Raw genomic sequence first — 72,089 nt, forward strand, 5'->3', positions numbered from 1 at the left:
GTTGCTTGTCGAAGGATGGGTTCATCAAAGAATTTATCGACTCCGAAAACTATGGATTCGACACTAATGTAGGTAATTTTTCACATTTTATTTTTCCCCCCTCTCATCCCCATGCCGGTGAGGATCTTGGAGTTGAACGGCATTCGTAGTGTCACTATTCATCTTAGCGACCCCGAAAACTATGGATTTCACACTAATATCGGTCGTTTTCGATTATTTTTACATGTCACCCCTTCCCACCCTTCCCCTGGGGGTGCCAGGGTGTCTTACCCCCACAGTATTTATTTTCAGATTGTAAGTGATATGTGTACAAAGTTTGATTGAAATGGTTCCAGACGTTCGAGGGTTATGCCGGAAGAAACATAAATACATACATCCATTTCTATATAGTATATAGATTGAACTATCAAGTGTATATGAAATGTCTCTTGTAAAAATTGGACCTAACCTGCTCTTGCACCAAGGAGTTCAATTCTTCCGTGAATGCTCTACGTGTTCATGTTGCATACAGTTCATTTTGTATGTATAACAATAATTACAAAAAGACACAGAAATAAAGGAAGATACCGTATTCTCGCGTCTATTAGCCGCACGCGTGTATAAACCGCACCCCCTTTTTTCGCCTTAGATTTCAGGAAAATAAAATTTCTCGAGTATAAGCCGCACCTCGTGTATAAGCCGCACGATTGACTTTTTTTTGCGAAGGTAGCCTATTTCAAGTACGTATTTTAAAAGTATTTTAACCTTTATTTTAGCGCAATGATCTACATATAATTATACCGTATCATTCAGTTTGAGTCCTCAAAGCCCTTATTCACTGCCGTTGTACTCGTTGAAATATTTTCTGCACAAGAGGTATTGTCATCTTCATCACTAGCATCATCATCTCATAACATTTCATCGTGGGTACCATCTAGGGCATTGGATATGCCGCACTTCAGAAAACCCTTCACAATTGTCTCCGACTTTACACTTTCCCATGTTGCCAGAATCCATTCACACACTAGCTTGACAGTCGGACGTTTGATCTTTCCTGTTGCTGTAAGCTCGTGGTTTCCTGCACTAATTCAGTCATTATACAGACCACGAAAGCTGTCCCACACCAGCAAACTCTTTTGCTTCAGCAATGCACCAGACCTTCTATTCCACACTTTGTCTATACAGTCCAATACCAGTTCTTCTTCCATCCATCCTTTCTGCTGGGCACTTATGATAATACCTCCTTTGGCACTTTCTTACGGTTCAGCACAACATACAGTGGCAGTTTCCTTCCATCCGCGAGAACACCCAACATTACAGTGCATCGTTGTTTCTCTCCACCCTTGGTCTTGATCGATACGATGTGCGAGCCTCTCGGTGCAACTGTGCTGGAAATAGGCATGTCCCAGTAAATAGGCGTTTCATCCGCGTTGCCGATCTAAGACAAGATAATCATTAGAATTTCGCATTCGAATCACGTATTTGTGAAATTTAACAATTTTCTGATCAAAGTTTGCAGAGAAACGTTGCGGAATTGTTGTCCTACGGCGAAGCGATAAACTTTTAATACGCATAAAACGTGAACACCATCCCGCACTAGCTCGGAAAACTTGACGACTGATGTCTAACTTTGAAGCTACTTCACGAGCTTGAAAACGTATCATATATACACTTCTTCTCTCATTTACAATGGCCAAACCTTCTTCTTCTATCTGTGAAAATTTGGCTCCTTTTCCACGAAATGTCTTTCTCTTGCCACTTGTTGCAGGAAGTTGTTCCTTCTGATTTCTCCATCGACGAATGTTAGACTCGTCCACATCGTAATATCGCGCTGCAGATCTGTTGCCGTTTCCTTCATCATATCGTATCGCTTGACGTTTAAAATGAGCATCGTAGCTGATTCTTCTGCCAGACATCCTCCCTTTGATAGTACCAACCTTGACCTCAGGCCCACAACCTTCTTTAACAACTTCACTTTACTGAATAGTTTCCAGATCAATACGAGAGTAAGAATGATTCGTGTTCAAAGATATGATACTATCATATTGTTGCAAAAAAAAAGTTTAAAGATATCATATTGTTGCAAAGCCTGCTATAGATGCATTGTTGTTGGATTTGCTGTTAATGAATCCGTTATGCACTAAAGATAACAAATCAACGTACGTATTTTAGTATGCTAGCAGTAGCTGCACTTTCTTTCATTCGCGTGTATAAGCCGCAAATGTTTTCTCATTCGTGTGTATAAGCCGCACATGCTTTTCTTATCATTCGCGTGTATAAGCCGCACCCCATTTTTTGGTTCACTTTTCGGGGAAAAAAGTGCGGCTTATAGACGCGAGAATACGTACTATATTATGATCAGTTAATTCGTTACATCTGATCAAGCACAGGACACTTGGGATTGTAATGATGCACAACTTCTTTCCTTCACCTCGTTTTATTTGTTTATTTACTTAAAGTTTCAGATACAGTACTGAAAGACAATTTTATGCTGGAACTGCAGAAACAGGAAAACCACAACAACAAAACAAGACAATATGCAAAATTGCGAAGAAAGAAATAAAAATTACACATACGTTTTTAACGATTGTCGGAAACTGTATTTTAGAAAGAGAATGCCAATATTTGGAGGCAGGTTATTAGGTATATAAGACCACAAGGCCTTTTCTACTTGTCAAGACCTGTTGTGTAGAAAGGGAAGGTATCTCAAGGATGGCAGCCGTATACGTATGTGGCACTGGCCGTACGCAGGAAAAAAATCTTTGCTACTTACCATTACCACTCCATTCTCCAAAAAGGGTACCTGAGGGAAACCCTGGGGGGTAAAGGCGGTCAAGGGTGTGATGCTGATCACTTCACCCCCACTCACGACCGGATCAAGAAAGTGTGGGTCGTTACCCCCACGCTCTGTATACGCCTTCATGTCGTGGTGCTAAGCACAGGGGAGCACTTTACCTATTTTCTTTACTCGATTCTCCAAACCTTGGAGTGCACGTCTCAGGACCTCTGGCTACGAACAAAGCGACTATGAACTGACTTCGAATAGGGACGACAAAAATCTTAAGCTTATGATAGATCTCAAGTTTTCCCTTGAGCTGACGACATCGCACAGCCTCCATCTTAACTGTTATTTTCTGATCCTGTCATTCTCTGACACCACCCCAAGTGTCTACCTGTTTGATTATTGTTAAAATTGAACGTCATAATTCGATTCCCACAACATGCCTATATCATTTTACATTATAATAGTATACTTTTATTGATGATAAACAAAACGTCTAACTTAATTCATAATGTAGTTGAAACTCGGAATATAACCGTAGGCTATTCAGTGTCTACAAAGCTTATCTCATTACAGGCCAGCGCCCTCATTTTTTAAACTTTTTTTTTTTGGGACAAGTTAGCTTCTTCATTTTTGCTGTTATGTTAATAGTACTATTCTTGGAGAAATATATTTATGTTATCTTCAGCAGCATGAACGCATGAAAGGGGGTTATGGGGGTCACACCTCCCTTGGGCAATCAATAATATTACACAGAAAATTAACATTTTCCACAATTTTATAATGGAAAATTTCTCATCCTTGTATCACACCAGGTTTTTTTCATTTGATTGAACCATCCCAGAGAAAATTGCTTGGAGCTCCAATGTTTAGCAGTATTACTTTACGTATTATTAATAATTTAAACTGAATGTAGCAAGAAAAAAACTTGCAGTTCATCATTGAATAACTGTTAAACGTGAAATTTAAAACCTATTAAACTTGAAATCAAAGCTAGTTTACAAATATCAGTACAAAATATGAATGAATTGTGTTTTCAATATGATGTAACACTATTTTATAATGAAGTGTCCTCAAACGCTGCCCTGAAAAATTATAAAAATATATCGGATGAAGTTTCTATCTCTCTAGCAGATCATAATTTCTTTGCCTACCTTGTTTACGTCGAACTTTACAATTTCACTCTTACGCACTACTACAAAGAATCGACTTCAATTGTGAAACATTGAAGTGAAAATATCATTACTTTTGTGTGATAACATTGTTGCCAAATCTTGTCTTGCTTCAGTACTGACGTTTCTGTATTTCATTGTGTGCCAGCATGTCGTCATCCTCTAACACTTCATGAATTTGCAGATGTATTAGAGGATCCTTGGTTTCAAGAGACTGTTCCTGATGACTAATATAACAATATTGTATTGATGTTGTTCTGTGGCCGCCAGGAGTTGATTGAAAGACAAGGGAAAAGATCCAGATTAATATTTCATTGAAGCTGAAAGAGGACAGAGGAGTTTTAGCCGGGACAGTCCCGTTAATATTATTAAAAAGCCACTATTTTTGTCTCGTTTTGTAAAAGACGAGGAGTTATCTCGAAAACCAAGACTAAATTTGAGAGAAATTTCCTGCTAAAAAGATGCATTGTTATGTGTGTGTTCTGTTATTAGTAGAAAAGTGAATAAGCATGCAACTTCTTTACGGAATATAAAGTTCCTGCGTATTGACACAAACTAAAAAGACAATTCTAGAGTTGTGTGTCTGACAGGCCCGTACCCATGGGGGCCGTGCCCCCCCGAACCATTAAATATTTATTGCGAATCTATAAAAACTTACAAAAATAACGTGGCAATTGACCCTTTCAAATTCAAATTTTATACAAATAAAAGTATATTTGGTAAAAAAAATTTGCTCGTTTCGCTCGCAATTCTCACTTTTCTTGCAGTCTCAGAGCTGTAGCTAGGTGGCGGCGGGAGCCAGCCCTGCCAACGATCTAAATGAAAGAAGTTGTAAAAGAGAGAGAATGCCATGGCTACCCATGAAATTGTTTGCATCCTATTCGATATTGTTTTCAATTAGCAAAGTATTGGATTTAATTTTCTTTAGATGGCTTCGCTCGCAATATTATTATTTTCTGTAAAGCATTGTAAATTACCAGAGAGAGTTTGGTTTGAGTTGCTGCTTTAAGTCCACTTTATGCACAGTAAGGCTTATCGGGACTGGACCTACAGTTTAAAGTGGGATCCGAACCACTTGTGCCTCCACCGGGTATCGAACCCGGGACCCCTTGATTACAAGGCGACGACGCTACCACTGCGCCATCGGGAGGCCCTCATGGTGAAGAGGATGGCGATAAAAGAAGTACAATTTTCCGCCACCAGGTTGAAATGTGGCGCTGTACTTTTTTGATGGGTTGTACAAATAATCATGTTAAGTGATTTAGCTGAATTATTAATTAGAAAGACATTTGTTAGTGGCTGGAAGTTGCGAGAAAGTAATCTCTCGTTTATTGCAAGATTGCAAGGTAAAGGCAAATCTATAACCAATTTACGTTTTTATTACAACCAATCATGGAAGTACAGCGCCACATTTCAACCTGGTAGTGGAAAATTGAACATTTTTTATCGCCATCTTCTTCCACATGATCTGCATAGTGGATTCACCAAATTTCAGAGTTCTACGATGCCTCAAACAGGCTACAGAGGGCTCTGAGTTGGGTAACTTTAATTCTGGCCACCCAGTATGTAATATTAAATAAACATAAATTGTTGAATTTAATTTGATTTGTTTATTTGTTATTTATCGTCGCTATTCTGCCACTTTTAATAGCGACAACTAGGATGAGTGATGATATGATGAAATTAATGAATTAATGAAGAGACCTCAGAAAATGTAATGTCGGTATTCGAACCCGGGACCCTGTCGTTGTGTCGTGCTGTTCTAACTACTCTGCCAAGTAGATTGGCATAAATTGATGAACAATGTGTTGATCGACGTAATGTACTTATTTCACAGTAAGTTAATATCAGCAAGCTCCTATACTATCCAAAATTCTTTCTTTGAATCTGTAGTAATTTCTTAGTAATTGGTACAATTGTTATTAATTAGTTTAATCACCTGAACCCTAGTCGTACATAATTAAAGTTTATGAGAATGAACTTAGTGTAACGTAATATTTCTGTAATTTTATCATATGCTACTTATGCTGATGGCAAACAAAGGCTAGACTGCAAAATAGACCTTTGTGTTTTACCATTTCGGCGTAACAAAATATATATGTTTATTCGTAGTACTTAATACGAGGGTACTACTTTACTATACCGGAGACACCTATCAATGATATATTTCGCAATTTTTTACATTGCTAACGTACTATTCTGCATTGCGTAACATTTCTTTAGGTGAAATAATGAATTTCTAACGAAAATAATGTCTATATCTTACATTAACGAGTACTTATTTCCCACAAACCATTGACGTTAGCCCAAAAATTCACGATAGCCCCACGAACCACCACGGGGACGAGGTATGCCTACTAGGTTAGGTTAGGCCTGTTAGGTTAGGTTCCTTTAGCACTCCTTTCGTTCAATGTAGCATATACGGACAATACGAGAGCGTATTGTGCTCTCGTGCAGAAAGCAAATGGCGGCAGCAGCAATAGCGCGTCGGAAATAGATTTTCGTAGAAAAACCACATGCATTCGCATTAAAATGGATCAAAACTACATTCCCGAACATCAACAACACTACATAAAATGATTTGCGTAAGTACTTTCTCCTGTAAATTTGAAGAAATCCGTCTCCGGTATAGTAAAGTGTTACCAATTCGAGCCTCGATTTGGCACTGTGCATTTTTCAATTAGATGTTCCTTTTCTGTGAAATAATACAAACTTTCTTACATAACTTACCATAGCTTCTTTCCTGTATCCACATTCATGTTGTAAACGCACAGTATTGCCAGGTCGAACTTTGGTTTTTAACGTTGATATAATTTCCACTAGGATTCAAGTTTCTATATTTCGTGTTTTCATCGGTATTTATGGTTATCATTTTTCTTTTGGATATTGAAGTTTCTATTTTTTAATATCTGTAAATTACTTTCGCTATTTTAAATTGTTTTCCTTCAATTTGTTTGAGAAATATATATTTTTTTAGTTATTTTATTGTTCAAGGTTGTCTGATCGTTGTGCGATAAGGGAGACTCTGACTTCACTTGTATTCTTTATCGCACAACGCGAGGACAACCTTGCATTGTGACGTTTCTCGAGGAATGACTATGTTGTTAGGTTTGGTTCTCTTAGCATAAATGCACTGGAAATGTATTATTTATGCTAAGATAACCAAACCCAACAAACCTTATTCTATAACAAATTAGGCATTTAACTTACATCTTCACGCAAATTAGGCTCATTATGTTTCATTTTTAATGGAGGTTCCTCAAACTAAAAACTATGTTTTTCCCACTTACAATTGTTTCCTCACCATAAATCCTACATTTCTGTAATCCTTGATTCACTCCCTTTCCAACGATGTATCATACACATTTGTATTAAGTAGGATCAAGTCGACATCCTAACCATGACAACATTTATTTAGCACAAGTATTCCAAACATAATGTTATTGTATGCCTCGTTGTGGGACTCATATTATAATCGTGTGTTATATTGATGTGAGAAAATGTGTGTGATGTCAGGAGATACAACAAATCCTTAACTCACCACACCACGGTAGAAATATTTAGTCAGGTTCTGTACACATAAACCGTGTTGTTAATCTTGTGTGTTTAGAGTTGATCTCCGTGATGGAGCGGTTAGCGCTATGACGGCAGGGTCTCGGGTTCGAATCCCAGCTCCAGCAATGATGTTCACTACGAGTGTCTTTACATCAATTACGACGCAAGGGGTCCCGGGTTCGAATCCCGGGCTGGGCATGGGTGTTATTTGTTAGTGTCCCTTATCAATTTCATCACTCAACCTCATCTTCGCGATTAGCCAGAAGTGAAAGAAACACTATGCTAAATGACAAGAATCAATAAGTTAGAGATGAGATTGTTAAACATAGTGACACACCAAAGTTTATATACTAAACGTGTACACACAAGGACGAGCCTATATATTAGCAAAATCTTTTTAAAATTAACACCAATGTTTTGTTGAGTTTTTGATTTACGACCACATCACTTTGTGCACAGATAGGCTAATAGGGAATAGATCTATAGTTTAAAGTGGTATCCGGCATTCCTTGATTAAAGGACGACGACGATACAATTATGCTATCGGATACGCATAGGCTACTAATGATTGCAAAGAACAAAAAAAAACGGAAAACAAGGTTCTCTATGTGTGTTACCCTATCTCAGGTACGAGGCTTTAACTTTTGTTCTAAATTACTAATGTCAGAGTTAGTTATACGCGTATTATTTAAATTTTTTCCACATTTTCGAAATTTTCTTTTCTTTATTTTATGATTCTTTCCAATTCCATTAACTGAGTTAATAATATTTATATATTTGCAATAAAAGTTAACACTCGCTCGTTACATACAATATGACTATATTATTTAGTCAGTTCATTAGAACTCCATGCTATTTACCTACCTTGTGTTGCAATATCTTCTCTGAGAAAGTTGGAGACAAACACTCTGGATACTCAAAACAGCAGATGCAGCATCCCAAAGGAACAAAGTCCAATTACTCTTCCTGTACACTGTGCTTTGGCAAAATCCCAAACCATAGATAGCACGAGAACTGTGTTTGATTGTTGAATTGTTGCTAATTTCTGGAAACAATTAGCAACATTATTTATTCCTATTGTTTCGGCAAAAATGGCAATTTATTTCTCACTTCTGTGTGTAGAGTGATTGAGTCACGTTTTCTCTGAATTATCAAACGCTATTAATTGGTGAATGTAGCTGGCAGAGAAATTAATGTGCCGGACAAGAATACGTACTGGGTGGACCAGAAATAAAGCGCCAGTGAGGTGATTGACAAAATATATCAGCATTTTGTTTGTTGGTAATTGATTAAAAAAATTTTTTGGGTGCGTCAACACTTGGGTTATTTTGAACCAGTCACATTATAAGGGGCCCAGCCTTGTACATTATCTAATCTCAACACTTGTCTCTGAGGACAAAAATCTACTTACACAGATTAAAAGCTGAGGCTGTGAAGGGTCACTCAGCACATGACAAAATACAGGACAACACACACACACACAGTCCAGTCCAGACGCCAGAGCCTCTTTGACCTGCAAAATTTCAGTTAACAGGGTGGAAATGAGGTTCTCTTTTGGGTGACTTCTCAAAAAGTCACCCCTTACACCCCTGTCTATAGAATTGAACTTGTGGCTAGTTTACACATGTGAAATACTGCACCAGCATATTAACTCATAAAATTCTCTAATTTTTGTAGGAGTTGTACTTTTAAATTCCGATGACAATGTATCCCTCCGAAACCCAATTGAGAAGCTTGTGTTTCCGCTGAAGACAATTACAACAGTGACAATAAGACTGGAATTGCCGTCTTTATAAAGAAAAATTGCTTTACACGGTCAAACGAGATACTGTGGCTAGCTTGATAAAGAGCTTTGAAAGGCTTCCCAGATGGCGTAGTAATGTAATCAGGTGATCTCGGGTTCGATTCTCTTTGGAGGCACATGGTAACAGAGAAAAAATAAAAATGTCCTGGAAATAAATGTCGCATTGGATTTCACAGATATTCAATGGAAATCTTGCCTACAGTGCATAATGCAAATGTTTAGGATATGAATTTGAAAACTGATCGGAAAATGATCGAATGAGTAATTAATAAAACGTATGTTGTAAATAACATTTTGTATTATAAATTATAATGAAAAAGTGTTTTTCAAGGAAGTTACCTTGGAAATGTTTGTGAATCATGCATATGAAAAATACGAAAATAATGAGTACTGGTTTTGCGCCCTCTTAGGCTTAGGCCCAGCCCATATTTCAAGATTGTATGTTATGCCTTAGCACAGATAGTAGTTCCAGAAAATTGTGGTCAATGATTAACTTAAGTAGCGTTAAATTGGTATTGATTAGAAACCTTTTTCTGTGTCATTTAAACACAACTGAAGATAAACCTTGACCAAAATGCGGCATGGACCTAGACCCTCCTCTGTGTCGCTTTAACTCCATTTTTACAGTGTATATAGTGCGATATCCAGAGTACCATAAATCTGAAGTTTGAGATGACGTCATAAAAATTAGACAATGATGAAAGTGGTCACCTGCTAAGAAAGAACCTTTAGATTTTAAAACATTGTTCACCCCATAATTCCAAGGAATTTAACCCAATTAATAAGCACTTTTAGAATTCTGGGAAAATAAAAGCTATTGTTAACCATAGGTCCATTCTCGATTAGCCTTACTGTGCATAAAGTGGACTTAAAACACCAACTTAATCAATCATATTTCAAGCAAGACAACCGTATGAATCAAGCGAATAGCAGGCGTATAAACATTGAATGGCGCTGGTTTCAGAAATTATATAGTATTTTCCGAAATTTGCTAATATCCTAGCATAGGCGTATCTTAGTACCTAACTTTGTACGGGACCGAATCAAACTTGGAACTTAATTTTTGGATTTGGTGGGGGGCATAATCAAAAACTTTTCAAGTCCATAAAATATCATCCAGTACTATTTTAATAAATTAAATTTGCAAAATATTAAAAACTATACTCCTCAGGTTTCAAGAGGTTAATAGAAGTACTATTAACTTGTAAATTTTCATAAACCTGAAAATGTTGAGGGGGCAAGTGACCCCTTGCCCCCTCCATGCATCCTAGTAAACTGTTAAAAAAGCAGGGAAGAATCACCTTGTCTCTTCCCAGTGGTAAACGAATTAATTATTGTATATCTTTGAGTAAACAGTAAAGTATTCTCTTCACAGATGGCACAAAAATAATCTATGTATGTATAGTGCTTTTATATGCCTCACAATTATAAAAGGGAAAATTTATTAAAACAAGAATAAAGAACAATATCGATGAGATATTAAGAAGTGTGCAATCATAATAAGGCGTTTACACTGTTGTCAGAATATAATTATAAAAGAAGTTCCTAGAGTAGAGGGGGGGAAATTATATTATACCTGAAAAAATATAAAACGTTCCAGTCATTACTTACGTTTACGTACTGAATCAGTAATTTTCTAAAATAAGATGTTTAGTAAACTCATTTAAAGCGTATCTATTATACGAGGGGGATTCAAATGAAAACCTTATTTTTTTTATTATGAGGCAAATAAGGAAATACAGAAAAATAATAGATACATCATTTTTCGACGAAGTCCCCTTGATCTGCACCAGCTCTTCGGAAGTGCATACCTCGTGAGAAGAATTATTTTGGCTGTGACTGTACGTAGCCACTTGTGCACCGCGGTTTTCACCTCTTCATCGCTCCGGAAATGCTTGCCTCCCATCGTCTCTTTGAACACATGAAAGTGACTGGGGGCGAGGTCTGGTGAATAAGGTGGGTGTGTGAGACATTCACATTTCATATCCTGGATTGTCGCAACCATTAAACGGGCAGTATACGGTCGGACAGCATTATCATGCAGTGACAATACACCTGAAGTCAGACGTTCTAGTCGTTTACTCCTGATTGCAGGGCGAAGGTGATTTTGGAGCAGATCTGCATAAGAAGTACTGGTCACTGTTACTTCCTTTTCCATGAAATATTCAAAACTTACCCCATGTCATTTGCATCCCAGAAGAGAGTGAGCATGATATCTCCTGATGATGGTTGGCTGCGGAGTTTTCCGGTTTTTCCGACGAGCTGGCCCCATTCCTTGCTCGATATTTTTGTATCAGGTTGGTGATAGTGCACCCGGATAAACGTGAGTTTCTGTTTAAACAACCGAATACAACACAATGTGACATCGCATACAAGGTACATATCTCCCGCCCGCCTGCTTGAATACCGTATGTTTAAAAGAACTGGCCTCCATCATTGCTAATTGATCCCACAATGCAACAGTTTGTGACGTAGGTGAAACACACCTATATCTTCGATGGGTGACCAAAATCTCAGGAGAAAAGTTGAGGTTGATGAGAATCGAACAAGCACGCTTCCCGAAGTCCGAGCCCAAAATACTGATGCTCTGACCGAACGAACACGGTGCTGAATATAGGAGTAAGAACAAAGTACAAACATTCACTGTCATCCGTTCTCATCAATTAGGCTTAAAGTCTTTACAAACTGTGTCAAATAGTTAGCGAGAAACAAATCCATGTTTGCCATTCTCTGCACTAATCTTGACAGTCACCATCACAAGCAAATCACTCTCATGGAATACATTCATATCACCAAGGACAGCATTGAAATTGATGATACAAAATATATATTAAATGCAGTTCGGCTTGCAAAACAAATTAGTTAAAAAATAATTAAAAGAAAGTTATTTTTTTAAAAAATATATGTATTTCATTTAAACATAATATTACATGCAGTTAATATTGAGAGATTAATATCTTCGGTTCATTTATCACATAAGACAATGAATAGTAAAATGCGAGTTTTAATAACAATCACTCTCATTAAGGAAATATCAAATGATTATGCTGCCATAAATTATGTAGGCGAACTGCTGGTCTCATGGGCAGACGCTTTACAATGCTTACGTAAACCGTTCTTCTAAGCAGGCATCTTCTTGTGGGATATGTGTTCAATCATTAAATCTCTCTTCCACCTGCATTCTCTAGTCGGATACGTGTTGAATCACTAACTCTCTCCTCCACCGCCATCCTCTTGTGGGATACGTGTTGAATCAGTAATTCTCTCCTCCACCGCCATCCTTTCGTGGGATACGTGTTGAATCAGTAATTCTCTCCTTGGTAGGATACGTGTTGAATCAGTAATTCTCTCCCCCACCGCCATCCTTTCGTGGGATACTTGTTGAATCAGTAATTCTCTCCTTGGTAGGATACGTGTTGAATCAGTAATTCTCTCCTCCACCGCCATCCTTTCGTGGGATACGTGTTGAATCAGTAATTCTCTCCTCCACCGCCATCCTTTCGTGGGATACGTGTTGAATCAGTAATTCTCTCCTTGGTAGGATACGTGTTGAATCAGTAATTCTCTCCTCCACCGCCATCCTTTCGTGGGATACGTGTTGAATCAGTAATTCTCTCCTCCACCGCCATCCTTTCGTGGGATACGTGTTGAATCAGTAATTCTCTCCTTGGTAGGATACGTGTTGAATCAGTAATTCTCTCCTCCACCGCCATCCTTTCGTGGGATACGTGTTGAATCAGTAATTCTCTCCTCCACCGCCATCCTTTCGTGGGATACGTGTTGAATCAGTAATTCTCTCCTTGGTAGGATACGTGTTGAATCAGTAATTCTCTCCTCCACCGCCATCCTTTCGTGGGATACGTGTTGAATCAGTAATTCTCTCCTCCACCGCCATCCTTTCGTGGGATACGTGTTGAATCAGTAATTCTCTCCTTGGTAGGATACGTGTTGAATCAGTAATTCTCTCCTCCACCGCCATTCGTACGTGGGATACGTGTTGAATCAGTAATTCTCTCCTTGGTAGGATACGTGTTGAATCAGTAATTCTCTCCTTGGTAGGATACGTGTTGAATCAGTAATTCTCTCCTCCACCGCCATCCTTTCGTGGGATACGTGTTTAATCAGTAATTCTCTCCTCCACCGCCATTCGTACGTGGGATACGTGTTGAATCAGTAATTCTCTCCTCCACAGCCATCCTCTTGCGGGATACGTGTTGAATCAGTAATTCTCTCCTCCACCGCCATCCTATCGTGGGATACGTGATGAATCAGTAATTCTCTCTTCCACCGCCATCCTTTCGTGGGATACGTGTTGAATCAGTAATTCTCTCCTCCACCGCCATTCGTTCGTGGGATACGTGTTGAATCAGTAATTCTCTCCTCCACCGCCATCCTCTCGTGGGATACGTGTTGAATCAGTAATTCTCTCCTCCACCGCCATCCTTTCGTGGGATACGTGATGAATCAGTAATTCTCTCCCCCACCGCCATCCTCTTGCGGGATACGTGTTGAATCAGTAATTCTCTCCTCCACCGCCATCCTTTCGTGGGATACGTGTTGAATCAGTAATTCTCTCCTCCACCGCCATCCATTCGTGGGATACGTGTTGAATCAGTAATTCTCTCCTCCACCGCCATCCTTTCGTGGGATACGTGTTGAATCAGTAATTCTCTCCTCCACCGCCATCCATTCGTGGGATACGTGTTGAATCAGTAATTCTCTCCTCCACCGCCATCCTTTCGTGGGATACGTGTTGAATCAGTAAGTCTCTCTTCCACCGGCATCTTGTAATGGCGCACGTGTTGAATGGATGAACCTTTATTGTGACGTCATCTATTAGCGACATGAGTGATGGCTTGGTAGCCGTCTCCTCCCCGTGAGTATGTTAGTATGAAATTTATATATTTCTGACCAAGGTATTGTTTTGAAAATTACAAGTTGAATTGGGTTTAATAAAATGTGTTCAGATTGTATTTGTTCGATGTTTATTAGACATTTTATAGTAATTTGTACATTTTGTAATGCCAAAAGTGTTGCAAATTTTGCAGTAGAGGAAAGTGTCTAATTAGACAATATCAATTTTTCTTTTTTTGAAAATTCATCTACCAACTAATGTAGATTTTAATAATGATATGCTAATTAAAATAGTAATTATTAACAATTGTTTAAAGCTGGTTATTTGTATAATAATTATTCATTTTGGCAAATCCTAATAGGGGTGAAAGCCCCCCAAGTGAAAGTATTGAAATAAAAGCGATTTTCTTTTATGGAGCAATACAACACGGACAAAAAAATTAAATCCTTAAAAGTGTCAAATCAAGGCTGATTCGATATAACTTTGAACCTATACCGATACCTATACCGATGCTTGTAGAATATTAATAACAAGGGCTAGTTACCGAGTCATGCTAACTCATCATATCACATTGCTTTAATGACATTAAATAACTCCCAAATTATTTTCATGTAGCATTATAGCACTTTAAGTGCTTGACATTTGGTATTTTTCATTTGAAGTTTTATGTAGACCCAGAGGATGGGAAAAGGGAAAGGTTTTTGAAATGTTGCAAGAATTTTTAACGTGTTACAGTTACACACCAAAAACAATAAGTGGATTGCGTCTCTTCTTCAGCTTCATGTACAGTGTCTCTCAAAAGTTTTAGGACAACGACATTTTAAACTAGGCAACAAAAATACGTAAGGCGCTGGTGGGTTGCGTGTAGAGTTAGGCTCAATTTCAGGGTTGCCATATGCACAATAGATATTTATGAAATACGAAAAAAGGAATAAAACCAAGTATTATTGTATAAAACTCTAAAAAATATATCAGTATTGCATTTGTAGCAAATTAGAAATACTTTCTGAAAGAAAGAAAATCGATTTTCTAGTATTTCATCGTTGATGAGTTTACACAAAGGAAAAGAGGAGAGAGGAAACAAAAAGGGACAACAAATGAGAGGAGAAAAGATAGAGAGAAAGGGGAAGAGGAAAAGTAAAGGAGGAAAGAAAATATAGGACAGATGAGGATAGGAGAAGTAATGAGGGGAAAGGGAAAAGATGTGAGGAGAGATGAGGAAAATGGAGCAAAGAGGAGAAGAGGGGAGGAAAAGAGATGAGAGGAGAAGAGGAGAGGAGGAGATGAGAAGAGGGGAGTTGAGAGTAGATTAAGAGAGAGAATATGAGAAGAACGAAAAGAAGACGAGAAGAGTGCAGTGGAGTCGGAAATCTAAGACAGGAGAGGAGATAAGAGGAGTGTAGAAGAATGGGATGGAGACAAGAGGCGAGAACATGAGGGAAGGCGATATGACATATAAGCAGAGGAGAAGAAGGGGAGAGAAGAAAGAGAAGGAGAGGAGAAGGAGAAAATAGAAAGGAGACGAGAGGAGAGATGAGGTATTTGTAGAAAATATCGTCTCAGCGTCAAGAATTGATGCATTGATCAAAATATCGACATGAAATATTTTAAAATGAATTGGAGAATTGATTAGATCGGTACGAAATGCCTTTTGATTGAGTTCAGAGCGAGATAAAATCTGCCAAGTAAGATCTTTGATTCTACCTGCGATTATACCACTAAAAACATGAATGTAATTTTCATTTTTATAAGAATTATCCATTTTTTCTCCACTTCTCAGTTCGTTGAAATGGAGGTTTCGTTATTTAATATTTCTTCTCCCCCATCGTTAATTCCAAACAGAATCATTCCGTTTCACACTGCGTGGACAATCAACACAATGGGATATATCTAAAACGTACCAAATGTTTCTGCCACGGAGAGGTTTGAACTTACGATCATCAGGTTCACAATCTACAACGGTAACCACTACCCTACACACTTTCATTCTTGAGAATAGCTAGGAGGAGCTGACGAGTGTGAAATGTAGATGCAACTCTCGTCTTACATGTAGTGTGCAGAGAATACATGTTTCTAACAAAAAAAAACGAAAGTAGTACGAATCGGCGCAAACATTTAATGGAGAATTGCACATGATGAAATCTTTTCTTTCGATACTTGCGGAGGTATCCTTGCATTGAACTGGAGTGGGTGAAGGGGTAAAATTAGTATGTCCTGGATTACCACAAATATAAATAGTTATATCATGAATATTTGTCAATGTCTTTGAAGCAGTACACAATTATCGTTAGAGTATCATAATTCACTATCTTATACGTAAAAATATCCCTTTGAACATGTATCAATTCATTTATTTGTTATTTTTTTTAGTAAATTCCAGATGCAGAAGAATGTAGCCACTCTACACTGCTATTACAAATAATGTTACAATGTTCTTCTTTAATAAAAGGAGAATTAAAAATACAACACGTCGTAAGGAGACTCGAACCTGGAAACGCTAGGTGACCAGTCGAGAACTCTAAGAACTACACCACGCCTTTATTTTCCTCTCCTTCTCTTTCTCCTCTCCCCATCTTCTCCTCTGCTTATATGTCATATCGCCTTCCCTCATGTTCTCGCCTCTTGTCTCCATCCCATTCTTCTACACTCCTCTTATCTCCTCTCCTGTCTTAGATTTCCGACTCCACTGCACTCTTCTCGTCTTCTTTTCGTTCTTCTCATATTCTCTCTCTTAATCTACTCTCAACTCCCCTCTTCTCATCTCCTCCTCTCCTCTTCTCCTCTCATCTCTTTTCCTCCCCTCTTCTCCTCTTTGCTCCATTTTCCTCATCTCTCCTCACATCTTTTCCCTTTCCCCTCATTACTTCTCCTATCCTCATCTGTCCTATATTTTCTTTCCTCCTTTACTTTTCCTCTTCCCCTTTCTCTCTATCTTTTCTCCTCTCATTTGTTGTCCCTTTTCGTTTCCTCTCTCCTCTTTTCCTTTGTGTAGACTCATCAACGATGAAATACTAGAAAATCGATTTTCTTTCTTTCAGAAAGTATTTCTAATTTGCTACAAATGCAATACTGATATATTTTTTAGAGTTTTATACAATAATACTTGGTTTTATTCCTTTTGCGTATTTCATAAATATCTATTGTGCATATGGCAACCCTGAAATTGAGCCTAACTCTACACGCAACCCACCAGCGCCTTACGTAATTTGGGTTGCCTAGTTTAAAATGTCGTTGTCCTAAAACTTTTGAGAGACACTGTACATAGTGGTCATTCTTGTCGTTTAGTTTAACCTGGAGAGGGAGAAATGCGACGTAAAAATATATGTAAATACAATTATTAAGATAACGCCTCTTTATGTTATGGTGTTTATCAATCTCTGTCATTGGCAATAAAAACAAGTCACTGCGATATCTGCCGATACCAATAGTCACGTAAGAGACACAGAAGGGAAGAGTACAAGAGGAAATTGTTGAATCCACAACCCTCACTTTTCTCTTCAATGCAGAAAAACAAAACGAATTCCTCAGTGACCTTCACTAATATTTCCCAAGAACTACGCAATCGTCTGGAACGGAAACATTCCAGCGTGAGAGTATTGCTGGTTTTAAAACTGCCCATCTTTCTTACTCTACAAGTTTTAGAGCAGGAATTGTTATGGTTTCTTTTTTTTCACATAGTTTTTACCAGGTAGTTACGTGCCTACGAGAAGTTTGGTCGGAGCTTTCTTTGCCTTTGATCTAGTCAATGATCTGCTTCTCAGGAGGATGGGGGTTTGTTCAGTAATTCTCCGGAAAACTAAATACGGAACTTCTTCCAATCTACCACAAGGAAGGTTGAAGTAACTTTTGAAATGGATAAATTTTTACTCTTGGCCTTGGTTCTAGGGACTCAGAAACAATGACATCTGGTGGTATCGGTGAAAAAATTTCAACCGATACTTACCGATATCTGTATCGGCTCAGTTCTTGTCAAAATCTAGGAATACCACATTAAATGAAGAAAGAATAGCTTGTAACATAGAATACTAGTAAAAATCCACAACTGTGAGGTAAATTCAAGTAAAGAGACTAGGAGGTATCTTGTTTCTGAAAATTTACAAGACTAATCTACAGGATTTACGCGGGGATTAGAACCTCCAAAATTTTCGGAACCACTTCATTTGTACGTACCATTGGCACTGGAGAATCTTTTGGTGGAGTACCTTTGTTTTCGTTTCCACAAAAGTTGGTCCTAACCAATGAAATCTAGCAAACCTTCACCTTTACAACCTTCATTACTTCTATATTACAGTAGGAAATGAAATAATATCAAAATTATTTCACCCACCTTAATCTACAAACTATTAAAAAACACAAAAGGATGTTTTCTGCCAGTTGTATATAATATGTTCTAAAACAGGCAGAATAGCTACTATACAGCTTATCAATTATTTCCCGCTCAAAGCTATAGGTTACACCGCCATATTAGGATCCTATTCCATAGTTAGGTACTTTCCTCTAGTGATTCTTATACAATAACGTTACTGTAAATTTTATAAATAGAGACAAATAAGGGAATGTAATATTTAGTGAAGTAATATAAATTAATTCGCAATTTGAAGAATAATATTTCTGAAGCCCATAATATCTATTTTTCTTGCAACCAAATTACACAAATCGATCATTAATTGTAATAACATATTTTGTGAAGACTAACATGTATTTTACTTATTTTACTGATACGTAACTTAAGTCTTTGTATATTTATATTTATTACAAAATAAAGTGCTCTCCTGTGCTTTGCGCGACGCCATGCAGTAGTTTAGGGGGTGTGGAGTTAGAGCCCCACACTTTCTTGATCATGGCCGAAGGTGTGGGTGATGTGATCAGCACCACGTCCCTGGCATCCTTGACTCCCCCCTCCAGATACACACTTTATACAACGCTGGGTGGGCGCTGGAGCCGCTTCAACAGGTAGAAAAAATATCGGTTCTCCCCCACCGAGGATCGAACCCGGGGTCTCTCGCATGGTAGTCAGGCACCCTAACGACATTTTTTTTTAAGGAATACCCCTATGCGGTACTATCTCCGTTATTCACATTTTCTCAATTTTCACATATGACAATGTTATGTTTTCTATATTCTCATTGGAACAAACACAAACATCCATGTCCGAAACGAACTAGAACCCGGAACCCCTGACATATAGTGCGTTGTGCTAACCTCTCCGCCACGGAGGTTGACCTGAGCTACTGCAACTTAAACATTTGTATTTATTATCATTGTTGTTCTTAAAGAATGTCCGTTGGAGTGGAGGGATTCTAGAAACTGTATAGAAAGACAGAAAGAGCGTGTCAGAGAGAAATAAATTTTGTTGTATAATTTCAAGTGTTTATGAACCAGAAAATGATACGAATTATAATGTAGCAGCCTATAATTGCGCGTTATCAGTGAAGGTGAAAATGGCATTTTCAACTTACCCCTTCAGTTCTCTCTGAGAGGATTACATAAACAAGCGAGAATAATCGTTAGGGTCTTCCTGATTCGTTACTTTGCCACTTGAGTGTTGCAATTCACTGTTGTATCAATAATAATGGTGAGATATGTCGTATCTGTTACTTCAAGAAAATGGGTTCTCATTTAAATCTTAAACGAATATCACTTACCAAAATATATCATTTTTTCAAAATATCCAGAAATGCTGAATAATCGTATACAAGTGAATTCTAACCGGAAATATTTTTACTTTCATTTTTAAATTATCAAGAACTGAGATATATATGAAATCACGTGGAAACAATTTGATTGTTTTCCATTCATATGCACAATTGCTATCTCTCGCCTTCTTCAGTTTCATTCATACTACCAGTATCGTTGAATTATTTCGTAAAAACACTGAAATATTGCAGTACGTCCCTTTTCAGCTTAATCCAATATTACAGCAAAGGAAGAAACTATCAGATGCTGCTTATGGAAGGGGGAAGTTATTCACTGAGGAACACCACAGAGGAACAAACTACTGAAACAAGAGACACTTCACAGCACACAACTGACAATGGCAAACTGTCAGCAACAGGAACGAATTCTCCTCCAAGAAGCTTATCTTCCCGCTTCTGGGAAATCCACTCCTTTTCCGAGGTGTGCATATCGCATTGGAATTCAGGTCTACCAAACGAAAGATGAAACATACGAAAAAACTTGAAATTCCTGGCACCTGGCTGGAGCCTACCGACTGACCACTACCACTGACCAGAAATTTACTACAACTACTTTCTCTTTTCCTCTTCCTCTATTGTTTGCAAGAACTAATGTATCAAATATGGGCTTTTATATCACAGCAGCAATTGAATTCCAGCTCACTTTGAGTCCTAAATCGCCAATAATTTATGACACTTACATAGCAAGTTAAGTTTCGGAAAGTAACTGTTAAAACGTTACTTCTATCGTAAAAAAGTAACTCAGTTACTGTTACTCAGTTACTCACTTTTAAAAGTAATTAGTTACAGTTACATTTTCTCAAAAAAAAGAAACTGCTATTTGTACCTGAGTTACTTGTAACTGAGTTACTTGTAACTAGTTACTTAATAACACTGATTTTTATTAATAAGATTGTTTCTTTCCTGTAAGTAACAGTGGAAGATTTTTGATTGTCTAATAGAAGAAATGTATCACTTCACCGAAATTATTGCTCCATTCACTTGAGAGTAATGACAAATCACTTCATGTTTGTTGCAAATGAAAATAAAACTCTCAGAATATATTTTATAACCACTTTCAATTTTATTAAAAAATAACGTTATACACAGTGAGCCAATTTGAAATCGAGACTGGTGCTGTAAAAAATAAACAAATCTTCATTGGTCACACATTTATATCGAAAAATAGATGATATACCGGCAAAATTCAATGAACGATGCGAGAGAACACTTCCCCGAACTTGCACAACTATAAAGAAACTGCATTCGGTAAGTAATTTCTCCTGTACATTTGAAGAAATTCGTCTTGCGGGTATAAGAAATTTACCGATTTTTTTTTTAGTTATAAACGTAACCATCCTTGACTTGACCATTTAAATAATTTTTCGAGAAAGTGGAATTGTATCGATTAAATGAAGGCTTGAACAAACATCATTTTTGCCCATCACTTGACTCTGAACACTGACGCCCACTCTTAAGTTGATATATTGTAGAATTCTCTTTGTGCGTTGGCTGGCGATTATATAGTTTCTAGTGGACAACTTCATTTGCAATAAAATATCAGTGCCTATTACTCTTAGCATGCACGTGTACGTACATCACTTTACTTACCTTGTATATACACAATCTACACATAATGTTATACAATTCGCTCAGAGAGTGAAACTATATTTTCGAGCATCATGTTTTATTTCAATATCGTAACAAAGTCTGCCAGTCGTACCTCATAAAATTATACACACAAAAAAAATAAGGTTGTCTATAGACACTTTAACATGGTAAAACGAAAGTGCTTCGACATGTAAAAATTGAACGTTAGCAAATTTGCTTTTACTTCACAGCCTGTCTCTCTGTCCGTACCTGTCTACCATTAGTATGTCGCATACTATCAGAGCTATGATACAATTTGGTGTACCTTCAATCCACTTAAGTACCAGATATTACTTGAACACAACGTAAATAAAATTAATTCGCCTGAGAAACACCAAGCGATGAAAGTGCTATTTAGGTATCTCGGAAAATCAGCTAATTTGAAACTAAAATTTCCTTCAATAAGAGCTCACAAATTCTAAATTAAGCGACATATGCATTGATTGATTTGTATATTGTCTGTAGGGGTCAATACAATCCAAGGATAAGAATCGAACCCCGCCTTTATTGTTCTGATACGAGTACCTCAGAAACCATTCAAGCAAAATATATGAAATTTGGGAAGGCAGCCACTTGATAGCTATCGATATCCGAGAAACTAATAGTAATGGATATATGATTAGGTAGACAGAGAAGCATCTACCTACTAGTAAATCTTCTTCATGTAAGGGTTATATCGATATTGATTTATAGTACCACTCTGGTGGTAGTGTAGTTACAATTGTGAAGTTTTTGTTTTAAATTCACTTTGTGCAGATAGGCTAGTGATTTTGACCTACAGTTTAAAATGGAATCCGAAACCCTATGTGCCTCCATCGTATATCAAACCGGGACCCTTTGATTTCAAAGCGACAATGTTACCGATACCACTATTGTTGCATGAACTGGAGTACAGTTTTTTGTTTATATTCATATATATATATATATATATAACATCTTGATGAGAGGTAAACGACTTATTTCATAATTTGACATTTTGTAATGTTTTTGTGTGTTGGAAATCCAATGTGAATGCAGGTTCTTTACACCTTGACTCCACGAACTCAGTGGCCGTGTGGCCGTCTTTCAATCTCACCAGCCAAGATTCTGGGCTCGAGTCCCGAACAGGGTATATATATATGTTATTGTGAGTATCCTTTCATCAACGTAAAATAACAAACATATCAAAAAGGCATGAAAAATACAGAAATGTCTCACCAAAGTATGAAGCCGAAATTTTTGTTCACCACAGGAAGGAAAGTTATTGTGACTGTCATTTGTTGCATAACACTCACAATATTATTGTACACATTGTGTAATCATGATAAAAATCTTTGATAAAAATTGAGATATTTCATTTCCACTGTCAGTGTTACTAATGTATTGTGGGATAACATGATAGATAACATGAAACTCATGAGATGGTTTCTGTGTGGTTTAATTTGTGAAATTTACTGATTTTTACGTTTATTTCTAAACATAACTATCAAAAACGTGTTTGAAACTGAAACAAATGTACTCTCTAAGTTGCGTTGAGTGATCAAGAAGCCATTTCGCCACCCAGAGTCCCCGCTGGATATGGGTGTCAAAGTCTCATCGTCATTGCATATCAGGGCCTTCCCGATGATTACACCATCAGCCACGAATTGTGCTTGTCCGAACTAATGTAGTCTGGTCAAACGTATGGAGAAATATATCTGCATCTCATCTTTCTAACCGCGTTCGATCTCTGTGGTACCTAGTAGTTTACGACCGGTGCTCGAAAGTGGCGATACCAGATGACTGTCAGTGTTCTATGTTCCAATTGTCATCAAGCTGAAGACACTTTACGACATCGCCTCGTAAGATGTCCCGCAACGGTAGATCAATGGAAGTATTTGTGTAAATGCCTTGGTACTATATGTAGAACATCGCCAGATACATTTACTGTAGATCATTTATTGTTACCAGATTTTGTGTTCTTCCCTCTTACTAAAGTAAGAGCGGTCCAGTTTTTAGTAGCTCAATATATTTATTATATTTTAGGACATAATTCAGTATCAATGCAAATTTCGTTGCCATATCACTACAGTGAGAATTATTACCAGAGGGACCAAGCTAATCGCAAAACACTCTATGCAAATTTCTTGCAGGCCCTTTTCTTGTAAGTAAACCTACCTATGTAATCTAGATCTGATTGTTATCATAGGATCATGTAAGTAGTCACTACTACATAAAATAAAGAATATTAAAAAAGAAAAAGGTAGCGTAGTGTTAGCGTCGTCGCCTTGTAATCAAGGGGCCCGGGTTCGAAACCCGGTGGAGGGACATAGTAATTCGGATCCCACTTTAAATTGTAGGTTCAGTCTCGACTATCCTTACTGTGCTTAAAGTAGACTTAAAACACCAATTCAACACAAAATCATCGAATATCAATTTGTTATGTTATTGGTTCAATAACACAGAGAAGGATTGACTATTGAACAATGTTTATGTGGATAGAATTTCTTCCTTCGCTGCTCCGAAATGTGAATGTTTTGACTTTAATTGTTTTTGCGATATCGAAGCGTAAATACATTCCGATTGTTGGCTTTTTGTTCAACTCATAAATACAGCTGACTACAAATCGAGATTAACGTATGTCACAGGTAGGTAGTATCTCCATCAGTTTACTAAACTCTATAGTTGTATCTCGAGTTGTATCATGTCAACTTGTACTTAAATTAGATGGATGCCAATTGCTAAGTTTCAACTTGACAATACATATTTGGTCTGGTTTTCAATGCTACTTGTTCGATAGCTATTTTTGTATATAAGTTTGAGTTAAAAATAAAGTAAGTGTTTCTCAATTACTGTAAATGATATCAAAATATTTAAGAAAATAGGTTAGAACCAATGTTCTAAGGGTACTTAGAATAGCAAAGCAGTAGTTTAATTACTGACTTTTAACATACGTATATATAAATTTGCATACCTCAAAATGAAATCACAAGTACGTCACTGAGTGTTTATCCTCCCCAAAGCAAAAAGCTTAATTCGAACAGTGCATAAAGGAACAAGTACTATCTTCTTGCTGAGAATTTTTTTTATATTTAAGAAACTAAAAGTTAAAATATACAAAACAGTAATTTTGCCTGTAGTATTATATGGGTGTGAAACTTGGTCCCTTACATTGAAAGAGGAACATAAATTGAGAGTATTTGAAAATAAGATCCTTAGGAAAATATTTGGACCTAAAAGGGATGAGGAGACAGGGAGTGGAGAAGGTTACATAATTTAGAACTACATAATTTGTATTCATGTCCAGATATTATTAGAATAATTAAATCAAGAAGACTTAGGTGGGCAGGCCATGTGGCACGAATGGGAGAGGAAAGAGGAGTTTGCAGAATTCTTGTTGGGAAACCTGATGGTAAGAGACCTGTAGGAAGGCCAAGACGAAGATGGAGGGACAACGTTGAGATGGACCTAAGGGAAATCGGTAGGGATGGAAAAGAGTATATAGAACTTGCTCAAGATAGGGAAAGATGGAAGGCCTGTGTTGCTGCAGCCATGAACCTTGGGGTTTAAGAAGGCTAGAGAGTTAGTTAGTTAGTTAGTTTCATATTTGTGTGTGAATGAGTGTGTATGTGTTATCTGGCCAGATCGTCAATGGATTATATTTCATCCAATATATCTCTGGAGCAAGGCCACGCATAGCGTCAGACAAGGGGAGGAAATCGAGTGGCAGAGCGAAGCAGTACACGCTACAACGAAGGCTGGTGTCAGCAGTCGCTTTCCCCTCCACGCAATCCCGTTCTCTATCACTTGTTCATTGGCGGAGACATCTCGCGTCATTACTTGCGCCGGGAATTTTCTTCGTTAGCTTGCTCCAGAGTCAGTTAATTCCAATAATAAATACATTCTGTAATTCTTGGTTCTTCCATGAGTTCTCAAAAGTGTTTAAATTAGCCAAATGGAATTTGAACTTGCAGGTTCCCCCACTCGCCGGGATGAGTATAAAGATGGCCTCTCTGGCGGAGGGCGGGAGAGTGAAATTGAGATTCGGACACACACACACACACACACACACACACACACACACACACACACACACACACACACACACACACACACACACACACACACACACACACACACACACACACACACACACACACACACACACACACACACACACACACACACACACATATATATATATATATATATATATATATATATATATATATATATATATATATATATATATATATATATATATATATATATCGAGAGAGTTTGGAGAGTTATCCTACGGCCTCCTGCGGCCTCCTGTCAGTTTACAAAGTATCAGGCGGTTCGGTTCATGCTGGCTTCCACGTGAGAGGTTCCGTCATGAGGTTTTAATATAGAAAACCATGAGGTATATAAGAGGGCCCAAATGGAAGAATCCGAGACCTATTTATAGTATAAATAAATGTATAAAACCCATTTCTACTGTTCAGCAACATCCCGCAACGTTAATTCTGTACGTTGTTACTTATATCATGTTTTTCTTTGATTCTGAGGGCTCTGGTGTGGACCGAGATGGGAACCTATGACCAGTGGCGGCGAATGAGTTCCAAAATTTGGGGGTCAAGGGCAGTTTACTTTCCTGGTAGATAAGGTTTAGCATAGTGTAGAGACAGAAGTGGCAAAAGGTGGGGGCAAGTGCACCTCCCCATGGCCCCCTCCTAATCGTCTCCATTGCCCAGGACAAACGATCCGAGTTAATTATATCTCTGGGTTTCCCCTACCAGAAGTGACCCGGGTAGTGTGCCAACAGAACATATTTCACGAAATGTCATTATTGATTTTTTTTTTTGGCAACTTTCTGCACAGATTAGGTAAATCAGTTCTGGGTCAAAAGGTTAAACTGGAATCCGAACAATTGTGTGCCTCAATGGGGTATCGAACCCGGAAATCCTTAAGTAGAGAGTGATGACGTTACCAATACGCCGTGGAGAAGGCCATAACTTAGTTATCAACATCATCATCATCATTACAAGTGTCTGTGATATTATGTACACTCTGTTCAGAGAAAGAGGCAGAATTGTTTGAGTTGAAGTCCAGCTTCTTGTCTGGCAGCAAGTATTCAGAAAGAAGTAGTGTTGCTTACTATCAATCATTTTAACCACAAACAGTAAATTTTGTGTCTCTCAGACTCAAAGAAAAGGGCTAACGAAAAGATTGCAGGGTAAATATTAATTAACTGAACTGTCCACGTCTACAATCAAAGTAATGTAAATGTGAAAAATTCGTGAAAAATATATTTAAAAAAACGCATTTTTGACGTTCGTGACGAAGTGGTTATCACAATGCGTTAGAATTTTTTTCTTTTCGTTATTTAGTATGGCTTTCTTCCATCATCGGCTACTCGCAACGGTGAAAAGAGACTCAAAAAGAACACCGATGCTCAGGCCAAATTCGAACCCGGGGTCCTCGCATTCTAACGCATTGTGATAACCAGTTAGTCACGAACCTCAAAAATTCTTTTTTTTTAAAATATAATATTCACGAATTTTTCACATTTACACTACTTTGATTGTCTGAGGAAGACCCTGACACAGGGTTGAAACGTTACCTGTTAAGTGTTTTTTTTTTATCTTAATAAACTGCCGTGGTCACCAACATAGTGTTTTTAATATTTTAATAGTAGCATAGTGGTAGTAATATTGGGAGTGTTTAAAGTGATTTCAGTCAATAGCCGGAACAGTAACGACAAAGGAATAGGGACGAGTATTGCTACTACTAATATCAACAACAATAACAAATGCATATTAAGATGTTAATGGTATATTATTATTATTATTATTATTATTATTATTATTGATTGGTTGATTTGGTATTTTAAGTCCACTTTATGCACAGTAAGGCTAATCGGGACTTCACCTACAGTTTAACCACTATGTGCCTCCACCGCATTATATTGCATCCAAAGTAAATGAGTACACCCAAGGTTTATCACGTTAGGAAATTAGGTTCGCATTTACATAATAAACGAATGGCACTTAACAAAATATATTATTTTCGTATATAAGTGATTTCTAACCGAAAATATTTTACTCCCATTATAAGGAATTGAGATAAATAAAATCACGTTGAATCAATTACGTTACTTTATCACAGGAACACAACACAACTGACAATGACAAATCTGACAGAAATCGAAAGAAATCTCACACCTATCTTCTCGCTTCTTGGAAATTCACCTCTTTTCCGAGTTATGCATATCGCTTTGGGCGTTAAGGACTATTGAACGAAAGATTGAACATGTGATAAATGCCTGGCGCCTGGAGTCTACTGACCGACCTGAAGGTGTTTTCAGCTTAGCAGCCCATTATTAATTGCAAAAATTGTTTTCATTCCAATATTTTTGCATAAAATAATGTGATAAGTTGGAATAATAACGACAAAATAATGACTGACAGAGGAAACGCCATATGTTTTCTTCAACCCTTTTGTCCTCGTGATAGGCTCGTAACAAAGGAATAGAGGCTACATTGGTTGTCAAATCTCTAATCTGGTTCACGTAAATATAAAGAAAGGTAATAAACATAACTTCGTACATACACAAAGCTATTATTAAGAAAACTACTGCAAAATTTCTAAAAAGTTATAGTCACAACATATGCGACATCATCTAAGTAGCACTTTCCTTAATATCATGTTATTTTTCCTTCATGCGTGCTTGCACCTTTCCTTCGACGACGCCTTCTTGTCTTATGCATCTGAAACTACGAAAGTGGTTCTCCTTACATGCTAACCCCCTCCTTACTTCATTGTTTTTGGGTCATCTTTCCAAAACCTCAGCAACTCTCTATAGCCAACGCCATGTTACCGACCTTAGCAACCACCGTAGCAACCGATTGTATAAGGCCAATATGGCAGCACCCATGCGCGAGCCCAGCAGACGACTTGACCAGTATGGGGAAGCGAATGCCGACGGATAGAAAATAGTTCAATTTTCACCACCAGGTGGCACTGAGGCTCTGAAGTAACAACAACCAGTAATTTGAGTTCATATCGGTACAGCAGAGTTCAATATGCGCCCCGTCAACTTGAATGATACTTTGAAGCGTAAGGCGGTGTGACCAATGGTCTCACGAAGCATTTCCCGGGATGTTATTCACAGTGCACCAGATTTCAGCGCCACATTTCAAAATGGCTACTTTTCGAAATTTTAGCTACTTTTTTAATGTAATAATTAGATGTGTTTTCAGCGCCTGTACTATTATATTTAACAATATTTGCTTCATGATTAAAGTCAGAAATATTTGTTACAAATGGGGTGACTTTTTGAAAATATTACAAAACCATCCCTGCTAGGGATGAAAATTTATCACTGTTATGTGGACATCCCGTTCACCCCCACCCGTAAATTTGCACCCTGACATTCACTATACTCCTAGTAATCCTATAGCGCTACAGCCCAATATTGGGCCTTGGCTTACCTACCGACTGCTGGCCTCCCTCCCACGCAGGCCACCAGGGGAAGGGGGGAAGGTGGGGAGATCTGCAGCCAGACTAGGGGGATGGGTGGTCGGCCCGACCAACCCCCAGCCGTTGTAGGACTTCGCGACCAATTACGCTCACTCACTCGAAGCTCCCCAATTTCCTCACGATGGTGGGTGGCCACCGGCCCTATACACAGGCCGAAAATTCCCGGAGACTGAATCCGGGATCGAACCCATGCCGTCCCGCAATCGCCGCCCAATTCACTATACCATTAGATTCAAAATAAACTGACTACAACTTACTTTATGCAAATTATTTGGACAGCTAATTGCAGCTCTTTGCTTTTACGTACCTCGAATTAAAAGATTGGAGACAAGGACCCTGAATAATGAAAACAGCAGGAGAGACAGCATCCCGATAGAGCAAAGTCCAGTCACCTTCTTCTCCCAGTCCTTTTCCTCGTATTTTCTTCGTTCACACACCCTATAAGCGTATTCCAGTCAAAGGTACCGAAATATGGTTTTATTACTATTCTTGCAAACATATCAGTTTCTGTGCTTGTTCATTCTGCTTTACAAAAACTGAAAACCATAGATAGTCTGAGGACAATGTATGATTGTTGCATTGTTACTAATAACGTCTGTTTATTTCCTTGAAACAATTAGCTACATTGTTCGTTCTCATTGTTTCGACAGAGAATGGTTTAATTGTAAATGTTTGAGCCAATATTTTCTTTTTCTAGATTAGATTGCTGGCAATAGCTAACAGAGAAAGAATGTGCCAGTTAAGAATATGTGTATCGCATCAGTTCATTCAACTCGCAAAGTGTCATATTCATATATATAACTTGAATTATTTCTACACTAAACACTAAAACTTAATCGATTGTCGATGTTCGATTACTATACTGGCTAGGCGCTGTAGCAGTTAAGCCACTTTTGCTTCTGCTACGATTGCTTTTGTAACGGTTGCCTTCTTTTCGCTCTGTTACGATTGTTATGTACGATGTTAATTATTTAATATTTCTTGTAGTTACTAGTAATGTACATAGGCGTAGTTAGGTAGGGGCTAGGGGGTGATAAGCCCCCCACCAGAACCGTACATTAGCCCCCCAGAGAGAAGAGACATTACACAAAATAATTAAGGTAAGAAAAACTTCACATAAAACAAGAACATTCATCATGAATCTTTCATATGTTACTTTTGTGGAGTGTCAGTCACACATAAGGAAAGAAGTTCAAATTATATTTGATCTACTGTAGAATACAACGGGAGGTTGCGATTTACAAGGGAAAGACGGATTTTCATACTCCCTCTGTCTTAAGCCATTCCACCCTAGTTATGTGGTCATGAATGACACACCCCAATCAAGGATCATTTTCCCACCCATTCTGTATGTACATTGTACATACATTGAATTATGGAGATATGTTTTATAATTATTTAACAGCATTTATTTTACACACTAACGATAGATATTGCTTTTATGATATTTCCTTTTCTTCTCTGCAAAATTTATCGTGAATATGCATTTTATGGGAACCGTATGTTTCGGACAAGGTTTCATTGAAAATATGTCAATGTTATCTCTCTTGATATTCCACATTGAACTGCATGGATACAACACTGTCACATTAAAGCAATAGCGGTGTCCAGTATCAACATGAATGGAACATTAAAAAAAATGAGTTCCTACAAGTGTGTTTTCCTACACATTTAGAATACGTAGAAGCTGTCATAGTTTGATTGAGTTTAAGTTTGTTTTTACAACCCTGGTGACAATGAAGTTCGACCAGAAAGGAATACGTTATTAAATGCACAGAGGCATAGGCGGTGGAATGGGTGACCCGCAGAAGTGACGCATGTGTGTAAGAGGAGGCGTGTGAGCAGGCAAGAATCGTGATCCCAGCATGTTGCACCCAAGGTCACGTAAAGAACGAAAACGCTGAACTATACGCGTGACATTGAACTTCGACCAGGCACCAGACCCATCCGGGAAAATTCCAGATAGTGCCGCATTCGACGAAAGCATGACGTCACGGACACGATACGGGAGTCCGCCGTATATAAGCGCGTGCTGTGCACCGAGGAACCGCAGTGCATCATCACCATGGCCAGGGGCAAACCTATTGACAACACCGTGAGGAGAAGAGTGGTGGAGTTGCAACGGGATGGACTCAGTGAACGGGAAATAGGGCGCCAACTGAACTTACCCAAGTCAACCGTCCACTGCATCATCAAACACCACCAAAATACGGGTACTACAGAGCCAGGTAAGGCCCCCGGTCGAAAACGCCTGCTGAGCGTGCGTGACCTACGGATATTTAGGCGCTATATCCAGACCAACAATCATGTTTCTGTGGCCGAATTACGACTGTGGACTCGAGAACGCTTTCACATTGAAGTGTCAACCAGAACCATTCGCCGTTACCTACAGCGATGCGGTTACCGAGTGTACAAGGCGAAACGTAAACCCTTCCTTTCCATGTTGAACAAAGGCAATCGACTACGGTGGGCACGAATGTACCGGGGATGGACATTCCGGCAGTGGAACAGGGTTTTGTGGACGGACGAATCAATTTTCAATGTTGTGTACGGGAAAATACGGAAAACAATCATTTGTCGGAAGGAGGAACAGAATGAAGCAAAATGTTATGCACGTCGGGTACAGAAACCTGCGTCATTGATGGTATGGGGATGCATGACGGCATCTGGGGTTGGCCCACTACACGTCTGTGAGGGCATTGTGAATGCACACGCCTATACACGCATACTGGAGCGGCATCTTCCCACAGTGCGAAGGCACCTGTTCCACAGGCGGCGTCTCATCTTTCAACACGACAATGCCAGGCCTCATACAGCGCGGATTACAAGAAAATGGTTCACTCGCCATCACGTGCGAACTCTGCCATGGCCACCATCGAGTCCCGACCTCTCGCCCATTGAGAATGTGTGGCGTGTTCTTAAGCGACGTGTGCAACAGTGGGAACCCAAGACAGTGGCTGCTCTTATCGCCTGCCTCCAGGAGGAATGGCACCGCATCGATGTGGAATACCTTGAACGACTCGTCCTCAGCATGCCCCGACGCATTGCCACAGTTATTCGCCGACGGGGCGGCGTCACACCATGGTAAACAGGATCCCCTCTAACAGTGGTCGAGCTTCAATGTCACGTGTAGATGGACGAAAATGTTTTATTTTGTGTGGACACCATACATTGCTGCGTTGCAGCGGAAATTTATGTTTTACTTTGTTCCATGTAGCCTGCTGAATAAAATACGTTCAGCATATGCATGTGTTCTCCTTCTTTCATAACGCACTCCTATATTTGTGACTGGTCGAACTTCATTGTCACTAAGGTTGTATGTCCACTTCAGACACAGAGATGGACTGGACCTACAGTATAAAGTGTGATCCTAACTCTTTATATGTGTCTCCCCGGGTATCGAACCCGGGACAGCTTGATTAACTTTAACTGTCATTGTAGAGACTTGAGTTGAATAGCAGTTATGGTGGGGAAAATGTATGCCTGAATGTCACGTGAATGTAAATGTTGTAACTAAGCTGTAAAAAAGGAAACGGCCCATCTCATTGTAGTCACGCTCAATCTCAACTGCATGAAGCAGGATCTACTGTATACAGAGTGTCAGTGAAAGTAAGTTGTTGTCCCAGCCCATTCTTCTATGAAATAATTTTTACGAATTCAAACCAGAACATAGATCTTTTCAATTTTATTTTTAACAATGCCAGAATATAGAATTCTAATAGACAACAAGTTAATATTTCCCTTTCCTTTTATAGCAAATTAATATATAATTATATCCTACAACTTAGTTGATTAATAATTGGGGGACAATACGTGAGTACTGCCCGCGGCCATACGACCGAGAATTATAGATTAGGTTCCTGGATACTGAAACTAATAATAATCTAATTATCAATTGAAAATAACAAACCTAATATTGAACAAATAAATAAATATATAACTAAATAATTAAAAGGAACCCCAATCTACTTACATCCCTCATCGGATAGCCACACTCACCATTCACGTGTACAGTAAGAGTCACTCCACTCTTTCCCCCTTCACGGATGCCTCCCGACTGAGCAGGCTTGATTCTTCCTCATGGCTCTGTGCATGCTAGCCAATCAAAATGAGGCAAGATGTCATACAATGATATCAACTCACTTTGTGGGCAGAGGGTTATAATGTGTCACGATCATGAAGAAATTTAATTTAGTTGCACGTAATTCCTTTATTAAATGGTGATCACACAAAGGTCATCATTTGTGAAATCATTCCTTTTTTTCATTTTGTGAGGCAACATTCAGAAGTCCTTCCAAAAATTTGAAATTTGATTTGACATGCCAATGAGTTCATCAAAACGAAAACGAGAAGACCTATCCAGATTTAAAGAGTTCGCTGTTTTATCACTGTTTTATCAACTGCCCGAGCAACATACCATCGAGAGGAAGAAGAAGAAGAGATACAGAAACGGTTTTAGTCAGAGTATTGGAGAGCGATTGTGTACAACAGACTTTTAGATGACGTCACCAATCACTTTGAGTGAGTTGGAGTTTTTGTTTTAAGTCCACTTTATGCTCAGAAAGGATAATCGGGACTGGACCTACAGTTTAAAGTTGGATCCAAACCACTATGTGCCTCCACCGGACATCCAGTCCGGAACCCCGTAATTACAATGCGAATATGTTATCAGTACGCCAATCAGGAGACCCTACCAATCACTTTGAAACGTGATTTTCGGAAGACCGCTTACGCATTGCTTGTGCTGTAAACCACTTCACGAAATTTAATATCGATAGTTCAACAGCTTCCATTGCAAATTGTGGTGAAATCAGAAATATGCAAAGTTTCGTAGTAGAAAAATTAGTTTTTTTTTACTATTTCATTATCTAGTAGTTTCAAATGCATTCAGCATTATACTTTGTTCGTTACTATGAAGGTAGAACTACCCATTAATATTATATTATATTAAAATTATGGTTGTTCTAAAAAAGACTTGTTAATTTGTAAATCTACAACCATCTATAATAGTGTATTTATTCCTTTGACGAAAGAAGCACTCGATATCAACACAATTCCAAGAGGGATGATTTTCGTCATGGATAAAAGTGTGATACTCTTAGCCCCAGTTAACCCCCCCCCCCCCCCGCCTATGGTAATGTATCTATCATCACAAGATTCAATTTTAAGTGCGATTTAACCTGCGAGGAGTTTACGTGGTTAAAAAGAGGCAAAACAATGTTAAAAAATATATATAGGAAGCTGCAACAAACAGATGGAATAAATCCATACCACCTCCCAGTCTTGTGAGCTTTCTAGACACTTCACGACTTACTTGCTGCCATGGGTACGAAGGGCCATCGAGGGAGACTGTTCGAAGAATCGTGTCGCTAAGTTCGTTTAGAAGGAAGTGGCACAACTCAGCGATTGAGTGTCCCTCCGTCGATCAAAGATGAGGTTACGATGTTCAAACGACGCGCAAGGAATACCTGCCTCTATGTTGCTCGCTGAGAAGTCGTCTTGGGTTTATAGGCATTAGTTTCGGTTCAACCGCTATCAAAACCCTCCTCCTTATCATGGCGGTCCCTAGGGACGGGTTTCCAATTCCGAACTGTTTCCCCATCCCGACGGCTGAGGATGTAAATCTACGCGGCTTCGTGAATGTGATCAAAGGCCTCCCCCCCCCCCCGCCCACAATCGCTCGGTTCTGATGAAGGGGGCACCCCCAAGGACGATGGAACGGCTCGCTCCAGTTACGCGGGAACAATGGAATGGGGGCCATTTCGAACATGTAATGCATCCCCTTTGCGGATACCATGTTAGGCAGCCCCGCTAAACAAACACGTCGACGCGGTTGCCTGCCTCGTAGGATAAGCACAAAGTGGCTTGATGGACGAACAAGAAACAAGCACTGAGCGACGGGATGTGACTTGAAATGAATTATTAATGCAATTAAAGTGTGCGCAATGGTCTGAACTGTATTGAATGAGAGCGAGTTATGCTTCATATGTCAAGCGTTCATTTCATTCAATTAATCAGTTTTATTCGTAGTTGATAAGCTTAAACGTACTCTACCACGTTCCAGTGAGCCTGTTTTCAAATATTAAAGCTTAATTTTATTGTTTAAAAAGAAAGCATGGGAAGAATTTGGTTGTGGAATGTGGAACATACACTACCCCCAGGCAGCGCTCCGGTGGCGGAAATTTGAACTACGCCGATTCACTTCAGCAGTGGAATGAGGACGGTGCTGTATCTGCCACCGCATAAGCACCAGGCTAAATTTCTGCGTGTGAAAGGAAGTTGAGAATGGGAAAAGTGCGCGCGCAGTTTTACCTAATTAAAAATTACCCTTCTTTTAAGCTGTCCATGCAACAGCATGCACGGCGTTCTTTAAAGTGAACAGAGAAAAATAATACCAGAGGGCACAACGAAGCTTGTGGTACATTTCTTGAATTTGAAAAGGAACTGCTCTATGCACACGTAGTTAAGATTTGAATATAATATTGCGTTATAAAGTACTGTAATTTTTCCCCCCAATTAATGCATCCGTCAAGATGACTACCTAATGCATTGTAATGTTTTCAAATCACTATATATACCCTTCTGTAAAAAAAGTGGTAATTTGTAATTTAAAAGGCCGGCGCTAAAGATTTTTTAAATTATTTTTTTTCCTTAAGTTGGTAGCACTGTACTTAATTACTATGCCAAATATGAGCGCGATCTGTCAACCAGTTTGTTTACAGCAGCAGGTTGAATCAGTCCACTTCAGTAGTGCATCACGATTTTTACAATGAACGAAATTATTGAACAAAGACTTTGCCTTAAATGTTGTGTTGCGAACGGAATTTCGTGTGCTGACTCGCTACAAATGTTAGAAAAGACTTATGGTGAATCAGTTTTATCAAAAACACGGGCTTACGAGTGGTACAAAGCGTTCAAGGAGGGCCGAGAGATCGTCGAAGACATGCCTCGTTCTGGACGACCTTCGACCTCTTCAACCGATGAAAACATAATTGCCATTCCAGCTTAAGAGAGATAGCTACTGACCTTAACATCTCTCACGAGTCTGTTCGTTCGATTTTGGTGGATATTTTGGGCACGAGACGCGTCGCCGCACGGCTTGTTCCAACCCTCAAAAACAGTACCGTGAGCAGGTCTCTTTAAACATGCTGGATCGCGCCAATTCTGATCCCACATTCATGGAACACATCATAACTGGTGACGAGACAAGGGTCCACGAGTGACATGCAAACAAGTCAACAGTCATCAGAATGGAGGACAAAAGACGAGCCGAAACCGAAACACGTCAAAGTCGCTCAAAAATTAAGACGATGCTCATTGTTTTCTTCTATATTCATGGTTTGGTGCATCATCATGAATGCGTTCCAGAGGGACAGACGGTCAATAAAGAATACTATTTGGCCGTATTGAAGGGTTTGCGTGAGAAAATCCGTCAGAAACGGCCAGATTTGTGGAAGAACAAATCGTGGATTTTACACGATGATAATGCGCCATCGCATAGAGCGACAGTTGTGACCTAATTTAAGGCCAAAAACACAATAAATACCATTAAACAACCACCGTGTTCACCAGATCTGTCCCCGTGTGACTTCTTTATGTTACCAAAACTAAAATTGCCGCTCCGGGGTACCCGTTTTGACCCGATTGAAGCCATAAAGTAAAATTCGTGGAAGGAGCGCCAATAAAAAGTGTTTCCAAGACTGGAAAAAACGCTGGCATATGTGTGTTGCATCAAAAGGGGCCTACTTTGAAGGCGACAAAATGATTATTGATGTATAAATGAAAATTGTGCGTTTTATTTAACAATTCCCGGTACTTTTTTGACAGAATATATATATATACATATATATATATATAAGGTTCGTTAAGTCTCTATTAAATTGCCATTGTCTCCTAAAAAGAGTTAAGCTATAATTGTATCAGGTAACCAAGAAAGTTCTGTCGGATTTTCAAGCGACACCTTCAAACGCCAAAAAGATACATGGAAAGAAGTCAACAAGTGCAGTTTCAGTTTGGAGCTCGTCTAGGTTTCGGAACGGTCGTCCTCTAAGGTAGTGTACGAATTAGCGGGGAGAATGTCGGGGATTTTCCACCACAAACATTTTTATCTTAAGTAGAAGATTTCTTTTTAATCCCTGCCAGGGATGTCTTTATCCTCGCCAAAGATAATGAAATTGAAAGTATATAGCATACCATTTCTTCACAATGAAATGAACACCCCTGAAAAATTATTGGGGAAAACAATTAATTAACGTTTAAAACAATTGTATCCTACTTGTGTCTGAAGTTATGTGTTTCATAGGTCATTGTATATTTATTTATTGTCGTCGGGAGCAGAGATTTTATAAAAAGCTCCCATTGTCAAATAAACTACGAAAGCCTGTCCTTGACTTTTTTAAACTTTCCTTGCATTGTTCGCTCATTCACTACATCATTGCCGAAAGCTGACATATTCTCTTTTCTCCCGCTCTCACTTTTGTTCCAAGTATAAACTCATACAGCATACAGGCTCTTTTGACGCTGTTTGGTGCACCCATGTTTCACCTGTCCTAACAGGTGTTCATATTGAACTGCACTAGCCATAACCTGCCGGTGGAACGTGCATATGCCCACCAACAACTGACTACCATCTTCTCTGTCTAGCCTTGGAACTTGCAGTGTGTGAAGTTCGAACTCATCGCACTTCTTTGGTTCCTTAATATGTTTGTCGGTGTTCTAGATGTAATCTGACTATTTTGTTTAAGTCAGTTTTCAGGCTCTTCGCATTAATCGCGACGACGAGAAAGAACAATAAAGTGTAACATACCCCATCGGTACGAGTAGAATCTTCCCCAGACTTGTCAGAACCTGCTTCTAGATTTTGTTGAGAAAGATGTTTTTACACAGGAAGGCTCACCTCGTGGAAGGTGAATGAAGGTCGGGGCATCATGAACAAAACCAGGTAATCTAGGAAGCAAGGGGCCTTTTCATTGTCATCACTGAGAAGAGTAACACTGCTAGGGGAGAGTCTATTCGTATAGAATGGGGTAAGTTATCTGCCATTCTCAGTCAGAAGATTGGGGGACTTAAACATCTGTCATGTCATTTACTTGCTTATTAGTTTAGTTGCCTCACCTCTGACCCTTTAAGGGCCATCGCAGCCAGCAAGGGTTGTAATTTCAGGATGGTTCGATTCCCAGTTCTACAGGGTAGAACCTTCCGAAAGCTTTAGATTAAAAAAAAAATGAACAATTTTGGCCATGTATTGCCCAAGATTCAACCCTAGGACTTCTGTCTTCGCAGTCCGAGACGCTAACCACCCCGCCAAGAAAATCCTATTGTTGGGAACATTCTCTGTGACAGACATTTCGTGGCTTAAGATTATATGGAGATTAGGACTAGTCATCCGGTTTTAGTAGTGGGATTGGCTATAGGATAAGCACCACTTACAAGTGTAGAAAAGAAGAGGTTATTTGATTGAACAACCCGATTTGCCTATACTTAAAACAATGCCAAGAGGGGCTTATACCCCAATTTTTTAAGTGTGATATGTTTTTAAATTTCATGAATTCTGGATTCTAGTGTAGAAAAAGAAGAAGCCTCTCAGACAGATTTGCTTACACTTAAAACTATGCTAAGTTCCTATATCATCTTATTGTTTATAGTGTGTTTTTCTGTCAAAATCCCAGGAATCTTGAATTGATATAAAGCTCATAGCTATTGGGTTCTGAGACCCAGTAGAGTGTGGTGCATAGCTCCATGGTTTTTATTGCCTTGTAATCAGGAGGCTCGGGTTTGAGTTCTGATAAAATGTGAAGCCTCCCCTGATGGCAAAAATGTTAATATTGTTGCTTTGTAAGCAAGAGGCTCTGGGTTTGAGTTCTGATAAAATGTGTAAGATTGAAATATATGTGGCAAAATAATATCTCCACACGTGAGATTTTGAGAATAATTACTGCTAGTTGATATACAACTGATAGCTCCCAGATCTGAAACCCCCCCCCCTCCTCTTCTCAGACAGATTCGGCCATGTGTGTAAAAGCTATATCTGTGTGATTGTTGTTCATAAACTTGTCAAAAATATGGCCCTTTTGATATTGTTTTTGGCCATATTCCTATGCTCTACAACTTACAGATCTAATTCAATACAAAATGCAAGCAAAATTTTAGCTGTTGCCTGCTTTTTTTCTAATCTCTGATCAATTCCATTGCTCGGAGTAAGCAATTATTTAGCTCGGAAATGCATGAATTGATATTAATCTATCAAAAGACTAATGTTTTGCTTGCATGCCTTGCCGGCACACAAGAGATATAATCTACACAGCTAGAAGGGAGCATTAATAATATTTCTGTGTGATTCACTGAAGGGGCCATTAATCTTTCTGTGCGACAGGGGAAAAATTCCTAGTCATGCAAGACAACATGTAAAAGTGTAACAAAGATCATTGAGATAAAGATACAAATTTTCTGACACAGTGGCAATGAACTGCCTTTCATGCTGAAACCAATTCTTATTCTGATAATACGAGCATAGGCAAGGCTTAGAGAATATTATGACAGTCCAAAATCCAATTTTGTCTGTATTACGGTCTCAGAACCCAGTAAAATATGGATATATTCCATATGGAGAGGTGTTAATATTGCTGCTTTGTAATCAGGAGCTCTGGGTTTGAGTCCTGATAAAATGTGTAAGATTGAAATACATACAACAAAATAATATGCTCACACATGAGATATTCACTGCTAGCTGATATACAGTTGAGGTTTGAAAGCTGGCAAAGTGTGTTGTACAACAGCATAATAGAGCAAATATCTTCTAGAATTGCTCTGTGACTCTCTCATTTCTTACATCATAAACATATGATTTTTCACCTATGAGAATAACACTACATATGGTGTCATCTGGTAATGCCTCATGGATTTCACAGATAATTTTAATGTCAGTCCTGTCATTAACCACAACTTGTTTTCTTTTTGAAGTGTTGATTACAAACATGGGTATCTGTGCTTTGAATTCATCTGGTGTGTAATACATGTCAGTATTGCCAGTAGTGACCCTTTTGAATGCCGAAAATGCATCATATAATTTGAGGAAATCATCCTTGGACATGTCTAAATTATAATTTTCTCTAGGAAATACCTCATTTCTGCCATTTTTAAGATAAATGTTTTTGATGTTGCAGGTATCAAATTTACTTGAATTTTTTTCCTGATTATTGTGTCTTCCAGTCTGAAACAGTACCACCACAAAATCTGGCATGTCATATTGTATACTGGAGAATGAATTTGTAGCATCAAACTCATAATAGGTACCAGATGCGTTCTTCTGTACACATTGATATGTATAAAATTGTAAAAAAATTTGTGGATTTTTTAGGATATCAGCTTTGTATTTAAGAGCATAACTGGCCTCATATTCAACAACAGGGATTCTTAGCTCCATAGTCTGAATAATGCATTTGCCTGCATCTGGTAGGGTATTAGGCAGAGCTTCCCCTGTAGAGTTTAATGTGCTGTACCTCATCAAAGCATTATTATCATTTGCAGCTCTTCTAAATGTGATTCTTAAACCACCCTTCCACATAATATCTTTGTAATCTGAGAAGAATCCTGGCAATAGGCGCATAGGGAACAGCACTGTGTGGTTTTTAGATAATATCTTATCACCAGCCTCAAATCCACCTATTTTGTAGTAAGAAGCCTCGGTTTTGGATAATTTTAGTGTGGCCAAAGCTGTGGAGGTAATGCCGGGATAATCCACTCTGTTTATAACAACACCATGCTTTCTGATCTCAATTTCAGAGAAAAGATGCGGCACAAAATTATCAACCAATCTTATATTTGAATTTGCCGGATAATCTGTTCCATCGAGCTTTACAACATCAAATTTGATGTATAGATCTGCTCTGTGGGGGTGTATAAAGCCATCCCCTACATCAAGATCAACCTCAATCTCTGTGTTGGGATGATTTAAATTTGCAAAGGTCCTCCTGTTTGGAGGGAATGATTGTAGCTCATAACTCTCAATATTTTCCATTTTCTTCTTGTATGTATTTCTATTTAAATGTTAATCTCTATGATTGCAGTTGTTGTGGCTCCAGCAAAATCAACTAATTCTTCTTTTTCATTAGTAACCATCAATTCAATATTATCTATTCTGTTATGACACACAGGAAAATATAATGTTGGGGATGGATTGTAGATGATGGGCTCCATAAATTCAGAATTAGGTTTAAATGTTGCAATGATGCCAGTTTGTTTGTGAGTGCCTATGCCATTTGATTTGGTGATCATACCCTCAGCCACATTACAGTGAATATTCAGAGTCTCTATGGCCAAGAATTTAGGTATAATCATAGCAGTGTGTTTGATGCCTGGTTCAAGTTTTGTGTTGTTCTCAAATCCTAACAGCTCTCCTATAGTACCCAGATCCACTGTCTCTGTAGCAGATACAATCTCTACTCTGTGAGTGACAGAATTTTGGCTTAACACTACACCTCTGGGTAATTGAGCATTTAGAGTGGATAGATTATATTGCCCTGGAGTGATGACAATTTTTTCATCCCCAACTGCAATTGTGTTGTTGTGGTGTGTAATATTAGGGATCAAGTACATGCCATAAAATGCTCTGAGAGCTATTGTTTTGGGATACACTATGTCATCATGTAATTTGAGTTTCAATATTGAATTTTGGCTGGTGAGATGGAATACCCCCATGATGTTTCAGATACCACAAGGCCTTTTGAAAATCTTCAATTGATGGTTTATTTATTTGAGACATATATCTAAGAACAGATAAACACAAATGTCCGCAATTAACATCTTTGAAATTTTGAACACGGGCATTATTGTAATAAAGATTAGCTGAATTTAGATATTTTATTAAATTTTCAGGTGGAACACCTCCAAATGAATCAAATACAAATGCCTCATTTTTTAAATATTTAAGATAACAGATCCAGTGAGTGCCCTGATTTTTGTACTTATCCAAATTAACAATGCCACACTCTTTGTTGAGTGGTTGTTCTGGTAAAGAATCAGACATGTACACACCTCTAAAATGTTTGATGCGAAGTGGCTTGATTAAAGCTTCAATATCTTGGTTTGTAAGCGGCTCTTGTTTTTTTAAACTTATTCATGGCTCTCTTAACACCTTTGCCTTGTTTCTCCATGGCCAGGTTATGGCGCCTCTGCTCATCTAATTCTGCCTTATTTTTTTTGGCATCTATTACTGTTTTTGCTATGGCAGCTGATCCTCCGGCCAAGCTCCCAACAGCCCCGAGAGCAGCTAAGATGGCAGGGATGGTAAATATAAATCCCCCCACATGTGATTTTTTTCTTGATTGCTGTAATTTTTTTAATTGGGGGGTACTAAGTAACAATTTCATACCATGCCCCTTTGCAATACAAGAATTTTTTTTCTTGCGCTGCTTTTTGGTCAAAAGACTGTCAATAGTTTTAAGAGATTTAAGACCTGCATAAGGTATTTGATACATAACACCCTTGGCCTTCATTGTAGGTTTATTATATACATATTCACAACCCCCACCCCAGTTTTTGTTTGGTGTTCATAGCTATGGTGGTTCCAATGCTGCTATTTTTTCACTTAAAGAAGCATCTTTGCTTACAAATCTGCCAAATGCAGCCTCTTCTAATTTCTTGTCTGCAACATGTCTCTTGTCAAGATCAGAATGTGTGTTGTATGCTATGTCATGGTCTCTACAAGCAGCATCTAGGGGATTAACACCAGGATCACCTCTGTTTAATCTATGGTCCAATTTTGTACCGGGACCACAATATTGATAGCCTGGAATGTGTAGTTCAAATGGCAGCTTGTTTATAATGTCATTAACAAGGCCCCGACCCTCAGAAATATTCCAAAATTTAGGTGGTAGAGTATTAATAATTTTTATGAGATATCCAATCCCCTTAGTATCATTCACTATAAAATTAGACAATTTTGTGCTTATCATGTTCATAATTCCAACCTTTTCATTGTAAAAATTGTGGTTGCCAGCATTTTCCTCCCCAGCTATCACCAATAACCTATCTACAAGTTTCCTGACATCATCAACCCACACAAATTCTTTGGGCAGGGTGTTGTATTGTTTGATTCCACTGCCAGTCTTGATCTGTGACCATATGGGCTTGATTAAATTATTGTATTTTGCTCCACTGCTAGACTTGACTCTTTTTTGTGTAGGATCATTGTTCTGGTATAGAGCATCTGATTTTATTAATATTTCTTTGTAATATTCATAATCTTGATCTGTATAGCTGCCAGGCCTTTTCCTAGTCATCAGTTCCCACAATCCAGGTGTGCCGGGGTACTTAACAAAAGCACCTTTTTCTCCGAGACGAGATTCTGAATATACAATCAGATCATCTCCCATAAATGTTACTCTGAAATTGCCAATTCTATGTATGATGCTACCATCACGCTCTGTGTCAGCATATAAGCCAAAAACCTCATCTTTGTTGTCTTTAGATGTGCTTAAATATTTTTGAGCAAGAAGACCCAATTCAATAGGATCCTGAGATCTCCAATTCTTCTAGGAGCAATAGGACTAGGTGTATGAATACTAGAAAGTGGGGTGAATGGATAATCTAATATGTTCCTAGCAGCTACAGGTACAAGCTCTGTGATCAAATTTTGATTTTGCTCTGTAACAGTTTTGATATTTTTACCTAATTCACTAATAGCATCAATAACAGGCTGCTCTGTTTGTTTGTGTTTTTCATAAATTCCTCGGTTCTCTGATTTCCATCCTTTAAATCTTTTTACAAGATAATCTCTTAATTTAAGATCATCAATAATTGGCCTTTTCATGTTTATTTATATATGTTTCAATGTCTAGAAAATTGTTAATTTTATTTCTGTATTTGCCAGTATTAGGTGTTCTTGTCATATCAATTGTGACAAACCCATAACTGTCCTGGTTCCAGCACCTGCTGCAAAACTTAGAAAAATCATTGTAGCTCAAGTCCCCAACTACATATTCATCATGTATGTGTTTGAGGTTGGTATGGTCTTGATGAAACACACATATAAAATTGCTGTTGTCTCGGATCAGCTGCTTCGGTATTTTTGAAAAAGTCTGTGCCAGGTAGAAGCAATCAATGTTTTTGTGTCGGCCCTGTGTAAAGAAATTTCTAACCTTGTTTTGATTATCCAGTATAATGTCATCAAACACAACAACAGAATTATCGAGACATTCATGGAGTGGCTTAACATCTGGTTCAAAAGTGGCTATATCCAATCCATCATATAGCTTCATCAGCTGCTGATATTTTAATTGTTCCAAGCTCTTAGAGAAGATATACAAGTGCCTGTTTTTCCAGTCTAACCAGTTGGGTGCTAATAAAAAATTATCAACCATTAGTGTAGTTTTACCACAAGCAGATGGCAAAACAATAAGACACCTAATATTATCAGGCAGCAATTTTCCATTTCTCTTATTCTGCTGTTCAGGTTCTGGCAGCCTTTTTATAACATCCCAGGTGCTCATATTATCATTTTGTTTGCATCGATCCAGCTGTGTTCTGGAAGTCCTAGCCATTTGACAAGTAACTTGTTGCCTTTTCTGCGGATGATTTTTTCTATGAGATATGTGTCAGGCTGTTTAGTTTTGCTGAGCTCTTCTTCATAGAACCTGCCTTTGAGAATTTCTCCTCGGTGATCCTTTATTATATATGTGTTAAGGGTCCCAGGTTTAACTTGAACCACTGTAAATAATTCAGTGCTCCAGTTTCTTGTAAAGCCTCTTTTGAATAAGTGCTTATATTTGCTGATTCTTACTTGATCCCCCACCTTGTATTTGGCCTTTCTTATTGTTGGCTGATATCTAGGATAATAAACAGTACTGATCAATTTTTGCTCATCAGATGAAGTTACTTCAGAGGGTTTCATGTTGATTGTGGAATGGACAGAGTTGTTATATTTATGTAGAAGTTCTGGAAGAATATTAATCCATTTATAATTACCTTGGAGGGTAAATTGTTTATACATAAGATTTTTTAAGGTTCTGATGAATCTCTCTACAATTGAGGCCTTGAGATCACTGTAACTCGAATAATGTTGTATTGCCTGGCTTTTAATAAATTGTTGAAACACTGAATTATAAAATTCTTTGCCATTATCTGTTTGCAAATAGCGCGGTGATCTTCCACTCTGATTGATGATTGTTCTGATGGCTTCTGTAACACATTTTCCAGTCTTGGATTTGAGTGGCACAGCCCAGGCAAATTTTGAAAATGTGTCTATTACAGTGAGTAGATACTTGTAGCCCTTGTTGATTTTGTCTAAGTTTTTCAGCTGTCCACTTGCCATTTCAATCAAGTCGCTCTGCCATAAATCATCTATGCTTTTTGTGACTACTGGCAGTCTCTTATAATTATGTCGGGCTTGTCTGTGTAATTCATCAACAATAATTTGTCTAGACATAATATGAAAACAAGAATATTGCAACTATGGGGTGTTCAGCAGCTGATACTACAGGATTTTCTAAATATAATTTGTCCCCTATTTGTATTTTAAATTCCAGAGAGCCATCATCTTCAACATATGCTGTTTCCAATGTATTGGGATCTGTAAAATCCTCCAATTCTACACTGGTGATTTTCACTTTGTTATCAGCATTTGTTATTGATAAGATAGGGTAGTGGTGTGCCTGTGGTTGTAGCCAATATTTGATCTTGATTGGTCTCAATGTGCCCCCAACAAAAAACTGGTAATAAAATTGTGCAGGGGACAGCATATATATTTTGCCTCCTGGTGTAAATGGTGAATCATATTCTTTGTTGGGGATGCTGTACAATTCAAGAATTACTGTATGTTTAGGATTTTCAATTATGCCTGTTATTTCTTTTTCTGCTGTAAGCAATCTGCTTGTTACAGATTCAAGGTGCTCATTGATAGTTCTAACAACATCATCATGGCCTGGCTTGATTTATATGTCCACAACAAGTTTCTTGTATTGTTGCACAATTTCTTGTAGCTGGGTGGCAAAAACAGACAAAGCATTTGCTTGATTGGATTCCATGGTCCCTAGCTGTTGCTTGATATTAGCTACAATTTGCTGTAAATTTTCAACAACTGCCAATTTTGAATTTTGAGCTGTAAGATCATGGACCTGTCTTCTGATATCCTCAAACAAGGCATGCAATTCATTAATATGTTGATTGGTTGGTAGAGTGGCCACTGTCTGAGTGAGTTGTTTGATCTCTGCCTGGATATTCTTGATATCTTCTGATTTCAATATGCGATTCACTGCTCTCTTAATATTTTTAAGTTCCTGTGATGTAGGCAGATTTGATACTGTATTTTGCAAAGATTCAAGTGCCAATTTCACATTGTTTAATTCAGAAGCATCAGCCACATTTTGCATAGCATCTTGGAGCAGAGCTATATCTGCCTGAGAGGGTGTTGATTGTTGTAAAATTTCAAGCTTTGTTTGGATATCATCGATCAAATGATGAAAATGGGATAGCTCAGATTCAGTGTTGAGGTTTTCAAGCTTTGTGATTTGTTGCTGGACACTAACAAGGGTATCTACAATGCCAGGCAGGCGGGATTCTTGTACATTTGTCAAATCACTTTGCACTGCTGCTATTGTACCCTCAAGATGGGTTATGGTACTTTGAATTTTTCCAAAATCTTCATATGTTTCAAGTTGCAGCTTAATATTTGCTACACTGCGAGTTATTGCACTCAAAGCATCAGAAGATGGCAAGTTGTTCATAAAATTTTCAAGTGCCTCAATTTTTTCTTTAACCTCGGCTATGGCATTGTTCAGAGGGCCCAGATTAGGTATTTGGAGTGACTGAATCTGTTCTTTTAGAGTGGAAATCACTAGATCAAAATCTTCTTGTGATTTTATGCTTTTGACAATTGTTTGGAGCTGTGTCTGGACATTATTTATTTGCTCTTCCAATTGTTGTTTCAATTGCTCAGAGTTGTTAGCCTGGGTCTTAAATTTGGCTTGAAGAGCTGCTACAGCCTCTTCTAAACTTTGAAAATTATCCAATGTGGCCAAGTCAGTATATTTCTGAAGCAGCAATTTGAGTTCAGAATCAATTTTAAGAAGAGGGTCCATGCATTGTGATTGCAAATTTGTAATTTCCAGTTGAAGACTGGCATTAAGTGTGGTTTGTAAAGCTTGTAAATCACTTCTTAATTTCTTGACTCTGACATCAAGCATCAAAATCTCATGACTGTGATCTTCATGCCTTGTATGGCCAAATATATCATTAGGCATTTTTTGTTTTAGCGGTTATTTATTATTGAATATCTAATTCTTAATTCTATAAAAAAGGGTATAAGCTTGTCATATGATCCCGGGACCTCAATATATAAGCAGTCACCAGCAGAAACAGTATAAACAGTGCCAGAAATCATGTTTGAGTGCTTAATTCTGTAAATATTTCTCCCTACTGAAATTTTGACATCACCCTCAGGAGTTGTAATAAATTGTAATTGACCACCTACAGGTAATTGGTAATGATTTAAATTATTGTTAAATATGTACAATATTTTACCTGTTTCATCATCAACATCTGTAAGTATGCTGTTCAGATGAATAATTAACAAAGCACTTAGTTTAGATATCATATCAGAAGAGGGTTGTGGTGTTGGCAGCTCCATAATAGCCTGTTTTTTGAACCCAAATAAGTTCATAGGCATGTTTATTTATTTCAAATCATGCTCTGCGTTTGGGCATTGATTCCCATTTTTCAAATCACAATGACCCCATGGTAGAGTATGTATGCCACATGATAAAATGCATCTCTTATCATCATGTGGGTCCAGAGCCACTTTTCTTACAATATTGCTAGTCAACAAGTGATCCACACTCTGAATTCTGGATTCTGATGTTCTGATTGTGCTACATGATTTGAGGCAATTTTTGTAATCCTCAAATTCAAGCTCTTTGTCAACAGTCACTCTGCCAATGCCCTTGGCTTTTTTGGCAACAACACCACTACATGTTTCAAAACTGTACATCTTGGCTCTTAACCCAGCAAATGCCACAATAACATCACCAAGTGTCTCATCTTTTAACTTGCCAGGCACCTTTTTGTTGTGGGGTTGAATTCTTGTATGTTCACTGGTATCAAAATATTCAAGCAATTCAGGCTGTGACATATCTTTATAAACATCTTCTGTTTGAATATCAAGAACAAAACTATCTGTATCCATGTACATCAGTTTTACACTATCACCATAAAAAGGTTTCAGCACATCATAATACAATTTTAACATGTGTAATTTGGCCAATTCCAATATCACAGCCCCTACATAAATAGGTTTATCAAACTTAATTTTTGTTTTTTTCATGTTGAAAAGTGCCATATTTTCATCATAAATTCTTCTATAATTGAAATTAGGCTTTGCAATCAATTTTTTGCTCAGGCTGGGGTCAGTAATTATTTTAACATCGGTATGTTTTCTGACATTTTCAATAGTTTTGCCATACACAAAATTGACCATCAATTTAAACAAGGCCTTATCAAATTGGCTTTTTGCAGATGTTCGAAGCTCTGTGTTTGTATTAATATATGGCTTCAACCATTTTAAGTGCCTGAACCTCAAAACTTTGCCAATTTTGCTCACTTGAACACCATGATGCATCAGGAACTGGAGGTTTTTGTAATATATGACATAACCTTGTTTTGGCTCCAGAGTCATCATCAATTTCTTCTGTTTAGAGCCAGGTGAGCACTTAACCTCAGGAATTGGGGGCAGATCAGAAAATTTGTTGTGTAAATCATCTGGAATTGTCAGATCAACCTCTAAGAAGAGGCCATAGTCACTGTCATCAAAATTCTTAAGATCTTCAATATTGAAATCATCGACCCATTCAAGCCCTGCATATGGCAGTTTATCCATCATAGCGTAACCATAGAGGCTGTTGGCATCTACATACACTATATAATTTGATGCCAATGCTGGATCATAATCAGGAATATATTTGTTATTTGCTCTGGCATATCTCTGAGAGCATTGCACCATGCCCCCTCTTATACATTGCTCCATAAACAGATACATATCTTGATCTTGGATCAGATCCAATTGCATTTTTGTGTTTAAAAACATTGAAGACCATGCTAGGCCCGGAGCACTGTAAAAATACATTGGATCCAGTTCATAATTTTTCATGGAAGATTTTCTGAATGCCTGCAATATATCAGCTAAGAGGGTCACATCAAGTTTTAAATATGCCATGTGATAATCACCAAATGTCTGGCATTTTAAATTGTTCCACATCACCTGGGCATGGTGATAATCATCATCAGTGATTCCAGATCCTCTGATTTTGCTGTAAAACTGTTGTTTTGGTGGCAGAGCACACTCATCAAATTTAGAAAAATCTGTAACATAATCATATGGATATACCCCCTTCCGCCTAATTAATTTCAGGTCCTGATTTGGAAACATGGCACATGTGATTTTGAATTGATCATCAGATAATTGAGTGGCCAGTGTAGCCAGGCTAGCAGACAGAATTCTGTATGAATCAAGAAATCTTAAGTGAATAGGAACACCATTAACTTTAATTATTTTGCTAATAGCAATATATTTTTCATCATTTTCAGCTAAAATATTTAAATTCTGTTTGTCAAACCCCTCGTACCTGATCAAATGATGAAAATCATAATTGGATGCTCCATGGCAAAATATGGGGACAAATTTTGGTCTCTGGATCTTAATATTACAGCCATTACACAGGGCTATTTTGAATTTACCATCTGTATGAGAATGGTGTTTCACCTTGATTTTTGTATCTGAAAATTCACAATCACATAGTGGGCATTTTTCTGCATTGTTGAAATCTTCAATCTGTTTCTCTGTTAAAGGCAACATAGGTTTTGATTTTAAAAAGATATTAGATGCTATGTCATAGCACTCATTTTCAATTCTATGTGCAAATTTTTTGATGGCATCTGCTCCCATGTATGAATCTTTTTTACTAACAACACCATCCTGTACAATCACATAATAAAAGCTGGAAGGTTCATGTAACTGGTATGGTGTAATTGAAGATTCTTCAGGATCTGGGCTACAGAATGCAAGAGGTTTGAGATTTGATTCAAAATCACAGACTATATATGCTGGGTGTTCCAACAAGGCTTCAAACTTATTGAATTTTGCATTTTCACTTGGCATTGGCATCACCATATGAACAGGTTTATAGTTGCCACAGTATTTCAGATGCTCAATTAACTTGTTTTTAGCAATTTCTGCATTCACTTCCCGAACCCTATTCACCATTTTTCTACCATCAAATACAGTTAAACATCTTCTGCACAACTTGAATATTGTATTGGATTTGTCTAGTTGTGTTCTCACTAAAGCTTCAAGATTATGTATCAGAGTGTAATGATATGTGCCATCCCCTTCAATTAAGAGCAGATCAATCGGAACAGCAGAATCATCATCAAATGTACTGATTCTGAGAGGTGCTATCAAGCAATTGCCACGGCCAGTGGAACAAATAAATACATTAATAGATAATTGTTTACCATTAATATCCCGGGCCTTTTTTTCAAATTTATCAATATTCTGAACAGACATTGGATATTCTAAGCCCTTTATTGCCTCATCAAAATCGTGCTCATGTTGTTTGTAATAATTTATTCTCTGAGGATTCCTTGAAACTGGATACAAAGCAGCTAAAATACACCACAAAAAGCATTTATCATCATTATTTTCTATATTAACCACGGCTTGTTTGTTTTTAATATTGGCAGGTAATGGCAGATATGTAGATCCTTGTAATGGGCTGAATTCAGAAATATTAACATATAACTTTTGTGGAGATCCGCATAGGCTCCATCCAGACTCTTTTCCAGCAAATTCAGAGTGTTTAATATTCAATTGATCTATCAAACTGCTTATTATTTTGTCTGAATTTGCATTTGAATATACCGGTACAGTTTCTGTTATGTGGGGCTGTGTAAATTTTGTGCCGTTTGGTTTCTTATATTGTGTAAACAATTTGAGGGACAGCTTATAAGAGCCATTTTGTGCATTTAGAATTGCCTGCACATCAGGATTTACACTGTTCAAAAAATTCTTAATACCACATCTTGGCTCTGATACAAACCGGTAATCCCTTAACTGGCCATTAAAACTGCTATGGATAGGTGGTGCATAGCGTGGCTGTTTTGATGGTCCAGCATTAAGAGGTGTATCTTGCTTCCTTTTCAGACCAGATGTAGATGGTTGTGAGGGCAATGTTGATGACTGTACATAAGAATTACACTTGTGCCATTTGTAATATGCCTTGCTTAATATTTTATGGCATCTTGGGCACAATTTAGTAGCTTTTCTGCATTTCTTACGGTCACAAATACGGCAATGCCTAGCCCAATTAGAACTAGATATATTTTTATTACACTGATTGCAATATTTTTGTTTTGGCATTTTTGTTGTTTATTTATATAAAATTTCCTGGTCCAAAAAAACAGAACTATGCCAAAACAATTATAACAGCAATAACTATTCTCTGGTGATTCCCAATATAAAATAATTTTGCTTTTTTATGCTGTTGTATAACACTTTTTACCAGGTTTCAGATCTGGGAGCTATCAGTTGTATATCAACTAGCAGTAATTATTCTCAAAATCTCACGTGTGGAGATATTATTTTGCCACATATATTTCAATCTTACACATTTTATCAGAACTCAAACCCAGAGCCTCTTGCTTACAAAGCAACAATATTAACATTTTTGCCATCAGGGGAGGCTTCACATTTTATCAGGACTCAAACCCGAGCCTCCTGATTACAAGGCAATAAAAACCATGGAGCTATGCACCACACTCTACTGGGTCTCAGAACCCAATAGCTATGAGCTTTATATCAATTCAAGATTCCTGGGATTTTGACAGAAAAACACACTATAAACAATAAGATGATATAGGAACTTGGCATAGTTTTAAGTGTAAGCAAATCTGTCTGAGGAGGGTTCATCTTTTCTACACTAGATATCAAAATTTCTTAAAATAAAAAGCATATCACACTTAAAAAATTGGGGTATAAGCCCCTCTTGGCATTGTTTTAAGTATAGGCAAATCGGGTTGTTCAATCAAATAACCTCTTCTTTTCTACACTTGTAAGTGGTGCTTATCCTATAGCCAATCCCACTACTGGTTTTATGTTCTAATCTTGGAGTTATTACATGAAAATATCACCCCCTCCCTTCCCGGCTTCCCTACTCATTCTTTTCTGACGTCAGTTCTGTACAGTTACCAGCAAAAAGTGGGACAACTAGATCCTGAAATACACTCCATGGAGTTATGTGTGTTGCTTACGTGTATGGCGATTGTTGAAAATTTGCTATTAAAATCCACTTATCGCCGTAGAGATAGGCAACATACAGTACTGGCCAAAAGAGCGTCAACTTCGTGTTTTTTTCGCATACCTCTTGCCAATGTTATCCGATGAGGATGAACGTCGCATGATATGTTGTGGAGGATGTTTCTGATGTTCAACGCATGTATTTTGGTCGAAGTGTACCATTTTCACCATAATATTAAGGAATTACAAAACCCGGTGAAAAATTACTATTGTACCTATCCATGCTGGTTAATGATTGTAACAATGTGTACCAGACATTGTCCAATTTGTGTTCAGCATGACACATTTCTATGTTTTCAGAGTATGGGTACTCGCCGTGAATGCACCAATCTGTCTCCGAACATGCAAAGAGGCATTGCTAACGGACGCGCACAAGGGCGAACACTGCGGGAACTAGCGACACAGTTTGGAATCACTAGAAGTGCAGTATCGGAATTTCTGAGGCGGTGGAAGCAACAGGGAGGTGTTGTGAAGGAATCCCATATAGAACGACCCAGGATCACGTCGATACACGTCGACAGGACCATCCTCCGCATCAGCAGAAGCAACCCCAGACTGACGTCAGCCGACATTGCTCGGGAGCTATCATTCCCAACCACCCCGTCGCCATCTGGAAGGACCATCAGACGTCGTCTCCAAGCGGCCGGTCTCAATGGACGTCGGCCTGTCAAGAAACCGCTGATTTCGGAGAAGAATAAGAAGGCCAGACTTGCATGGGTAAAGCTCATCTGGCGTGGACCAGGAGAGAATGGAAAGATGTGGTCTGGAGTGATGAATCAAAGTATTGCCTCTTTGGAACAGACGGAATAGTGTGGATTAGACGTCCTGTCGGCCAGAGATTTGATCCCAAGTTTCAACTTCCCACAGTCAAGCATGGAGGGGGGTCTGTGATGGTGTGGGGGTGCATCACTGTCAATGGCGTCGGCCTACTATGCCGAATCAATGGTATTGTAAACAGTTTCCAGTACGAGGACATACTGGAGAACACAATGAGACCATTTGCTCTCCAAACCCTTGGCCGTTACTTCACCCTCCAACAAGATAACGACCCAAAACACACATCCAAGCACATCAGCAACTGGTTCCGCCGCCGTCGCGTTAATGTTCTCGACTGGCCCAGCCAATCCCCGGATCTCAATCCGATTGAGCACATGTGGAAGGAGTTGGAGCGTTGTCTGGCAGGGAAGAGAGCACGAAATGTTGATGCGAAGGTTGCTCAGTTGGAGGAGGAATGGAAGAAGATACCAGTCTCTTTTATCCACAACCTTATCGACTCCATGCCAAGCAGTTATTGACGCCAAAGGCTTTGCCACAAAGTACTAGATGCTGTTTGTTAATTTTGTGTTGATCAACACCAGTTTTGACCTTTCCCGGTGAATTGAAGTGCAATATTTCTTTATGTTCGATGGTGTGTATTTTTTTCTATTTACATAAATTTGTTCTTTTTTAGACCATTTCACAGTTTGCCGAACCACTCGGTTATAAGTCGAATGTAATCCATTTGAAGATGTTTTGGTGCAAATATTGTGTAATTCTTGCAATAAATACCTCAGTTACAGCAAAAAAACAAAAGTTGACACTCTTTTGGCCAGTACTGTACTTAACGTTTTGCAAGGAAGCGAGTATTTCAGGATTTAGATGTCCCATTTTTTTGCTGTTGACTGTACATGTTGCTACAAGCTTTGCAAAATTATGAAAGAATTGCCTCTTATTTCCACTCTCTTGTCATTTACAAACTGTAAATAATTCTAGACATGATGCAAATTAACAGTTACTAGAAATTTTTAATCATATTTCACCTAACTTAAACAGATTTCACATTTGGTCCATTTTTGCTAACCAACTTGAGGAGTACTGTAATCACAGAGTATTAACGAGAGTTATAATAGCCAACAGTATTTGTCTTTCGCCAAACTTTAGTTTCTTTTGTTGTATAGTGGTTATTAAAATTTGAATGGAAGTTTAAAACTTTTATGTTCATATAATGTTCGTTGCAATGAACGCCGAAGTGTGTAATTCATAGTCTACAAAATTGGAAAAGTTAGTTTTCTAGCTGAGAGTTTCTGGCATATATTGACTTTGAAGGTCGTAAATGATTGTCGGTGATTTTCTTTCATTAAACTACACAGAAGATGTACCTCAGGGATTAAAACTAGGGACGTAGCGAGACTTTTCTTTCAGATGGTGGACCAACCGTGAGTAGGAAAATTTTTAGTTATAATAAAATTGAAATAAAAATTTTGCAATGTATCTGTCATTAGGATAGACTACAGCATGCATAAGATACAACATTTTTCAGAACGCATCAAACTCACACAGCATGTTTTCGATTTTAGTGGTGTTTTTAACTGAATATGTGCAAAATATTTATTTTTCTATTTTTGCTATTTTAGTTGCTTTTGTGGCAGTTTTGGCTAATCGTGATTATGAAGATGAGTGATGATAAGGTGAAATTGATAAAGGGCCACTCACAATTAATATCCATGCCAAGACCGGGGTTCGAACCAGGGCCTGATCGAAAATTGATCACTTAACAGCCTTGGCAAACTAGCTGTCATGTGTAAAACGAGGTACAATTTTTAATAAACACTTAAAAACGCACAAAACGCTACATTTGCATTACTTTGCCACTCATTATGCATGACAAAATGTGTTAGATTTATCATTGTATCTACTTGTCACGAATTTTAGTATCTAGTGTGGAAAATAAAGTCGTTAATTATATGGGCATATGTTACAAAACTTTATGATTGTTTCATGTTCTTGTGTGACATCAAAATAAACTGTTTTGTATTCAAACACACACAGAGCAAACTATAGGTGTCGAGTATACTTCAAAAGATACGCACCGCATATTCTTACACTATTTATTCAACATCAAATCCCATTAAACATTTTACAAGGAACTCCATATGTAAAAGACAAAACATAATCTGTTAGCATAAACATATTTCCGTTTTCAAAGGTTTTATAAACTATACGGTTCATTCACGCTCTTCGAATGTTCGCTGCGTCACCACGACATAAGCAAGAGTCGACAACAACAGTTGATGTCACATTGTAATCACTCAAAAACCTGTATATAAAGGAAATGTTTTGTTTCTGAAATATTGCATTTGTAAATTTCACAAAATGTTGGGAGGGCCCAGGGTCCAGTTAACCTATACCTGGTTACGCCAAGGTTCAATGCAGGGTTGTTAAAGGTCCAGGAATTTTAAATAAATTCAATTCCGGTCCAGGAGAGAAAATCAGCAAGCGTAAATATGTTCTGGACCGTAAAACCCTTTTTATCTATAAGGTATTTCAATTCGGCCCAAGAACATTTTTTCCGGATGAATTTAAATTCGGTCCAGGGACCTTTTCTCCAGAATGAATTTAAATTCGGTCCATGAACCTTTTATCCGGAAAAAATTAAATTCGGTCCGAGAACCTATTTTCCAGCATTAATTTAAATACGGTCCAGGAACCCTTTTTCAGGAACAATTAAAATACTATTCAGGAACCTTTTTTCAATGAAGCAATACGCAACTTGTACCGAATTTAAATTGTGCGAGAAAAAAGTTTCCACAATCAGCAAAGACTACCGTGAAGTGTTGTTTGTTGTTTCCAATAAGTTGAACTAAAATCTGTCCAAACTATCTCTGGAGCAAACGAACGAAAACAAGCCTCTGCGCAAGTAGTGACGCGCGACGGTTCCACCAATGAACAAGTGAGAGGGAATGAATTGCGTTGAGGGGGGAAACGACTCCAGTTACCAGCCTTCGGAGCAGCGTGTACTGCTTCGCTCTGTCCGGAATAAGCTTGTAAATCAAGAAGGCCAACAGTATCCTATTACCAGAAGTTCGAGAGATGCTACAGCGAGGAAAGAGAAATGTTTCTTGATGCAAAAAACTCCTAGGGGAAGTGTTGAATTTGAATTCCCGCTATGCAAAAATGCGTAGTTCAATTTTTCGCTCCTAGAGGTCTCTGCCTACTTTGAAATAACAAAACTTGGGTCAAGACTATGAGATATCGAAAGGGAGAATGATGGGAGATGTGGGCGGGGAAGAAAAGAGCAAAGGAGAAAGATGCGAATGAGGGATGATGGAGAGGTCATCACGAATCGGTGAGGATCTGAGAGAAATTCTTCTTTCGCAGCATCCGGCGAGCTCGAAAGATGGCAGCACGGAGAACTCACATGGTCATTTACAAAAGTCTTCTCTTGCGTGCTAAACAGCCAAGATAGCACAAAGGGTTAAAAGTATTTGGGAAACAGGAGTAATATGAATAACATATAACATAAACAAATAAATAAGTAACATTATGGTTTACACTACTCTAAACTCACCGTGAACAAAAACCTGTAACCATACTACATTAGCGATAACGATAAGACAGAAAATTATCAATTCCATATGTTTAAGATCTTTGGCGGAAGTGCAGGAACGACGTGGACTCGAACCTGGGCCATTATCACACCATGCAAAAGCACATTGAGTGTCCATGTCAACAATCGAACAATTTCAACATTTGTAGATTGGTCGGAGACTATTGGAGATAAAACATATAATTTATTATCACGATCGATCTGTCTGTCAACTGACCCCAAACTATGTTTTCTGAGTTACATCAGCTTACACTTTAATTACTAATTGTAAAAGATCTAGGTTTACAACGAAAAGTTAGTTGAGTGAAAGAAAAGACACGTACCTCAATACTGCCATTGTAAATAAGGAAATGAATGAATTAAATTCGAGTTTATGCTATGGAGGCTTAAGTTAACCATGTATGTTTACATCTGCATGCAATGTTTTTTGCATGAAATTTGAAAGACAATAAAACCGTCACAAAACAGTAAATATTTAAGAAGAACAAAAAGAAGATAATAGCGATTCTGAAGTTGGCGGCCGGAATTATTCGGAGTTGGCAACCTGAATTTTTATAAGTTTGCAACCTGACTATCGTTGTAATGACAACGTGACTTCCTTCGAGACGTCTAGCCTAGTCTTCTCCCCTCCTCCATAGCCTAGGAACAGGTGGCAGAGTGAACTATTCCAGGTCTTACACTCAGCATACGCCACTGATGTAAACAATAAAAAGCTACATCAAGAATAAAAGTCTGACGTGATTGAGTTGGTGTTTTGAGTCCACTTTATGCACAGTAAGGCAAATCGGGACTGTATCTACAGTTTAAAGTGGGTTCCGAACCTCTCTGTGCCTCCGCCGGATATCGAACCCGGGTCCCCTTGATTACAAGGCGACGACGCTACTACTGCACCATCGGGGATGTCCACCCTGTATATCAGAAGAGACACTTATATTGTAATGCAATGGCTTCAACAAATAAAGAAGCTTGAGTTTTACATATCTTTATTATGTAAACTATTATCGCTTAAGTTCTTACAGTTTTTGAGGTCCGTATATTTTAGTTGAACAACATAGTTTAGAATAAGCGTGCAATCTGCAACATACATGTAACGGCTGACAGTAATCTCCCCTGTGAAATATTACCGTGTGCAAATGACACAGGTACAGCTCCCATTTGTCCCATGATGAGCGTCTATTATTCAGGCGTAACGACAATGAAATGCGTGTCCTCTCTCTCTCTACGGGATATATATAAATCTGCTGGAAACGGATGCTTATTGTGATGCAAATGCACAGAATTTTACAGTGTCTACCTGAAAAGTTTATTTTTATGAAGCACATACTGCATGTGAGCAATGAGTCCCCCCTTCTCGTCACAATATACGAGGGTTGTTCAAAAAGAATGAACCTACTTTTATTTCAAGGATCCCTAACTTTAATGTGTTTTTTGGTCTTTTGTTTAATGTTATAAAAACTTTGTAAACAAACAACAGGGATGTACTTTTCTGGTTGGCTCGAAAAACATATTTGTACACTTGATTGAACTTACCTACAAGTAACAGTGTTGCAACATGCACATGTAAAGAACAACAAATAAAAATACTCGAAACAACTGTGTGTAACAGGCAAGAAGGAAAGAGTTCACGCACATACGTAATGTTAATACAAAGAAGTAATATTTTTAACAGATCTGTTTGATATTTACAGATTCATTGTGGAATTAGCATCACTGGACCGTAAACGTATTGAACAATGCATCAGATAAGAATGACAGGCGTTCAAAATCGTTTAAAAGGAAGTGAATATGCTCCTCTTTTGGGTACGGTGAGAATACATTTAACAAATCACATTGTGTTCTTTCCTGCTTCATCTGTTACTTAAATGGTTGCAAATTATTATATGGTGTAACTCATATTAGATTTCAATGCATTCTTAGCTCATGTTTGTATGTAGCTTAGCTCTATGCACTGTAAGTGTAATATTGAAACGTTGAGTAAACTAAACAATTTAAGCCACTTAAGAAACGAAAGTTGGCATTTGTTAATATGCTACACTGAATCAGTTGTGTAGATGCGAATATCTGACGTAGAAGTAGTAGCCTAGCCTATGGGCCAGCCAAGCGTTCGGTATAATTTGGGGGTACTAATTTTAATTTATGTCACAGTTATATGGGAGTGTAAGGATACCAAAAAAACCATGCTTTCCATCTCAAAGTGGTAGCTAATAGAAATGGCGGCCAATTCAAGATGGCGGATGTTGACATTTGAAAAAATTACTATATCTCTGAAACCAACGCCCCGATATCAGCGAACTTTCTTTTAAATGAAAGTTTAATACAAGTTCTATATTTAATGCTATCTTTAGTTTTTCGATAGGAGCAACCGTTAAGTAGTTAATCACGGATTAGTAAAAAAAAATCGCATTTTTTACTATCAATTTTATATTTATCATTATTATTAATAATCTAAGCATCTGAGAAGAAAATGTTTCAATCAAACATTGTAGCATAAACATTTATCTTTAATTTGACATATTACACTTGTTGGTTTTCACCTTGGAATTCATATAAAACAAATGAATTGTGTAGAATTAATAGTAAAAAATATGATTTGTTTACTAATCCGTGATTAACTACTTAACGGTTGCTCCTATCGAAAAACTAAAGATAACATTAAATATAGAACTTATATTAAACTTTCATTTAAAAGAAAGTTCGTTGAGATCGGGGAGTTGGTTTCAGAGATATAGTCATTATTTTAAATGTCAACATCCTGCATCTTGGATTGGCCGCCATTTCTATTAGCTTCCACTTTGAGATGGCAAGCATGGTGTTTTGGTATCCTTACACACCCATATAACTGTGACATAAAGGAAAATTAATACCCCCAAATTATACCGAGTTCTTGATTTTGGTCACTTGTCCCATAGACTATAAAGACAAGCTCGCGTTTCTATAGATTCAATAGTCATACTAAAACATCATTCACAATAATTGCACACAATATTTTCTTTTCAAGAACTACTTGTTCTTACCTTCATTCTTTGTAATTACTTAACTCGGAAGTTAATATACTTGTATTCAAATGAAAAGGTTCAGATAGATAGAGGATGGTCTTATTGGCTTTGAATTAATTTGAATTATTTTGTTTTCAATTTAATACATTATGATGTGTTTAATAATTTGCGGATAGGCTTATCATACAAAACGCCAGGAGAACACTTCCAATAATGTTGTCCCCTTCATGGTGTAAGTGATGAAAACTTCACAATACCGAGAATTCTAGAATTAAACAAAATATTTTAAATGTGAATTAGTATAAGATGTGTATGCTTGTTCTATTTTTAAGTGAAAACAAATACAAATTTATTCGTTTAGGGTAACGTCACTAGGAAAACGTGAAAGTGGCGTGAACATGTTGCGGAAAGTAGATATGCTCTTACATCTATTTGATAGTAAATAATATGTTTCGTGATGGTTAAAGTAAGGAATTATAATCGAATTGCACCTAACAGTGAAGATATATATTTTTAAGGTAAATTAATGTTACTTTCAGTTTTGCAATGTATTTCAAAGAAAGTTATAAAACAAAATTTTGGCGATATTAAGTAACCTGCAGAGAAGAGGCGCCTCTCTCTCTTTCTCTCTCGCTCACACTGTATCTAAGAAAATCTAATAATTATTATCATTAACACCTTGATACTAGTTACCATGGAGCAAAATTTGAGCGCTATGGAATTATTCTTTTAGAAATGATGATGTTTAAATTTTACAATTTCTTAATGATTGAATAAATATTGATCATTTTTAATTCCCTTACTATTTATGTTACCATTTATTCGCAATTATTTCTACCAGTTTTCACTAAAATATGTATACATTTTAAAATATTCTAAATTAGGTAAACAATGAATGTTTTATATTATGCAATATGATCAAAATAGCGAATATAATCCGAATCAGCAAAATGCAAATCAGAAAAAAAAACAATAGCTTACATCACCGGATTTAACTCACAAGTTTCAGATTACAAAGCAAAAACGAAACCACCGATCTAATTTGTCGATGTAACCGTTTTGAATTATATACAGTAGAGACTCGATAATCCGATGTTCCGTATAATTCGAGGCAAATAAATATTCCTAGTACTCCAATAAAAGGGTTTGTGAACGAAAACGATGCATTGTCCAGAAGCAGGGGACACTTGACCATTTTTTAAAAAATTGTAAGTTCAATATTGTTTAATTAATGTTTTTTTTAACATCATTGTTACTAGTGTATTTGGCATTATGAGCGCAATATTCACAATATATCACATTCTTTACTCAGGAATCCAGGTTCGAATCCCGGCCAGGGCACGGGTGTTCTTTCTCAGTGGCTCTTCATTAATTTCATAATATTATCACTCATCCTCATATTCACGATAGTAGGAGAAAGCGAAGTAAAATGAGATATATCAGTGGATCAAACCTACGTAGTGTTTTTCTTTTGTTATATTCTATTTCTTCTGATTTTCTCTTTAGAAATTTCGTATCGGCTGAGTTTTCTTACTTTTTAATTTTTTTGTATATTCATATTTTTTGGGTGGTCTGTCCTATTCACTAGCTTCCAGTTTTTTACACTTCCCAATTTGTTTAACTTTTAGCACCAATCTGTGTAAAATAGTTGCAGAAAGCATTAAAGCTGAACATCTGTAATGCTGAAGCATGGCCTCGCATTGCTCACTAGTAAACTTGCATTTCTATCTGAAAACCAGTAATTTCAAAACGCTCGAAGTGAAAACCTGTAAAGAATCTTCAGTAACCAAGAGCCATAAATAAACTGACATATCAAGATTAAGCATTTCTGTGTTCGGTTTTATGTTTTCAATTTGCTCTCCTTAAGTGACGGCGCCAGTCTGAAATAAGTGTGTTACGTAAAAGTTTACTACGGTATAATTTTTCCAGTGACATATTTTACAATCAGATTCAAAGAAAATCACTGCATTTTGTTTCGTCATATACAAAAGTTCACAATCTTTCATGTCAAATAAAATGCAATAATTATATCATTTTCTCTTCCTAAGCCATTATTGAGTGGAATAATATCACAGACTTCGAGCTACGATGCCAGGGGTCCCGGATTCGAATTACGGCCTGCGGTATGGATGTTTGTGAGTGTCCATTCATCAATTTCATCATATCATCACTCATCCTCATTTTTGCAAATTGTCAAAAGTGGCACAAAAGCGAAGAAAAATAAAGCAAATCAAAATCAATCAATCAAATAATATCACAGACTTAATATTCATGTTAACAGTTAACAAAATACACCATAAAAACACCGTAACACTATTTCTAGTTAAAGAGCGTGAGTACTTTCTCGCTAAGATGAGAAAATGAACCACAGCAAAAGAAAACTGCGATAAGTACGTCTGCTTTCATGAGGAGCTACAATCGTGTTTAAATCCAAAGACTTTGCAAGCTCTTTCTCAAAGGACAGAATACATGCAGCACTCAACCTCTCGTTACCAATTCGATTACGAAGATTTGCCTCGATGGGTATGCACATTTCAATAACACAAAGCTTATAAAGTTCTTAAAAGGTAATTTTGAATGTTTCAACCATTGCAAGGAGGGGCTAAAGAGTCTTTATTTTAGTTCCTTTCTGCTTCATAGTGTAGCTTTGTAAGATTATAGCTTTACGTGCTTCAGAAAAGCGGCACTAGCTTAATAAAGTAGGCTTCCAATAAACAATACCACCCTTGAATAAAAAATGTGTGATAAAATAATGATACTATTTTCTTTGCCATGATGAAATATCTTACGTTTTCTTGTTCAGCGACTGGAATTGAGAAATTAGGGCTAAGAATGAGGGGAATGCGAGATATAACGTGCACTTAGGACGTGCCACTCTCAACGTACAAATACAGGGTGGGCCATATTGATGGGATACATTTATATTTATATTTATATTACTGAGAGCAATAACCGTTTTAGATAACTATAGCTTAATAGGATGTGTAAGGATGGGAGTTACTGTTATATGTTTCTTTCAATGTTGCAGCGAATCATCGTGACGTGGACAGCAGTTGAAATTTCGTACGTCGTGGGGGCGTTCTTCAGAAGCGAAAGCTCCATCATCACAGCACAAAGACGTTTCAGACAACATTTCAAGAAACGGGTAGCACCATCCCGAAAGGTCATACTGCTTGCAGTTCACAACTTTCGTGAGACCGCAAAAGACCAACAAGATACGGTCCCCTGGGAGACCTCGATCGTCTCGTAGTGCAGTAAACATTGAACGTGTGTCAAATGCCTTGGACCCAAGTCAAATAAGTCAACTCGGCTATTGTGTCAGCAACTTCATATTCCACGGACCAGTGTGCGGCGAATCCTCAAAAAGGACTTAGAACTGTATCCGTATAAGCTACAGGTGGTGCATAAATTGTTCGACCAAGATAAGGTTCACAGAACCTTGGTTAATCAGCAAAGGTGATGACTTTGTGTAACACTTGATCAAGCACTTCATGAAGCACATTTCCACCTGAGTGGGTATGTTAATAAACAAAACTGTTGATTCTGGGCAATACAATATCCGCAACTGTTGCATGAAAAGCCATTGCACAGTACCAAGGTTACTGTGTGGTGTGCAGTGAGTTATGTCTGCGTGGTAGGCCCCTATTTTTTGAGGACGAACAGAATGACACCATCACAGTCACCGCTGAGCGGTACAACACAATGCTACGAACAATCTTCATACCCGAAATGAGACGACTTGGTCTAAGGGACATATGGCTGCAGCATGATGGTGCCACTAGTCATACAGCAGTAGTGTCAATGACAACCCTTCGACGACACTTCCCGGAACGGCTCATCTCGAGATTCGGTGATGTCCATTGGCCATCCAGATTCCCGGATCTAACTCCACCGGACTACTTCCTGTGGGGTTACCTAAAGAACAAGGTGTACACCACAAGGCCCACTACCATCAATGAACTGAAGGACAACATTCGAAGGGAGATAGCGGCAATCTCAGCCGAAACCCTGCGCAAAACTATGCTGAACATGACTGTTAGAGCCAAAGAATGTTCTCGTCAAGGTGGTGCCCATCTCAGGGATGTAATCTTCGAACACTTAACACAGTGCAAAACTCCCGTCCTTTGGCAGTGTTTTCCATATAGCTTGGTAATAAATGTTGCTTCCTACATGCTCCACATATGCATTTGAAATGTGTCCCATCAATATGGTCGACCCTGTATATTTTAACTACAAATTCACCTACATTAGGAGACAAATATATTGCCAAAAGAGGTAAAGAATATAAATGCAACTCTTGCACTGGACATTTTGATTAGTGAAAATAACTGCTCAAGATTATAATTTTATTTCAGAATATATTAACCCTATGCATAAATACGGATGAGATGCTTTTAGATGTGTTTCAAATATTGATTCTCCTGCACGGAAACCACTCTGGCGGTATTGCAATAATTATTTTCTAACCTCACGAATGATAATTAATTAACATGTAGGACTTGGACTGCGAGCATGCAACGTATTACAATGATTAGTTGATACGAATGTATATTAAGGCCCACTGTATGCACAGAGGCTAATTTTTACGAGAGCTACAGTTTTTACTGAATCCGAACCACTTAATGAAATGTTACCTCTACAGGAGATCGAACTCGGGACCTCTTGATATCACGTCAGCAGTTTCATTGCTAGGCTATCGGGGCTTATTAGAATTTAAGAATTAGGTAGTTTGTCTACTCTTTGATTCTATAACATCGTATCTCTCCCTCCTGAATAGGGATAGATATAACTATGAAACCAATGAGAGAACATCGCTAACACTCATGCAATTGCCGGTACAGAAAAGAAACATAACACTTCCATAGACTTTGCTCGTCATCCGACTAATTCATATAAAATTCATTTGTCACATCTGTTATACCAATTCCGATGTGATACGATGTATAGTGGCTAATAAGTGTACTCATTTAGCTACATATGCCAGCAATGAAAGAACAGTTTCACAGCCATTGCATACGTACACCTACCGCCTACCAGACAGGCACCAGATTTCGTAGCAAGTATGGCGACTTATGATTGGCCAATTACTTAATATCAAATGATCAGTGGTCACGGTTATCCAGGCATATCTGCAGCTGCCCTCCACTTGATTTTATAACACATCGTAATAAAATAACCTTGAGATCTAACCCAACTAGTAACTGTACTTGCCCCAATGGAAGTTTTACAATAAAAAATATAAATGTCTACTTTTTAAGTTTTCGATCGTAATACATCTAGCGTACTACAAAAATCTAGGGGCTACAAGGGAGGGGGCTGAGTCCTGTTTTGGGGGACTTCAAGCTCCCTATCCCCCCATTATCGACGTCCTTGCTCTCTTTAATGATGTGTGGATAATGAAATACTTCCATGTGTTTCCCACATAGTGTTTCGGATCACACTTTAAACTGTAGGTCCAGTCCCGATTAGCCTTACTGTGCATAAAGTGGACTTTAAACAACAAATCAATCAATCAATCCGTGTGAGTTTTCGAGGGTTAGGTTTCCCAAGATTCCTCTGATCGTCATAAGATTGAATGAATTTTGGATATATAGAATACACGTACTTAATAAAGTTAAAATACAATCCGTTAGTAACCGATGATCTACAGGTTAGTCCATAACCACTGTATCAAGTTACATAATTGCGCCATATACTAGAATATGCGTTATAACATGACAAGAGTATTCTATACGCACGCATTCACCCTAGCATCTTCAGTGCCAACTTATTAATTGTGTGGAGGCGTAACAGTATACTCAGTCCTTTCGTACGCTGGCTATGACAATTTAATCAATAACTCCTCAGATTTTAAATCTATGCAATTGTATATTTAGTTATTTTTAGAATTTCAATAGTCATAATTTCTTCCCCTCTTTATCCTCCGATTTTAACATCCCCCAGTGTAACTTTTAATAAACAAATTACTACTTAAATCCGAACTTATGAATATTTTTCTGAATATTTGTCTTAAACGTTCGCATCCATACTCAGCTTTGGCGTACTTTTAACATAAAAACTTTCAAAATGGGGATGGTTGCAATAAAAATCTTCCACCAAGGCGCGTAGTTCAAACAAGATCTAGATGTCTACTTATAAAACCAGGCCAAACTTTATTGCCTTAGCTGGCGAATATTCCTGAACTAACGCAGAATTGTCTAAGGTAAAAAACTTGGAAAGAACGTTCAAAGTTGCGGTGCTCACACGGCTAGTGCTTGAGTCCAACATAAAACGTCGCACAGTTGAACAAATCTGAGTAATGTCCACTTTTAGTGTGGAGCATGTATTATATCTGACGCGTCTGCTATAATTCTATCGCCTTTATTTCCTTATTTTGACCAGTAAAAGTTATATCTGAAATATTCATAAATGTTATTAATACAACATTTGTCAGAAAAGTTCCAGGGCTGAGCTCGTAAAAAAAAAATTCAACTTTGCAACTAATGGTCCTAGGTCTTGTCAAAATAGTCCCCTCGGCTTTCGGTATACACAGTTACCACCGTTTCTGGAGGTCATGGAAGCAAGCAGGGAAAGCTTCATCTAGGATGCTTCTCAGCACATCTGTCACAGCCGTTTGGATTGCTGCAATATCTCTATGAAACTTTCCTTTCAGCGGCGTTTTCACACAGGGAAACAAAAACAAAACAAATCACACGGCGACAGGTCGGGCGAATATGAGGGATGTGTTAGAGCAAGATGCTTGGACAGATATTCCTGGACTGATAAAGCAGTATGGGGCCTTGAATTGTCGTGCAATGAGAACCACTGCCCAGATGCCCACAAATCAGGACGGTGCCGCCGAATTGCTTGACGCAAACGTTTCAGGACGCCAATATAAAAGTTTTCGTTTATCCTTCAGGCAGAGATTCGTGGTGCCTCACACGCTCCACATTTGCAGCGGTATGTTTTGTTCACGGGCGGCCAACTCTTACATCACGTTACAATACACCGTTTGCTCCGTGAGTTGCCGTTCGTGCATCCACACACACACACAACACAAGCAGTCCCTCAGCACTGCAACTATGTACGCTCACGTCAGCCATGGTGCATCAACTGACAACGAACGTTCAGAGATGGGATGCCAACAACGAAAACGAAAAATCATTCAAAAGCAACCGAATATCGACCAATTTTCAACACGGTCAGAACAGAATACACTCAAGTAGGGGTACAGGTACTTCTCTGACAAACTGTATATAATTATATTACATATGGCATCCGTAGGTTAATTTGAAGTGGCACATTGAAGACTCTTTCCCTTAAAAATGGTTCGTGTACTGTTGGTTGGGCACTGTTGTTTATACATACTGGGGTTTCACAAATTAAAATTATCCTACTCTGAGCCTCCTGGAACCAGTCCGAAGCAACATATTGCCGTGAAACTTGGTAGAAAACCTATGGTTATCATGAGGAAGCGAATGTTAATGGAAGAAATTAGTTCAAATTTTCACCACCAGGCTGAAATCTGGTGCAACATCCCGGGAAACGCTTCGTGAGAGCATTGATAACGCTGTCTTACGCATCCAAAGCTTCATTCACATTGACGGGCCGTATACCAAACTCTCCTGTACCGACATCAACTCCAATTACTGGTTGTTGTTACTGCAGCGCCTCAGTACCACTTGGTGGTGAAAAGGCTCAGAGTAGGGGAAATTTAATTCGCAGCGCCACATTCCAACCTTATGGTGAAAATTTGAAATATTTTTTTATTTCGCCGGCATTCGCTTCTTCATGGTCTCCATAGCATCTAGAATAATTTTGACCGAGAACCGATGCATCATACTGGCCCTAAGGAGCTACGAAAGGGAACAACTTCAATTGTGCCCACCCAGTATTACATCTATGTTTGTGTGTTATTTTCAACTGAAAATGAATTTTCAGAGAAAAATAATTCGGATTTTCAGTCAAGGTAAATTTCTGATCCTTCGTAACCCAGCGAGTACTCTAAGGTCACGGAGACTATTTAAACTTTATGCAACAATAATATTTGCGCTACACTCAAAGTTAACTCGACATTTAGTAAATGGGAATCGCAAGGCATCACAAGTTCCTTTCACTGGCTCTTAGCTCCGAGAGTCAACAGAGAGTTGAGGTTATTTGAAGGAACTTCTAAAAACAACAAACTGGAAAGTTACCGCTCAACAACACCCACTCAAAAATGGCTTGTCTTGGTATCGAGCTAACAAAGGCTGAGAAAAGGGAAATGCTTTTCAGGACATTTATGCAACACTAAAGCAAACACAACTTGCAAACTTTCTGTTTCCACAGCGACTGCTTGATGTGTATTGCAGAATGTTTGCTTTGTGTATTGCACCTGTCCGTTCTTGTTTCTGTGTATTTATTGCTGCCCTGAAGACCATGGAACTTAAAACAGTTCTAATGGTTGATTTATATAGAGGCAGTGCGTAGAGCAATTTCCTTAAGGAGGATATACCACAAACAGATGGGCAATTGCGTCACCAGAAAATTTCTTAGAGTGGACAAAATGCTTTCAGGTGATTTGTGATTCAGTTCCACAGTGTTCGCTCTCTCTCTCTCTCTCTCTCTCTCTCTCTCTCTCTCTCTCTGTTATACCTTTCTTTCCATTTTCCATTTCTCTATTCCTCACTTTCAGTTTTCAATTTCTCTATTCCTTTCTCTCAGTTTTCCATCTCTCTATTCCTATCTTTCACTTTTCCATCTCTCTATTCCTTTCTTTCAGTTTCCCACCTCTCTATTCCATTATTTCAGTTTTCCATTTCTCTATTCCATTATTTCAGTTTTCCATTTCTCTATTCCATTATTTCAGTTTTCCATCCCTCTGTTCCTATCTTTCACTTTTCCATCTCTCTATTCATTTCTTTCAGTCTCCCACCTCTCTATTCCATTATTTCAGTTTTCCATCCCTCTATTCCTATCTTTCAGTTTTCCATTTATCTATTCCTTTCTTTCAGTTTCCCACCTCTCTATTCCATTATTTCAGTTTTCCATTTCTCTATTCCATTATTTCAGTTTTCCATCCCTCTATTCCTATCTTTCACTTTTCCATCTCTCTATTCCTTTCTTTCAGTTTCCCACCTCTCTATTCCATTATTTCAGTTTCCCACCTCTCTATTCCATTATTTTAGTTTTCCATCCCTCTATTCCTATCTTTCACTTTTCCATCTCTCTATTCCTTTCTTCCAGTTTCCCACCTCTCTATTCCATTATTTCAGTTTTCCATTTCTCTATATTATTATTTTAGTTTTCCATCCCTCTATTCCTATCTTTCAGTTTTTCATTTCTCTATTCCTTTCTTTCAGTTTACCACCTCTCTATTCCAATATTTCAGTTTCCCACCTCTCTATTCCATTATTTTAGTTTTCCATCCCTCTATTTCTATCTTTCACTTTTCCATCTCTCTATTCCTTTCTTCCAGTTTCCCACCTCTCTATTCCATTATTTCAGTTTTCCATTTCTCTATTCCATTATTTCAGTTTTCCATCCCTCTATTCCTTTCTTTCAGTTTCCCACCTCTCTATTCCATTATTTCAGTTTTCCATTTCTCTATTCCATTATTTCAGTTTTCCATCCCTCTATTCCTATCTTTCAGTTTTCCATCTCTCTATTCCTTTCTTTCATTGTCCCGCTCGCTTCCTTTCTTACTAATTCTCTGTTTAGTTTTATTTCATTCTATTTCATTCCCTCTTCTTCCTTCACTAATTCCTGAAATTCTTTAACTTCTGAAAACTAAAATCGAACTACAGACTGTCTGAAAAGTCCCTGTACCCCAAGATTATATTACATAGTACATATTATTCCTAGATGTATGTGACATTTATTTTTTATAACATATGTACTTATCAATTTATATTACAACATACTTGCGAGCGAACAAAATTGATAACAGCTACTTACCTATGTCTGCATACTTAAACTTTCTAATAATATTAAACACCTAATGTCATGGACATGTTAGTAGGCAGTGGCGCTGCCCCCCTCCCCCCAACACACACACACACACTTAACGGAGCTTTTCGTTCATACTTTACAATGAAAAAAGTGGTTGTTTATTGGATACCTCCTCAGTCATTATGTGTAACTGTTCATAACTTTAACAAATGTTACTAAAGGTGTACTGGATGAATGTCAAAGTTTGAATTTCAGTGAAACTGTTAACATTCTCAAATGATATGTTCAAATTTGGCCATGCCATCAAACAAACGTATCGAAATGTACTGAGTTTTTTCAACTACTGGTGGTGAATTATGCTTACATGTTTGATTCAATCTTTAAAACTCTAGTTCTTGAAACAGATTTAAAATAGGGGCGTTCCCCTGCATATTTATAAATAAACGCAAAGAAGTACATAGTTCAAAATATATGTAAAATACTACAAAAACCCTAACTAATAATAGTGCTACTAGTGTTCATTACAAAAGGTATCGGAATTACTTATTTGTAATTTGTCTGTCTGCGCAAGTTTTTCCCTATTAAAGGATAAGTCAAATTAACATTGCGAACAGTCCTAATTGAGAACACTGGTTACCTGAACACGAGTAACAAAATATTACCTGGATGGTTGATATCGTAATTGCGAACACATTTTCTACTTTGGGAACTACATCTTTCTCTCACACATTCTGAATTGTTAACTCACTTGCAGACTTGGCACTAGTCAGTGCCTTATGGTGACTGTTGGCTTAACAGTTGCAGTTCACATTGAAGCATGTCAGATAGAATTATATAGAAAATCCGACATTGTCGGCGAAGTATAAACAATTTAATAATTAAGATGTGACCTGTTTATTTCAGTACGAGTACATACGACACAATTCATAACTGTAAAGAGTTAATATGGAAAATTTAGAACAATATAATTGTTAAGTTTTAAAATTAATATCGTAAATTTGAACTTCACTTACTCAAATTTCAAAACATCTAACGCTGCTCATAACGCTGTTAGCGCTGTCAATCAGGTTAGCTACGGTTGTTACAAGTTAAACTACCTGTTTCCCTGGGTAACTGACCTTATTTGTTTCTGATAACAGGTATTTCAGGTACATGTGTTTGCAATTAGGACATGGAATTATTTCTCACTTTTATGTGTTCGCAATTAGGACTGTTCGCAATTAAGCACTCTTGTTAAAGGGACCCATAAATTCTAATGGGTTGTATTGGGTTTCGCTGCAGGACTGGAACCTATTTTTTCGCACAATTTAAATTCGGTCCAAGTTGCGTATTGTTTCATTGAAAAAAGGTTCCTGGACCGAATTTAAATTGATCCGGAAAAATTTTCCTGGACCGTAAATTCATCCTGAAAAAGGTTCCTGGATCGAATTGAAATACTTTATATACAGGGTGCTCGGAAATTCCCCTTACAAACTCCTAGGGCAAGTAGAGGGGATTGAGTAGACAATATTTGGAATAGGAACTCATGTCCAGAAACGTACCGTTTCCGTTCTACAACCATGACAATGTGTCGGATGTGCCTGTGTTGGTATGCAACCAGGTAGGCAGTACTTGACGTCAGACGATCACCTGATGGCACGTGACGTCTACAAATTGTTGCGTTCCACTGTCGACACAGGTGTTGATCAATGAATAGTAAGTTTCTTTTTGTTCGCTTGGCATTGTTACCAAATAAATTGGTTTGTATAATGGACTGAGTCACACGCCATTCACTTCTGTACCTTACGTAACACCTCATTTGGCATGGTTGTAATAAAAGATGTCACTTTAGGTCATCAGGTGATCTTCTGATGTCATGTACTGCCTACCAGGTTGCATACCAGCACAGGCACATCCGACACATTGCCATGGTTGTAGCACGGAAACTGTACTTTTTCCGGACGTGGGTTACTATTCGAAATATTGTCTACTGAGTCCCCTCTATTAGCCCTATTAGTTTGTAAGGGGAATTTCCGAGCACCCTGTATAAAAAGGTTCTTTACGGTCTAGAACTCATTTACAGTTGCTGATTTTCTCTTCCGGAGGGGAATTCAATTTATTTACAATTCCTCGAAATTATTAACCCTGGGATTGTTATGGATCCAGAAATCCATACATTCTAAGGGGTTCTACCGTGCGTCCATTTCGATCTGCAGCCGAGAGATCGGGAGAAGCGTGGCGGGCGGCGCTGACGGAGATGCCGACATTTACGGCCTGTAATGCCCGCTTATTTTTATGGACATATGCAGACATTTATATAAATATTGCAAAACGAGCACTAACCTGTGTTATAAGAGTACGGTTTTAATTTTAGTAGCTTAGTGGCTGTATGTGCCGATGATTTTGACACGCCCATCTCCTGTGAAACACGGCGTAGAGGTTTGTTTGGAGAACGTTCTAACGCTGCACCAATATCATCGAGTTTTGCTTCGGTTAGAATCCGTCGTTTTTGCTTAGGTGTTTTAAAATTTAACGATCCAGTTT

Source organism: Lepisma saccharinum, chromosome 28 (assembly GCF_977018435.1).
Source record: "Lepisma saccharinum chromosome 28, izLepSacc3.1, whole genome shotgun sequence".
In the NCBI taxonomy this organism is placed as follows: domain Eukaryota; kingdom Metazoa; phylum Arthropoda; class Insecta; order Zygentoma; family Lepismatidae; genus Lepisma; species Lepisma saccharinum.